The sequence below is a fragment of the Anomaloglossus baeobatrachus genome, chromosome 2, assembly GCF_048569485.1.
Source record: "Anomaloglossus baeobatrachus isolate aAnoBae1 chromosome 2, aAnoBae1.hap1, whole genome shotgun sequence".
Classification (NCBI taxonomy): domain Eukaryota; kingdom Metazoa; phylum Chordata; class Amphibia; order Anura; family Aromobatidae; genus Anomaloglossus; species Anomaloglossus baeobatrachus.
In genome coordinates, this window is record NC_134354.1 from 381,133,737 (window position 1) to 381,205,825 (window position 72,089).

A 72,089-nucleotide genomic window follows, 5' to 3' on the forward strand; every position below is an offset into this window, starting at 1 on the left:
AACAAGATACTATTGGAGCAGTTTCTACAGGGCTTGGGGTCTGCCGAAGATCGAAAACAGCTGCAGTTGTGGACTTTGGAGCATGCCGATTTAGACTTTTCAGTGCTGAAGGAGCGGGGCATCAAGGCCCTACAAACACCAAATACCGGCGCTCCTGATGCAATCCCTTGGCCGGCCGATACCGCTCCTGTCTCGGTAGCGCCCGCTCTGTTGGCCCTGCCGGCCCCTGCTGCAGCCACCGGATTTATGGAAGAACTGACCACGCAGGTCCGACGCTTGAATGAGGACGTCGTCTGGATCCTCGCCGCACTTTAGCTACCAACGAGAGTCAAGCCCATGGAGAAGATCCAACTCACCGACAGCCCAGAGGACGTCCCTTGGATGTAGAGGAGGAATAACGACTCATGGTACGGACCACCTGTCTGCTACAAGTGCAACAAGACCGGCCACTACGCTAGACGGTGCCCGTTAAACGAGCAACCCCTGGGGCCAAGGGCCAATCCTCAGGAGTAGACCCTCACGGCCCAGCTGACTGGCGGGATCGGTACGTTGGAGGCCGCCCCATCATCTCCCTGGCGTTGGATGGTGTCCCGACCATGGCCCTGCTTGACACTGGAACAGAGGTAACAACTATGCCCTACACGTTATACCAGCGATATTGTGTAATGCCTGCTTGGATTAACAGACTCAGGGGGGATGTAATGGACAGACTAGAGGGAAGCCACTCACCAAGTAGGACCCCCAGAACCCTGAAACCCTTTTATCCCCTATACAGGGATTTGGAATTACACAGGGCCCTGGAGATCACTATTTGTGGAAGGCTGCAGTCCGATGAGAGTAGTCGGCAGGCAGGGTCAAACCAAGAATAGCAGAACAGGGACAGAATCGGCAGACAGGGACGTAATCAGAAAACAGAGCAGAGATCAAATCCGGATCGTACAGCGAGGTACAAAAGCATCAGGCAGAAGGGTAGTCAGAAAACACGCAGAAGTCAGCACACAGGAATCACAAAACAGAATAGGGCGGACCAGGAGCCAGGAAATCAGAACTATCTCTGGCAGTGGTCATGTGACAGGAGGGGGAATAAGAAGGGTGTGCTGTCTTCCCATTGGCTGTAGCTGAACGCTGGCAACTTCAGCTGGAAGACACATGCCACCCACAGTCAGCCAGCGGTACTGCAGATCCCAAGATAACCCAGCCCAGTGGATGATCGGAGCCTGTGCACACCGGTGCCGCTGGCATCGACTCCTCTCCCATCACCAGCACCATCCACGGCAGCAATACGGCGTCACCTGGCGATCGGAGCAGAAGTCGCTGGAGCAGACTCCGGCGGTGACGTTACATATTGGGATGATTGTGAACTTGCCCCTCCTGATGACGGCCTAACTATTATTGCGGCCAACGGGCTCCCTATGACCTTCCTATTAAGGAAGTGACCCTGACTGTGGGGTGGACGGAGTTGAAACGCCAAGGGATGATTGTGGTGCTGAATGAGTCCAGTGACCGTAATCCAAAAGTGGTCCTCGGGACCAACGTGATTGAGCACTGCATGGGAGAAGTGTTGAGTCTGTTGCAGCAACTGTCTGCCACTGCGGGAGGGGGTCGACAGAGGGCATTGCAGCGTGAGTTCGGGCCCTCCTGCAGCGACAGCAAGTGAACCTGACGGGTGGAGAGATTGGTGGTGTGCGGGTGATGGAAGCACTGGCCCACAGTGATGGTAGCCAGAGGGGTGATTGACGTCAAGAAGGGGAGAGTGCCTGTGAGAGTGCTGAATTGCGGAGAGGAAGAGGTTAGGCTCCCCTGCTACGCCACCATAGCCAAGTTGTTCACCATAGACACCCATGCCATCCATGAAACCATCCTCACTACCCCTACACCCAACACGAGCGATGACACTTCACCCGTGCAGCTAGAGGAGTGGTGCCGGGAGTTGCATGTCGGCACCGAGTCTACACCTGTGCACCACAAAGAGGGGGTATACAGGGTAGCACAGGAGTATGGGCAGGATTTCAGCAAGCACACGCTAGACTTCCGGAGGATGTAGGGGGTTCAGCACCATATCCCCACGGGCACACACCCACCCATTAAAGAAAGGTACAGGCCGATCCCACCAGCACACTATCAAAGACATGTTGAGGAACATGAAGGAGGCCGGGGTCATCCGGGATAGTTGTAGTCCCTGGGCAGCTCCATTGGTGCTGGTGAAGAAGAAGGTTGGCACCATGAAAATGTGTGTGGATTACCGGAAGATCAATCAGATAACACATAAAGATGCCTACCCTCTCCCCCGCATCGAAGAGTCATTGGCTGCCCTGAAGGCTGCTAATTATTTCTCTACCCTTGACCTTACTAGTGGATACTGGCAGGTGGCCGTTGCGTGAGAAGATCGCGAGAAGACTGCGTTTGCTACCCCATGGGGCTCTGCAAGTTCAACAGCATGCCATTTGGGCTGTGCAATGCTCCCGGGACCTTCCAGGGGCTCATGGAGTGCTGCTTGGGGCATCACAACTTTGAGACTATTCTATTGTATTTGGACGACGTGATTGTGTATTCCAAGACGTACGAGGCCCACCTGGAGCACCTGGCAGAAGTGTTCTCGGCCCTCTCCAAGTATGGGATGAAGTTGAAGCCCTCCAAGTGCCATCTGCTGAAACCCAAGGTGCAGTACCTCGGACATGTGGTGAGCGCGGAAGGTGTAGCCCCGGATCCTGAGAAGATTACTGCTAGCCAAAGCTGGCCGCGACCAACCACGGTGAAGGAGGTGAGGCAGTTCCTGGGCCTGGTGGGCTACTACCGCCATTTCATCAAGAGGTGCACGAACATGGCCGTGCCTATACAAGACCTCTGCGTGGGACAGACCAAGAATGGGAGAACTCCTGGACCCCCGTTTGTCCAGGGCGAGAAGCACAAGGAGTCTTTCCAGCAGTTGAAGTCAGCCCTGATAGGGGAAGAAATCTTGGCCTACCCCGATTACAGCCTCCCGTTCGTCCTCTACACCGACGCCAGCAATGTAGGCATGGGTGCGGTCTTGACCCGGGCTCTCCAGACACACACAAAGCCGGGGAGCGGACTCCCATCGCGGAAGAGCAGGCAGTCAAAATCTACAAAACTAGGTGCAGGAGAAAGGCGGGAACCACCAAACCGGGTGGGGGACCAGACGCAGCCGGCTGCGGGCACCGACCACCATCTTTTTGGTTTACCAGAGACTCCGGTGTATCTGTCATAGTGAGTACAACAGTACCCTCGGGCCGCGCATTGCCCCGCATCACACCAACATGCCCGCACCCCCACATCCTAACCCCAACAACCGGGCCCTGGGACCATCAACCCCCTACCCATGGAGATGTCAACACCTGGCTGCGCAACACCGTCCCCGGGAGCCTAGTCAATGGCAGCGGTGGTGTCCCCACTCACCACGACCCGTGGGTGGCGTCACGAACTTAAACCCAAAACCGCGGCTCCGGCCGTGAACCTCCCCACCGAAACCCCTCACGTAGCGCCAGCCTCCCTTCAGAGCGACGTGACCCCCAGGTCCGGAGGCGCTTGGGACACCCACCGACGAGCCCAGATCCGAGCGGTTCGGCTGCGGCCGAGCCCCGGGGCGGTACACCATGCACAGCTGGAAAACCCACACAGCCTCCTATCAACAGTAGGTAACCACACACAGGCTCCTATAGACAGCAGGAGCCCACACACAGCCTCCAATGCACAGTAGGAGCCCTCACACAGTCTCCTATACACAGCAGGAACCCCCACACAGCCGCCTATGCACAGCAGGAGCCCCCACACAGCATCCTATACACAACAGGAGCCCTCACACAACCACCTATGCACAGGAGGAGCCCCCACACAGCCACCTTTGCACAACAGGAGCCCTCACACAGCCTCCAATGAATAGCAGGCAACCCCACACAGCCTCCTATGCACAGCAGGCAACCCCACACAGCCTCCTATACCCAGCAGGAGCCCACACACAGCCTCCTATGCACAGCAGGAGCCCACACACAGCATACTATGCACAGCAGGAGCCTCCACACAGTATCCTATGCACAGCAGGAGCCCCCACACAGCCTTCTATGCACAGCAGGAGCCCCCACACAGCCACCTATGCACAGCAGGAGCCCCCATGCAGCCTCCTATGCACAGCAGGCCAACCATTACAGCCTCCTATGCAAAGCAGGCAACCCCACACAGCCTCCTATGCACAGCAGGAGCCCCCACACAGCCTCCTATGCACAACAGGAGCCCCTACATAGCCACCTATGCACAGCAGGAGCCCCCACACAGCATCCTATACACAGCAGGAGCCTTCACACAGCCACCTATGCACAGGGGGAGCCCCCATACAGCCTCCTATGCACAGCAGGCCAATCATCACAGCCTCCTATGCACAGCAGGCAACCCCACACAGCCTCCTATGCACAGCAGGAACCCCCACACAGCCTTCTATGCACAGTAGGAGCCCCCACATAACCTCTTGTGCACAGCAGGAGCCCCCACACAGCATACTATGTATAGCAGGAGCCCCCCATACAGCCTCCCATGTACAGCAGGCAAACCAACACAGCCTCCTATGCACAGCAGGCTACCCCACACAGCCTCCTATGCACAGCAGGAGCCCACACACAGGCTCATATGGACAGCAGGAGCCCACACACAGCCTCCTATACACAGCAGAAGCCCCCACACAGCCTCCTATGCACAGCAGGAACCCCCACACAGCCTCCTATGCACAGTAGGAGCCCCCATACAGCCTCCTATGCACAGCAGGAGCCCCCACACAGCATCCTATGTATAGCAGGAGCCCCCACACAGCATCCTATGCACAGCAGGAGCCCCCACACAGCCTCCTATGCACAGCAGGGTCCCCCACACAGCATCCTATACACAGCAGGAGCCCCCACACAGCCACCTATGCACAGGAGGAGCCCCCACACAGCCTCCTATGCACAGCAGGAGCCCCCACACAGCCTTCTATATAAAGCAGGACCCCCCCTACACAGCCTTCTATGCACAGCAGGAGCTTCCATACAGCATTCTTTACACAGCAGGAGCCCCTACACAGGCTCCTATGCAAAGCAGGAGCCTCCACACAGGCTCCTATACATAGCAGTTGCCTCCACCTTGCCTCCTATGTACAGCAGGGGCCCCCACATAGCTTCTTATGCTGGGGTCACACTAAACGACAGCGACGTCGCTGTTACGTCACCATTTTCTGTGACGTAGCAGCGACCTTGTAAGTCGCTGTTATAATCGCTGCTTAGCTGTCAAACACAGCGACGCAGCAGTGATCATAACGTCGCTACATGTGCAGAGAGCAGGGAGCCGCGCACCTTGCGCTGGCTCCTTGCTCTCCTAGCTACAGTACACATTGGGTTAACCCGATGTGTACTGCAGCTACATGTCACAGTGCAGAGAGCAGGGAGCCGCGCACACTGCTTAGCGCTGGCTCCTTGCTCTCCTAGCTACAGTACACATCGGGTTAATTAACCCGATGTGTACTGCAGCTACATGTGCACAGAGCAGGAGCCGGCACTAGCAGCAAGAGCGGCGGACGCTGGTAACGAAGGTAAATATCGGGTAACCAGGGAAAGGTCTTCCCTTGGTTACCCGATGTTTACAGTGGTTACAGCTTTCCGCCGCTGCCAGACGCCGGCTCCTGCTCCCTGCTCGCTTCATTTCGTCGCTCTCTCGCTGTCACACACAGCGATCTGTGCGTCACAGCGGGAGAGCGACGACGAAAAAATGAAGCAGGACATTCAGCAACGAGCAACGACCTCACAGCAGGGGCCAGCTTGTTGCTGGATGTCAAACACAGCGACAGCGACGGGACGTCGCTGCAGCGTCACAGACAATGGTGACATAGCAGCGACGTCGTTGTCGTCGTCGCTGTGTGTGTCACCACCTTTACAGTGCCTACAAGTAGTATTCAACCCCCTGCAGATTTAGCAGCTTTGATAAGATGCAAATAAGTTAGAGCCTGCAAACTTCAAACAAGAGCAGGATTTATTAACAGATGCATAAATCTTACAAACCAACAAGTTATGTTGCTCAGTTAAATTTTAATAAATTTTTAACATAAAAGTGTGGGTCAATTATTATTCAACCCCTAGGTTTAATATTTTGTGGAATAACCCTTGTTTGCAATTACAGCTAATAATCGTCTTTTATAAGACCTGATCAGGCCGGCACAGGTCTCTGGAGTTATCTTGGCCCACTCCTCCATGCAGATCTTCTCCAAGTTATCTAGGTTCTTTGGGTGTCTCATGTGGACTTTAATCTTGAGCTCCTTCCACAAGTTTTCAATTGGGTTAAAGTCAGGAGACTGACTAGGCCACTGCAACACCTTGATTTTTTCCCCCTTGAACCAGGCCTTGGTTTTCTTGGCTGTGTGCTTTGGGTCGTTGTCTTGTTGGAAGATGAAATGACGATCCATCTTAAGATCCTTGATGGAGGAGCGGAGGTTCTTGGCCAAAATCTCCAGGTAGGCCGTGCTATCCATCTTCCCATGGATGCGGACCAGATGGCCAGGCCCCTTGGCTGAGAAACAGCCCCACAGCATGATGCTGCCACCACCATGCTTGACTGTAGGGATGGTATTCTTGGGGTCGTATGCAGTGCCATCCAGTCTCCACACGTCACGTGTGTGGTTGGCACCAAAGATCTTGATCTTGGTCTCATCAGACCAGAGAACCTTGAACCAGTCTGTCTCAGAGTCCTCCAAGTGATCATGAGCAAACTGTAGATGAGCCTTGACATGACGTTTTGAAAGTAAAGGTACCTTATGGGCTCGTCTGGAACGGAGACCATTGCGGTGGAGTACGTTACTTATGGTATTGACTGAAACCAATGTCCCCACTGCCATGAGATCTTCCCGGAGCTCCTTCCTTGTTGTCCTTGGGTTAGCCTTGACTCTTCGGACAAGCCTGGCCTCGGCACGGGTGGAAACTTTCAAAGTCTGTCCAGGCCGTGGAAGGCTAACAGTAGTTCCATAAGCCTTCCACTTCCGGATGATGCTCCCAACAGTGGAGACAGGTAGGCCCAACTCCTTGGAAAGGGTTTTGTACCCCTTGCCAGCCTTGTGACCCTCCACGATCTTGTCTCTGATGGCCTTGGAATGCTCCTTTGTCTTTCCCATGTTGACCAAGTATGAGTGCTGTTCACAAGTTTGGGGAGGGTCTTAATTAGTCAGAAAAGGCTGGAAAAAGAGATAATTAATCCAAACATGTGAAGCTCATTGTACTTTGTGCCTGAAATACTTCTTAATACTTTAGGGGAACCAAACAGAATTCTGGTGGTTTGAGGGGTTGAATAATAAATGACCCTCTGAATAAACTTTTCACAATTTAAAAAAAAAAAAAGAAATAACATTATTTTTTGCTGCAGTGCATTTCACACTTACAGGCTGATCTACAGTCCAAATGCCACAATGCCAAGTTAATTCTGAATGTGTAAACCTGCTAAATCTGCAGGGGGTTGAATACTACTTGTAGGCACTGTAGATAGAGAGATAGATAGGTAGATAGATAATAGAGCGATAGATAGATAGATAGATAGATAGATAGATAGATATGTGATGCCCCTGGACTATCAGGTCGTCACAGGGTACTGCGCAAACTGCCCTTCTGTGCAGTATTCCAAGACCCTCATGGTTCTGGGTCCCTATCTAAATAGTGTTGCCTCCAACAGCAAATCAAATCCTAGATACACCCTGCACCACACCCACCAGGCACACCAGTAGACGGCTTTAGTGAAATAGACTCACCCACCTGAGTGGTCAGGGAGGAAAGGTGAGGAGTGTAGTCAGTCGGATTGGGTAGTCAGAGAGTGAGAGTGACAGGAGGTCGGGAGCGGTGGCTCCTAGAGAAGCTGTCTAGGTTGCAGATGGTGGTCTGGGCCTAGAGGAGTCGGACCCCCGGTCGCAGGCGATTGTGGCAAGGTGCCTGGACCTGTCGAGGAGGACAGCCGGCAGCCTAGCACTATCACCGGTCTGGGACCGAAGTCACGATGGGGTAACGGACCCTAGGTTGGGGAGTAGCTTCAGGCAACCCAACAATTCACCTAAGGAGAACGGAGCCTCTATGATCTGTTCCCACCTGCTCCAGAATCGGGGCATTAGCACAATGAGGGGGATAGGACTTTCCAATCCAAAACGGTCCAGAAAATCCCAAGCGTGAGCCCTGAGAGCAAGCTCCCATACTTAGCCACAGTGGGGAGCGGGGCCCAGGAAGTTCCATACTACTGGCCCACCACATTGAAGTTAAACTTAGTGCCAGCAGGCAGGTCACGGATCACCAGGCAACACTATAGGGGACGGGGACAGACGAGTCCTCCTCAGTGGCAGTGGCACCCTGAGAGTTCGTTTACCCAGTTGTCAGCGTCTGCTTATTGACTGAGTACGAGAGTGACCCCTGCATCCAATGGCACCCCCACATCGAGTCCCGGGACATTCCCCCTACCTTTGTAGGGCTACGACACCTGGCTGCCCCACTTCATCACCCCGGGTACTCCCAACAGCAGTGGCGGTACTCCCCAAATTACCGTACACCACGGGTGGCGTCACAAACTATATATCAATTCCCTGTAAATACCCCTTTCATTTGAGTTGCCGCACGACTCCGGATCCGGAGACCCTGGAGCCACAGCGAACCTGGATCCGAGCAGCTCGGCTGCTCCCACAGGGGCGGCACAGATAGATAGATCGATGGTTAAACAGACAAATGGATAGACAGAAATATACAGTTAGGTCCAGAAATATTTGGACAGTGACACAATTTTCGCGAGTTGGGCTCTGCATGCCACCACATTGGATTTGAAATGAAACCTCTACAACAGAATTCAAGTGCAGATTGTAACGTTTAATTTGAAGGTTTGAACAAAAATATCTGATAGAAATTGTAGGAATTGTACACATTTCTTTACAAACACTCCACATTTTAGGAGATCAAAAGTAATTGGACAAATAAACCAAACCCAAAAAAAAAAATTATTTTCAATATTTTGTTGTGAATCCTTTGGAGGCAATCACTGCCTTAAGTCTGGAACCCATGGACATCACCAAATGCTGAGTTTCCTCCTTCTTAATGCTTTGCCAGGCCTTTACAGCCGCATACTTCAGGTCTTGCTTGTTTGTGGGTCTTTCCGTCTTAAGTCTGGATTTGAGCAAGTGAAATGCATGCTCAATTGGGTTAAGATCTGGTGATTGACTTGGCCATTGCAGAATGTTCCACTTTTTTGCACTCATGAACTCCTGGGTAGCTTTGGCTGTATGCTTGGGGTCATTGTCCATCTGTACTATGAAGCGCCGTCCGATCAACTTTGCGGCATTTGGCTGAATCTGGGCTGAAAGTATATCCCGGTACACTTCAGAATTCATCCGGCTACTCTTGTCTGCTTTTATGTCATCAATAAACACAAGTGACCCAGTGCCATTGAAAGCCATGCATGCCCATGCCATCACGTTGCCTCCACCATGTTTTACAGAGGATGTGGCGTGCCTTGGATCATGTGCCGTTCCCTTTCTTCTCCAAACTTTTTTCTTCCCATCATTCTGGTACAGGTTGATCTTGGTCTCATCTGTCCATAGAATACTTTTCCAGAACTGAGCTGGCTTCATGAGGTGTTTTTCAGCAAATTTAACTCTGGCCTGTCTATTTTTGGAATTGATGAATGGTTTGCATCTAGATGTGAACCCTTTGTATTTACTTTCATGGAGTCTTCTCTTTACTGTTGACTTAGAGACAGATACACCTACTTCACTGAGAGTGTTCTGGACTTCAGTTGATGTTGTGAACGGGTTCTTCTTCACCAAAGAAAGTATGCGGCGATCATCCACCACTGTTGTCATCCGTGGACGCCCAGGCCTTTTTGAGTTCCCAAGCTCACCAGTCAATTCCTTTTTTCTCAGAATGTACCCGACTGTTGATTTTGCTACTCCAAGCATGTCTGCTATCTCTCTGATGGTTTTTTTCTTTTTTTTCAGCCTCAGGATGTTCTGCTTCACCTCAATTGAGAGTTCCTTAGACCGCATGTTGTCTGGTCACAGCAACAGCTTCCAAATGCAAAACCACACACCTGTAATCAACCCCAGACCTTTTAACTACTTCATTGATTACAGGTTAACGAGGGAGACGCCTTCAGAGTTAATTGCAGCCCTTAGAGTCCCTTGTCCAATTACTTTTGGTCCCTTGAAAAAGAGGAGGCTATGCATTACAGAGCTATGATTCCTAAACCCTTTCTCCGATTTGGATGTGAAAACTCTCATATTGCAGCTGGGAGTGTGCACTTTCATCCCATATTATATATATAATTGTATTTCTGAACATGTTTTTGTAAACAGCTAAAATAACAAAACTTCTGTCACTGTCCAAATATTTCTGGACCTAACTGTAGATGGATAGATAGATATATAATCGAGAGATATATGGATAGACAGATAAATAATGGAGAGATAGATATATAATAACGAGATAGACAGACAGATATATACCGTAATAGAGACATAGATGGATAGACAGATATATAATTGAGAAATAGATAGATTAGAGAGATAATAGATAGATATTAGTGATGAGCGAGTACTAAAAAGCTTGGGTGCTCGAGGCTCGGGCCGAGCATCCCAAGATACTCGTGTACTCGGCCCGAGCACCGAGCCCAATATTATCCTATGGGAGACCCGAGTATTTTTGTGAAATGACCCCCGGCAGCATGTAGAAACCCTAAAAATGGCACAAAAGTCTCAGAAGAGTGCTCAAATGACATGGCAACAGCATGGGGAAGACCCCTTGAAGCATTTATCACTCAAAAGTCACAGCTGTGAACAATTTTGTCCGCGTTTTACGCCATTTTTACGGACTCACCAGAAAACCTTCAAAAATGACACCAAAATGAATTTTCATGGCGGAAATGTTAAGGGAACATACCCAATAGTGAGATAGAGCTAATGTATGTTACTTTTTGAGATCAATACATGAAAGATTTTACGTAAAACATTGTGTGGCACTCCGATGTCCCTGAGAAGAGACGTACATAAAGGCCTCTGAGTCTAATATGTGCCCATTTTGAGGAAGTGAGTCTTTGTAGTATTTTCCTTTGCCAGGGCAGTCCAAAATTGTGAGGTTCACCAATGCCCCTGCATACAGACGTGCATGATGGCCTGTAAACCTGAAGTGCCCATTGTAAGGAAGTGGGTCTATTGTAGTATAGCCCTTTGGCAGGGCAGCCAAAAATTGGGAGGCTCCACGTTGTCCCTGGATAGAGACGTGCATGGGGGCCTCAAAACATTAAGTGTCCATTGTCAGGAAGTGGGTGTATTATAGTATAGCCCTTTGGCAGGGCAGCCAAAAATTGGGAGGCTCCACGTTGTCCCTGGATAGAGACGTGCGTGAGGGCCTCAAAACATTAAGTGTCCATTGTCAGGAAGTGGGTGTATTATAGTATAGCCCTTTGGCAGGGCAGCCAAAAATTGGGAGGCTCCACGTTGTCCCTGGATAGAGACGTGCACGAGGGCCTCAAAACATTAAGTGTCCATTGTCAGGAAGTGGGTGTATTATAGTATAGCCCTTTGGCAGGGCAGCCAAAAATTGGGAGGCTCCACGTTGTCCCTGGATAGAGACGTGCATGAGGGCCTCAAAACATTAAGTGTCCATTGTCAGGAAGTGGGTGTATTATAGTATAGCCCTTTGGCAGGGCAGCCAAAAATTGGGAGGCTCCACGTTGTCCCTGGATAGAGACGTGCATGAGGGCCTCAAAACATTGTTCCCATTGCAAAGGAGCGGGTCTCCTGTCGTTGTAATGTCCATTCTGAAAGAATGGGCGAAAAAATTTACCACTGGGGGTATACCTGAAACAAAGGCCTAACTATTGTAACGGTCATCATGGTGGCGCATGAGGAGAAGGAGGAGCAGTCCAGCGATTATCCAAAGTCCAGAAGTGTGTACCCATGGGTGACTGGAGGTACATGGCAAATTCCCGTTACAAACTTTAAATTCTGCTCTCATTTGCTGGTGGTGTGGGGAAGTCTGGCCCAATCCAACCCTTGTTCATCTTGATCAGAGTCAGCCTGTCAGCATTTTCAGTTGACAGGCGGGTGCGTTTATCTGTAATGATTCCACCTGCGGCACTAAAAACACGCTCTGACAAAACGCTAGCGGCAGGGCAGGCCAGGACTTCCAAGGCGTAGAGAGCCAATTCATGCCACGTGTCCACCTTGGATACCCAATAATTGTAAGGCACAGAGGAATGTCGGAGTACAGTTGTTCGATCTGCAAGGTACTCCTTGAGCATCTGGGCAAACTTAGGATTTCTTGTGGCACTACCCCGCACCTCAGGGGCTGTAGTACGTGAGGGGCTGAGAAAACTGTCCCACATCTTAAAGACTGTTCCCCTACCTCTGGCGGATTGGACTTGTGCCTCTCTCGGCTGTACGCCTTGGTTGTCCACTGATTCCTGACCTATGCCGCTAGCGTTTTGTGAGGGGAATGCTTTGCCTACTTCCGTGACTATGGCCTTCCGGAACTGCTGCATTTTGGTTGACCTCTCCGCCTCGGGAATAAGAGACATAAAGTTCTCCTTGTAGCGTGGGTCTAACAGTGTTACCAACCAGTAATGATTGTCGGCCAAGATGTTCTTAACGCGAGGGTCACGAGACAGGCAGCTTACCATAAAGTCAGCCATGTGCGCCAGACTCTTAACAGCCAGGACGTCAGTAGCCTGACCAACACGATGACTGAACATGCTGTCCTCCTCCTCCTCCTCATCTACCCTGTCCTCTGGCCAGCCACGCTGAACCGAGGATATGACTGGTGTGCATGTCATATCCTCAATTTGGCCGGAGAGTTGCTCCATGTCTTCATCCTCCTCCTCATCATAGTCCTCCACTGCACATTGTGGGGAGACGAGGCTGGGCTGTGTGTTATCACCCACACCCACTACTGTTTCTTGCTGCAACTCATCGCGCTCCGCCTGCAATGCATCATGTTTGTTTTTGAGCAGAGACCGTTTTAGAAGGCAGAGTAGCGGTATGGTGACGCTAATAATGGCGTCATCACCACTCACCATCTTGGTGGAGTCCTCAAAGTTTTGGAGGATAGTACATAGGTCGGACATCCATCTCCACTCCTCAGGTGTTATGTGTGGAGTTTGACCCATTTCCCGACGGCTTAGGTGATGCAGGTACTCAACAACTGCCCTCTTCTGCTCACATATCCTGACCAACATGTGCAGAGTTGAATTCCAACGAGTGGGGACATCACACACCAGTCTGTGAGCCGGAAGATGCAAACGGCGCTGAAAGCCGGCAAGGCCGGCTGAAGCAGTAGGTGACTTTCGAAAATGTGCAGACAGGCGGCGAACTTTTACCAGCAGATCAGACAGCTCTGGGTATGACTTTAGAAACCGCTGAACCACGAGGTTGAGCACATGGGCCACGCATGGAACATGTGTCAGCTGGCCTCGCCTCAAAGCCGCCACCAGGTTCCGGCCATTGTCACACACGACCTTTCCTGGCTTTAGGTTCAGAGGTGTGAGCCAGTGATCTGCCTGCTGTTTCAGAGCTGTCCACACCTCTTCTGCATTGTGGGGTTTGTCACCTATGCAGATTAGCTTCAGCACAGCCTGTTGCCGCTTCGCCGAGGCAGTTCTGCAGTGCTTCCAGCTTGGGACTGGTGTGGAGGGTACAGTGGATGAGGATGCGCAGGAGGAGGAGGAGGCTGAAGAGCATGACATTCCGGAGCTGTAGAGTGTGGGTGAAACACTGACTGAGGTAGGGCCTGCAAACCTTGGTGTGGGAAGGACGTGTTCCATCCCTCGCTCAGACTGGGTCCCAGCTTCCACAATATTAACCCAGTGTGCCGTCAACGAGATGTAGCGGCCTTGCCCACAAGCACTTGTCCACGTGTCTGTGGTTAGGTGGACTTTGGGTGAAACAGCGTTGTTCAGGGCACGTGTGATGTTTTGTGACACGTGGTTATGCAACGCGGGGACGGCACACCGGGAGAAATAGTGGCGGCTGGGGACCGAGTAACGTGGGACAGCTGCCGCCATCAGGTCGCGGAATGCTTCTGTCTCCACCAGCCTAAAAGGCAACATTTCCAGCGCAAGCAGTCGCGAAATGTTAGCATTTAGAACTGTGGCATGTGGGGTGTTGGCAGTGTATTTGCGCCTGCGTTCAAAGGTTTGCTGAATGGATAACTGAACGCTGCGCTGGGACAAGGACGTTCTTGATGATGGTGTTATTTCTGCGTAGGCAACTGCAGGTGCAGGACCGGAGGAGGCTTGTTCGCAGGCAGCATGGACAGGGGATTGGCTCGCATGCACAACCAGCGAAGACGTAGCAGTGACATCAGCAAGCACTGCTCCTCGACTCTGTTGTACTTCCCACAAAGTCGGGTGCTTGGCTGACATGTGCCTGATCATGCTGGTGGTGGTCAGGCTGCTAGTTTTGGTACCCCTGCTGATGCTGGCACGGCAGGTGTTGCAAATGGCCTTTTTAGAATCATCTGGAGCCAACTTAAAAATCTGCCAGACTCGGGAAGACCTAACATTTGTACAGGCACCTTGTGTCGTGTTGTTGTTCCGGGGAACGGTTGCCTGACTTCTGCCTGGAGCCACCACCCTGCTTCTTACTGCCTGTTGGGATGCTACGCCTCCCTCCCCCTGTGCACTGCTGTCCTCGCTCTGCATATCCTCCTGCCAGGTTGGGTCAGTTACTGGATCATCCACCACGTCGTTTTCCTCTTCCGCACCCTGCTCCTCCTCCTGACTTCCTGACAATTGTGTCTCATCATCGTCCACCCCTTGTTGAGACACGTTGCCAACTTCGTGAGAACGTGGCTGCTCAAATATTTGGGCATCTGTACATACGATCTCCTCATGACCCACTTCAACATAAGCTGGCGAGAGGCCAGAATGTGCGAATGGAAACGTGAACAGCTCTTCCGAGTGTCCAAGTGTGGGATCATTAATGTCCGAGGACGTGTACTCAGCCTTGTGGTAGGAAGGAGGATCAGGTTCTCAAATGTGCGGTGCAGTATCACGGCTACTGACACTTGACCGTGTGGAAGACAGAGTGTTTGTGGTGGTGCCAATCTGACTGGAAGCATTATCCGCTATCCAACTAACAACCTGTTGACACTGGTCTTGGTTCAAGAGCAGTGTACTGCTGCGGTCCCCAAGAATTTGGGACAGGACGTGCGAGCGACTAGATGTGGCCCTTTGTTGTGGCGAAATTAGAGCTTGCCCACGACCTCGGCCTCTGCCTGCACCACCATCACGTCCACTTCCTTGTTCCTTGCCAACGCCCTTGCGCATTTTGCAATGCTGTGCTGACGTGTATTCACTAGACTTGTGCGTTATATCCAAGTTTGTGCAAATCGTGCACCTGTACGCTGCCACCGACAGGCACACACGTGCGGTTTTTAAATGCAAGCACGGACGCACTAAGAACCTAACAGGTTTTAGGAGCAAAAATTAATGAGAACTCTGACACTATCAGCCACTGCTGACTGACGTGTATTATACACTACACTTGTGCGTTATATAATAGTTTGGTAAAAACGCACACAAGTGCACCTGTAGGCTGCCACCGACAGGCAAACACGTGCGGTTTTTAAATGCAAGCACGGATGCACTAAGAACCTAACAGGTTTTTAGGAGCAAAAATTACTGAGAAGTCTGACACTATCTGGACTGTTTTAGACTGTGTACCCCAGCCCCAGATATGATGAAGGCTGGTATACGGTCACCACTAGGAATGGCTATATACCCTGCCTGCCTGCCTGCCTGTATACTGCTACAATAGTCCTGACAAGGACTCTTCTGGTCACTAGCCTGTATTCCGACCTGGCTATACCCTGCCTGTATACAGTAACAATAGTCCTGAGAAGGACTCTGCTACTGTACTCCAACCTGGCTATACCCTGCCTGCCTGTATACAACTAGAATAGTCCTGAGAAGGACTTTTGGTCACACTGTTTGCAGCCCTGCTACGGAAATAGCTATAAAGGGCCGCAAACGTTTCCCTGAAGCAGCGACACTCTCCCTGCACTGACTGTCTGGATGGCTGTGAGCAGAGCACAGCGCGCCCGCCGGTATAAAGGCTCGGTCACGCTGTGCGGGCCGGCCAATCACTGCAATTCCACAACTAACAGGGCTGTGGCATTGCAGTGGTCTGCCAGCCAATCCCTGCATGAGGGCTGGCTCTCAAAAGAGCGCCAACATGCAGGGATGAAGACCACGAGTACAGCACGAGTATCGCGAGATTACTCGGTCCCCGCCGAGTAGCCCGAGTACAGTGATACTCGTGCGAGTACCGAGTAGTAACAAGCATGCTCGCTCATCACTAATAGATATATAATAGAGATAGAGATAAATAGATAGATAGATAGATAAAGACAGATATATACTAGAGAGATAGCTAGACAGACAGATAGATAATAGGTAGATAGATAATAGACAGATAGAGGGATAGAGAGCTAATAGGTAGATATACATAGACAGACAGGTAGATATTGCACAGTATACAAGGACACACACACGTTATACATAACACAAGCAGACACCACATAATACATTACAGATATGACACACAGCACGTTATACTCACATACAGTTACTTCCTGGGCTCCAGTATTTTAGTGGGGCTTTAGCAGCATCTCTGGTAGTGCAGGCACCCCTCCCCCCTCTCTGGTAAAGACGGGAGAAGAGAAGACACCGAGCTCAGAGGAGGGGAGGGCGCCCCCTGCTGGAGACTTTGCAGAGCGGGAGGAGACTAGACACAGGTCATAGAGGAGGGGAGGGCTCTGACTGCTGGAGGCTGTGCAGAGCAGGAGCAGAAAATACACAGAGCCGAGAGCAGGGGAGGGTGCCCTCTGCTGGAGCCTGTGCACTGAAGGAGCAGCAAAGTGAAAGTGAACTGCTGCTCCCTGGGTGCCCCCTCTGCTGTCTGCCGGCCGGCGCCCTGTGCGACTGCACCACTTGCACATAGGTAAAGCCGGCCATGGACACATGATAGATAGATAGATACATACATGACAGATAGCTAGATAGATAGATAGATACTGCATCTCTTTGTAGGTGAAGGAAAAATAATATTTTGCTCCCATAAAACTACTATAAAAGAAATGAGGAAAATAAATATATATAATTTCCTTTATTTTCATCACCTGGGATTCAAACCAGCAATTTTCAAACATGTGCCTAGCAGCCCTCCTAGCATTTCTAGCTGGTCTAGCTGTTGAGCCACTAGGAATGATACTCTCAGAGGGAAGATTTTATTTAAATGAACCTACAATGTAGCCTCTGATTACACAGCAGATTACACAGGACAAAGAGCTCCACTGTAGAGAGCAGCATCTGTGTGTCCTGTATTCTAGAGAGGATTTTTTTTCCTTCTAATAAAATTGCTAAATATAATAAAAAAATTGAATAATGTTATTTTATTACACTGTTTTATAAAATAATAAACATCACAAATCAGCAAATAACATGGACATATTTGATGTCCCTGTAATCGTAACGACCTAAACAACGCAGTGATCAGATTATTTAAGGGAATTGGTAACTGGCATAAAAAAAGGTGCAATTTATTATTTTTCTTTATTAAAATCCGTAACAATGCAATAAAAATGTATTGCTGCGGCTGTGTTCACACATAGCGTTTTCAGTCGGCATGGATAGTCGCAGCAGTAATGGACTTGTAATGCACTGAAATAAAGATATGAATCTGCAATGGCATACAGCACAATGACAGCAGCACAACGGACCTGTGAACTAGCAATATATACAACTCGTTGCCCATGCACTTACCTTAAGGGAAAGGTGACTTAAGTACCTGATGCCTCTCAATGGAGCTGAAAAGCACTTCTGGGTTAGGTCATACAAGCCCTTTAAGAAAAGGGGTTTGTCCGTGCGAGCACCCTATGTTTATGGGGATTCCAAAGAGGCCTGTGTGGCGTGCAGAGGCCCTAGTAGACAGCAGCATGGACCTGTGACATGGCAGCCACCGCTGGGTGACCAGGAGAGAGAGTCGGCATTCCTGCTGGGGGTGGGGGGCAGGACAGCATGGGGATGCCTGAATGGGCGTTACAAGAATCAAGATGCTCACTATAGTTCACGGATGGTTATCAATCCCCACAGGTCACAACAGCTATGTCTGTCTCTCATGGGCGTAGCTCAAGTCTGTACTGTTACTGAGTCCTTCTGGCTTTTAGCCACCTCGAGCACACTGTCCTTCAACTAGTCTTCCTGATCTCCGCAGTTTACTTGTTTGACCCCCTCCGATAACTCCTGGCCTCCTCCTCAGCTCAGTCGTTCGACCTCTCTGATCACAAGAATTCCTTGCTTCCTCAGCTCAACCTTTGACCCACTCCCCCCCCCCTGGTAACTCGGCCACCTTAGCTCACTCTTTTGATCATAATCATATAACGTTCACTGAATTATCCATATCCCTTTAACCATTCCCACGTTAATTTGTCTCACCGCATCACCTGCTCCATTAATCTGGCTTCTTAATCTGAGCAAAAGATCGCTTTGTTTTGCTTTCCTGCCTCTTAGATGTGGCTGTAAAACAGTACATCTAAAGCTGCTTTCACACTTGTGTTGTTTTGCATCCGTCACAACCAGTTGTGTGACTGATGCAACGGATGCGTTGCAGATAGCAGCACAACTGATGTGACTGATGCTGCTGCAAAAACGATCTGTTGTTCTTTGTTTTTATTTTACTGTTTTACCGGCGGACCGCTTTTCTGAATGGTCAGCTGATCGCCTGGTGGCCGCCTTTTGTGATCGATCAGCTGATCGTCAAGCGGCTGCATGGCAGCCGACCAATCAGCTGATCGTTCAGAAAAGGCGGCTGCTGGCTGATCAGCTGATCGTTCAGAAAAGGCGGCTGTCGGCCGATCAGCTGATCGTTCACAAAATCCGGCCGATCAGCTGATCGTTCCTGCTGCTGGAACTGAATTTACAGTTCATCATGGTTTTTTATTGTGCGCATGCTCACAGTAAAAAAACGATCCGCCGCACACAAAAAACGTTACAGTGTGCGTTCCTACCGCCTGACGGTCAGTCAGTAAACAACTGATGTGTCATGCACCGGATGCAACACAGGGCCATCAGTCAAAATCCGTCGCTAATAGAAGTCTATGGGGAAAAACGGATTCCTGCAAAATATTTTCCTCAAGGCGACGGATTGTGACTGATGCAAAACAACGCAAGTGTGAAAGCAGCCTAACACTGCACGTCTGACCGGACAAAGGTCCAGGCAATGACTCCTTTGATGTCATAGCCTCAGGGGCTTTTTGTAATTTCTAACATGCATCACAGCTTGTCACATGACCTTGTCCCTCCTGCTTTTTCTTACCCCCAACCAATTCTGTTTATCTTAGTTCCAGTATAAATCTGTTAGGTCCCACTCTTTAAACCTTGGTCAGTAGATGGTGATGTTCCTTCATGCATGTTTAACTTGTGCCTTTTCTGATGTGTGAATCAGCTACCTTCTTATATGTATACATGGACCAATATTCCTACAAAGCAATGTAAACACATAGAGGAATTCATGCCATGAATTGCTGTGAAATCGGTCTTAGATAATATTACTACAACCATATTTTTCCTACATTTGAGATTTGTATATGTCTTGTCATAATGGAGACAGATTCTGCTAAATAGAGATAATTATCAAATAGAAAATAAAATATATTAGTCTTATACTATGGTGTATCTTAGAGTCTCTTCCTCTTTATTTGTTCTCCATTCTAACATTCAAAACCTAAATATAAAATGTATAATTTGCAATAGTTCTCCCCGTGTGATAGAAATAGCTTTGGTCTCAAAGATCATAAGAGTTACAAAATTCTACTCTATGGGTTTCTCTAATAAAATGGCCATTCAGTGCATGACATGCATTCTAGATAAGTATTTCAGAAATAGTCATAGTTTGTTACATAATAATGCATAATGTGTCACTAGTTCAAAATATACAAAGCTAGTGTGTAATAATCTAATGTTTTTCTCATTACATACTCTTTATCTGTAGTGCCCGGTCCCGGCCCTGGCGCAGCACCCCTGCACGCTCCCGCTCCCAGGCCATGGCGGGGATGCTGTTCTCCTCCCTTGCCTGCTGATTCCATGTGCTCTGTTCCTGCCCCTGGGTCTGCTGCAGCCTCCTTCTTCCAAGCCACACGCAGGCCTACTGGGAGTGCCTATAGAGTGCACATGTGTCAACGCCCCCTTTCTGCGTCCCACCCAGAAGTGATCCTTCAGGTCAGCTAACACCCTAAAGGTATTTAAGACTGCCTCCCCTTAGAGGAGGCACCTGAGCACGTTGCCTATCCTTAGTGCGTTGCTAGTTCTCACGTCCCTTACACGCTACTGTGTCTAGTTCTGTGTTTCATGTACTAGCTCCTGTAGTACCAGACATCAGAGACTCATCAGTCCATCAGAGCCAACTTCACTGGTCCTGGCTGCCGTGCATTTAGGCCCCCTTGGACTGCACCTGACAATCCCTGTATAGGGGTTAGCTCTAGGTTAGCTCCTCCAGGGAAGTCCAGTGTAAGGTCCAGTGGATCCACTCCCGGACGCTCATTGCCCCTCAGCGGCCATAACATTATCATTACTCTTCAATGAAAAGATACCCCTCATTAAACTGAAATGTAAACATTCCTGATCTTTTCATTATTTCTTTTCCATTGCATCTTATCCACTGACATATTCAAAGCACTCAGTATCACTAAAAGCATTTGTTCTTCACACATCGGTATTATGTTCACTCAGTGACAGTCATAAATAATTCATTAGAGCTAACATAATCTAATCCAGAATAAATATTTGAAATCTGTAACATTAATAGCTCTGCCACTTTTGCTGGCAGCAGGTTCTATCACATGGGAAGAAAAATTGTAAATTATTTAAAAAAAAATCAATGAAAATCTCAATCTTTAAATCTTTAAAAATCTTTATTGTAACATTAAAATCCATGTCCAAACAAAAGTGAAAGATGTAAAAATGTACATCAAATCGATTTCATAGCAATCTGCCGTAGCAGTAGACCACAAATGGTAATCAGCAATAAGCTACGCATTTCAGACACTGATGAGAACTTTGGCAAATCTCAATTGTCCACCTTTTAAAAGATCCATATAAAATGATACGAAGTCAACCAGGTATGCAAGGAATCACGTAGCTTAATGTGTGAAAATAAAAGGAATCAGCTCAGGTCAAAGAAACATTCAAGTCAAGTTACTCCAATGAATAAAAGGAATAGTTTTTTTTCTAAATAAACATCACATGCAAGAATGGAAATTGTTATAAACAGATTCACTTATAACACAGCAGCCCATGTGTACATTTTCCATATATTTAAGACAAGCATAGTGGCAACAGATAACACAAGACAAAAATATTTTTTTTTCAATTACAATAAATGTAAAAAGGTTCTTTGCATCTATCCAGAGAAAGAGTTTATATGTTGAAATCCATCATAATTATATCATACATTAAAAATGTTATTAGATAATATTGTGATTTAATAAATATATAAAAAAATAAATTAAAAAAAATTAATGTAGAAGTTTGATATACCATTATATCCCTTATGATATTAAACATTGGAAAAACAGTTTCATAGAAACCCATAACAAAATCCAATGTTCTGACCCTTTCACATGTAGACACATCTATAGTCAAATATTAGAAACCATATAAGTAAATTAAAAAAATAAATACATTTTGCCTATTCAGGGAAGGTAGAGCAAACTGCATATACAGTGGGTACGGAAAGTATTCAGATCCTTTTAAATTTTTCACTCTTTGTTTCATTGCAGCCATTTGGTAAATTCAAAAAAGATCATTTTTTTCTCATTAATGTACACGCTGCACCCCATCCCCCATCTTGACAGAAAAAAATCAGAAATGTAGAAATTTTTGGAAATGTATTAAACAAGAAAAACTGAAATATCACATGGTCCTAAGTATTCAGGCTCTTTCCTCAGTATTGAGTAGAAGCACCCTTTTGAGCTAGTACAGCCATGAGTCTTCTTGGGAATGATGCAACAAGTTTTTCACACTTGGATTTGGGGATCCTCTGCCATTCTTGCTTGAGGTTTCTTACAGATCCTCCCCAGTTCTGTCAGGTTGGATGGTGAACGTTCGTGGACAGCCATTTTCTGGTCTCTTCAGAGATGCTCAATTGGGTTTAGGTCAGGGCTCTAGTTGTGCCAGTCAAGAATGGTCACAGAGTTGTTCTTAAGCCACTCCTTTGTTATTTTAGCTGTGTGCTTAGGGTCATTGTCTTGTTGGAAGGTGAACTGTTGGCCAAGTCTGAGGTCCAGAGCAGTCTGGAAGAGGTTTTCTTCCAGTATATCTCTGTATTTCTGCCAGATTCATCTTTCCTTCAATTGCAACCATTCGTCCTGTCCCTGCAGCTGAAAACCACCCCATAGCATGATGCTGCCACCACTATGTTTCACTGTTGGGATTGTATTGGGCAGGTGATGAGAAGTGCCTGGTTTTCTCCACACATACCGCTTAGAATTATCAACAAAAAGTTCTATCTTCGTCTCATCAGAGCACAGAATCTTATTTCTCATAGTCTGTGAGTGCTTTATGTGTTATTTTGTAAATTCTAAGCAGGCTTTCATATGTCTTGTTCTGAGGAGAGGCTTCCGTCGGGCCACTCTGCCATAAACACCTGACTGGTGGAGGGCTGCAGTGATAGTTGACTTTGTGGAACTTTCTCCCATCTCCCTACTGCATCTCTGGAGCTCAGTTACAGTGATCTTGGGGTTCTTCTTTACCTCTCTCACCAAGGCTCTTCTTCCATGATTGCTCAGTTTGGCTGGATGGCCTGGTATAGGAAGAGTTCTGGTGGTTCCAAATTTCTTCCCTTTAAGGATTATGGAGGCCACTGCATTCTTAGGAACCTTGAGTACTGCAGAAATTCTTTTTTAACCTTGGCCAGATTGTGCCTTGCCAAAATTCTGTCTCTGAGCTCTTTGGGCAGTTCCTTTGACCTAATGATTCTTATTTGGTCTGACATGCACTTTGAGCTTTGAGGTCTTCTATAGACATGTGTGTGCCTTTCCAAATCAAGTCCTATCAATTTAATTAAACACAACTGGACTCCAATGAAGGAGTAGAACCATCTTAAGGAGGAAAAAAGGAAATAAACAGCATGTGACTTAAATATGAGTGTCTGCACAAAGAATCTGAATACTTATGACCATGTGATATTTCAGTTTTTCTTGTTTAATAAATTTGCAAAAATGTCTACATTTCGGGGGGGGGGGGGGGGGTTCTGTCACAATGGGGTGCAGAGTGTATATGACTGAGAAAAAAAAATAACTTTTTGAATTCACCAAATGGCTGCAATGAAACAAAGAGAGAAAAACTTAAAGGGCTCTGAATACTTCCCGTACCAACTGTATAGAGTTATAGTGTTATCATGGTCTACTAAGAGAGGAGAGGATTTGTGTGTGATAGATATTGTTCTGATGGTGCGGTATATAAAAAAATATTGGCTAATTTTATCAAGTTTAATGAATGTATGTAATACAATATTTCTATATAATAATAATAATTCAGATTTACTTTGTCACTCTATTCAACACATTAAAAAGTAGGGAAAAGCGACTCTAGAAAAACCTACATGCAGTCCGACACTCGGAATCTCCCATATAACAAAATGTCCCCATCCTCACATTCCAGAAGTTGCACATCTGAAAAAAGACAGTCTTAGGCATGATGGAAATAGTTTCATACACAGAAATATGACATTAACGAGTTTCAAGATAACAAGAGGAAATCCATTTGTGAAGACATCTTTTGATACAATATGATGGTGTTGATAGTATATCATTGATGGTGGAAATTTAAATAACATACCAATATAAATAGCAAACTTTAGATTCAAAAGTTGTTATTAGTTGGCCACCCCAAATTAATCCTAAAAGAAATTCTGAATATATTTCTAGTATGAAATCCGCTACATATACAATCTAACTGGCACTAATTTATATGATTAAAATTAATATTATCAATCAGGAAACAAAATATCAAGCTGGTATATTTCTAAAAGTGAACCATGATTATCTTACATTGTTGAGGCCAAGGGGGCACATATACCTAAATGGTATATCCAGAAGTCTTCCCGGGTAAGAAGACGCCTTCAATGTAGTGATGAGTGAGCCCATGGATATTCGTGTTCGGCAATCCAGCACGGTAAAAAAAAAAATCGGAATTGGTAAGTGTGGCGCCCTGGACAAGCCAGGGGCCACAGATAACACCTACACACCCCACACTCCCGGTCAGGCACACCAAAGTCAAACACAAATCCTTGTTGCCTCCCTCCAGGGGCTGATGTCCACACCAGGGGGTGGGCCAGGCAGTTGATCCCGCCCACCGAGGAGTTCACAGTCCTGGAGGCAGGAAAAGACAGCAGTTAGTGTCAGATAGAGTTTGGGAGTTGAAAGTGGAAGGAAGGAAAGTGGTAGTAGAGCAGACTGAAGTTGGTCCGGGTGTGTGGCCCGGATGGATCAGCAAGGTTGGCAGACAGTGGTGACCGTCTGCAGGAGTGGCCTATTGGAGCTAACCGTAAGGACCGTGGATGGGCGGTGGCCCGGCGGTACCGGACCGGTACGCAAAGAGAAGCCAGCACCATCCAGCAGGGGCTTACGGACCCCGGCAAGGCTAGGAGTCGCCGTGAATTTGCCAAATCCGTTAGCGAAGGGAACCTCCTGGGTTTCCCAGCAGCCAAGTCCCGACAGAAGGCAACCGTCCAACTAAGAGAGGGAAACAAAGTCACCGCCAAGGCTAAAGTTCCCAGGGCCAGAGCCTGCGGGCAAAAGGGGCTCCTTCAGCACCCATCCAAGCTGGGGAGTGGGTTACCGGTGGGAACCCATTGGAAGCGTTACACTACGTAGGTGCAGGGAAAGGCAGTCATCATCAACCTGCCGGGAGAAACAACACCGCAGCCGTCTGTGGGACCCGTCCATCCAGCCGTGTGTTTTACCGAGAACTGTGTCCTCATCATTGGCTGAGTGAGTACCACCGTGCCGTGCGGCACAGCACTGCCCCCGCGACCCTGCACCTCACCAGGCCCCGTAACCCGCCTGCCATCCATCCCTACCCCATCACCGGGCCCCGGGACAACCAACCCCCTACCCACGGAGGGGAGAACTAACATCCAGGCTGCTCCCTGTCATCGCTCCCGGGATCCCCGTCCAGAGCAGCAGTGGTGTCAGCAATATCACCACAACCGTGGGTGGCGTCACGGACAATAACCAAATCCCCACAATCCAATCCCCACCCTTTTCAGTCACGGGCGAGGAGCGCCACTCGAGTCCCCGGGATCCGGCCCACCGCTCGAGCCACCACTGAGCAGCCGCAGCAGCCACGGCCGGACCCGAGCAGTGGGAGAGCACAGCGTCCCCTCCTCTGCCCTCGACAACTTGGCGTCATGAACAGGATCTTACCGCTCTGCCGTCTGGTAGAGGTGCACCTTGTTACCGCCGGAGGTGTCCGGCCGAAAAATCGGAGAAGCCGCTATCTTGGGCGCGAAAAATTCCCGCTCGAGCGTCTCCTCGAGTAGTGGAGGCGCGAAGGCCAAAACCCCGCCCCTGTAGAGGAGGAGCCAAAAAGAGACTAAGGGGGACTGATGGCATCTGGCCGCATGTAGCCCGCGGCTATAAAAGCAGGGACGCCAGGACCCTGCGGTCAACTTGTTGCTGGTTCCTGGAAGAGGCCGCCAGAGCCATGTTTATGCCGTCCCGCAGCACCGTAGCCCCTGCGCCTGGAACCGCGGTGTGGGTGGAGATCCGGACCGCGCAGCTCCAACAACGGCTGCAGGTCAAGATGCAGCTCCTCTTGGAGGAGTGGGAGGCCAACATGGCGGAGGTCGTAGCGACCGTGCGGAGACGCGAGGAAGAGGGAGCTTCGGAAGGGAGGGTGAGTGACCCACGCCCCTGTACACCTAGTGGGTCGGTCATCGAGGCCGAGGGACCCGGTCCACCCCCGCTCACCTTGCTACCTCCCCCGCTACCCGTACTGGCTGCCGCGGCCCCACCACTTGGCCCGCTACCCCCGCAACCGGTAGCGGTACCCTGCTTTCCCGCCCCGGTGGATCGACCTGTAGCCGGAGCCCGTGACCGACCAGAAGTGCTACCCTGGAAGGTGCAGAAGCCTGAGCCGGAGGCATCCCCCGAAAAACTTCCTGAGCCGGAGCCGACAGGCCGCTCCGTGCAGGAGGCCTGGCGGAAGAGGACCCCTGTGCCTATCCCCCACACCTTGGCTGAGGTTGCGCCGGGTTGCCGCTGCAGGGCAGCACCCCAGGCCAAGTCACCGCGGGACCTTCCACCCAGATTGCCAGTGGTGGGCAGTGTACAGAAGGTCTCGCGGGGCCCGACCCGTGCGCCGGAGCTCGCAGCAGCTCCGTATTGGGACAGGGAGCCGACACTGCTGGGCCCGGAGATCGCGGAAAGAGAGAGGAAGAAGGCGGAGTTGGTGGCCCGTACGATCCGGGAAAAGGAGAGCCTCCGCCAAGCGACCTTCCGTATCCGGGACCCGCTGTATGAAGGGCAGGTGAGGCGGTTTGATGTCCGCCGGGGCTATGGCTTTATATATGAGCCGGGCCTGGAGGCTGAAGTCTTTATAGCCCGGCGGGATGTTAATGCCCACCTGCCGGAGGAGCACCCAGGCCGCAACCTGATGCCAGGAGACCTGGTGCAATACACCCGGCACTGCGGGGAGAGGATGTGGTTTGCGTTGGACACAAAGCTGAGGGGCAGCCAAGAGGCCCGAGTGTGTACGGCGCCCCCTCCCCCGACCGACGCCGAAGAATCCGAGTGATGGCAGCGGAGTACCGTTGCAATTGTCCCCCGTTGGGACCACCGGTGTGTTGTTTAAAAGTTTGAAAGAATGATAAGAATGATTACCGAAGATTCATCTGATTTGCAGAGCGATTGAAACTGCTCGTTACTGGCACCGTTGTCCCCGTGGGGACTGTTTGAAAAAAGTTATGCGTAGAAACTACTACGGACAAGCCCGAGAACTGGCAGGGCAACCACGAACTTATGGTGTGTAAATAAAATGTTTTAAGGCTTAACCGTTACCGCCTCCGGAGAGGCTGATTTGGAGGATGGGCCTGGAGGGAAGTGATGGCCCAGGCCCGCCACTACCGCAACCGGTGGCGATCCTCTGGGGGTTTCAGGGGTTCCCCATGGACGTGGGTCCCCTGAAAAGGACAGAACCCGCTCGGGTAGCTTGTGCTGGACTGGGGTCAAGGGGTGCTGCCTGTTTGCTTAGGGGCAGCATCAGGGCCAGGTTACTTGGGTGGGAGAGAGCTGAAGCCGTAACCGTTTTGCAACATTTTATGTAAGAGTACCTCCCGATGTGGGAAGATGTTATTATACTTGTAATATGTTTACCGTTTATCTTTTCCAGTTTGTGAAAATAAAACCGGTGATGGACGGGCAGCCCGCGGACGGTCTGCATTTTACTAAGGGGGAATGTGGCGCCCTGGACAAGCCAGGGGCCACAGATAACAACACCTACACACCCCACACTCCCGGTCAGGCACACCAAAGTCAAACACAAATCCTTGTTGCCTCCCTCCAGGGACTGATGTCCACACCAGGGGGTGGGCCAGGTGGTTAGTCCCGCCCACCGAGGAGTTCACAGTCCTGGAGATGGGAAAAGACAGCAGTTAGTGTCAGATAGAGTTTGGGAGTTGAAAGTGGAAAGAAGGAAAGTGGTAGTAGAGCAGACTGAAGTTGGTCCGGTTGTGTGGCCCGACGGATCAGCAAGGTTGGCAGACGGTAGTGACCGTCTGCAGGAGTGGCCTATTGGAGATAACCGTAAGGACCGTGGACGGGCGGTGGCCTGGCGGTACTGGACCGGTACGCAAAGAGAAGCCAGCATGGCTTACGGACCCCGGCAAGGCTAGGAGTCGCCGTGAATTTGCCAAATCCGTTAGCGAAGGGAACCTCCTGGGTTTCCCAGCAGCCAAGTCCCGACAGAAGGCAACTGTCCAACCGAGAGAGGGAAACACAGTCACCGCCAAGGCTAAAGTTCCCAGGGCCAGAGCCTGCGGGCAAAAGGGGCTCCTTCAGCACCCATCCAAGCTGGGGAGCGGGTTACGGTGGGAACCCATTGGAACCTTTACACTATGTAGGTGCAGGGAAAGGCAGTCACCATCAACCTGCCGGGAGAAACAACACCGCAGCCGTCTGTGGGACCCGTCCATCCAGCCGTCTGTTTTACCGAGAACTGTGTCCTCATCATTGGCTGAGTGAGTACCACCATGCCGTGCGGCACAGCGCTGCCCCCGCAACCCTGCACCTCACCAGGCCCCGTAACCCGCCTGCCATCCATCCCTACCCCATCACCGGGCCCCGGGTCAATTAACCCCCTACCCACGGAGAGGAGAACTAACATCCAGGCTGCTCCCTGTCATCGCTCCCGGGATCCCCGTCCAGAGCAGCGGTGGTGTCACCAATATCACCACAACCGTGGGTGGCGTCACGGACAATAACCAAATCCCCACAATCCAATCCCCACCCTTTTCACTCACGGGCGAGGAGCACCGCTCGAGTCCCCGGGATCCGGCCCACCGCTCGAGCCACCACTGAGCAGCCGCAGCAGCCGTGGCCAGACCCGAGCAGTGGGAGAGCGCAGCGTCCCCTCCTCCGCCCGCGACATAAGCAAACTTGACACCAAACTTAACCCTGAACAACGAAACCCATACAAGTCAATGGGGAGCCCAAGTTTGGGGCTGTAAAATGGTTGTAGTAAGGGCTAGGGGCTGCAAAAAGAACCTGAATGGGGTCAAAGCAGGACAATTGCCCTGAAAACAAATGTGGATAGGTAAATTACTTAAAGGGCTTCTATCATCATATTAATTATCATTACATAGCAAGTAAATTAAGAAACTCGAAATTTTTAAAGCTATGCCTCAACAGAGCCTCTTTAAATATTTGCACCACACAGTCAAGATTAACATAATTCCCTCACAGAGCAAGAAGTTTAACAAATTAGTCCTATGTTGCCTGTATTTCCAGATCCTCACAGAGGGAAGGTGGACAGAGTTCCACCACAGACCACTAAATAGTTCAAAAAGGCCCCTAAAAAGCCTCTTTACCATGTTAACTCTCACAGCCGAGATTACCTGAGATCCACCACACAGCACCAAATGTTAAAAAAGGCCTCAAAACAACCTGGTTACCTGGTTGACCCTCGCAGCTCTTATTGCCCGAGATCTACCACACAGCACCCAATTAAAATAGAGATGTGCCACGTAACCCCTTTCAACAAAGTTCTCAAAAACCAGAAGTGACAGGTGCCTGACTTGTTGACGTTCACACTGCTGTGGTCGTTTTCAAGGGGGAGATGATGTTAATGAGAGATGAACAAGCTCCTCAGGTGCCAACTCTACTCTTTAAGAAGGGCACCGATTCTTTGACTGCCTGTTTTAACAGTTCCCACACAAGAGCCAATTTTCTGCTCCAGTGGTGGACAGTCTAGTGGCTGCATTTAAAAAGCTTGTAGTTGGATTTATAATCAAGCCTGAGTTATGCCAGTAAAACTTGCTACTGCCAGTCCCTGCAATTTACACTTGAAGCAGCCCACTCATGCTGCTCAGTGTCTATCTTGGGAATCCGAAGTATTTATCTTTAAGAAATAATATTTTTCAAAGCAGGCAGCTCTGTCTGAATAGGACAGCTTTAAATAATAGATTAAGACTCCGTTTCTATTTTTGATTTTGGTGGTACTGTGGTCACGAACAGATTACACTGTTTGTACACAGCAGTTTTTGAAAGCTACGCAAAGCTTCCTGATGCAATGCAGTATCAGGTTTCACAGATATTCACAAAGCAAGGAATGCTGTACACACACTGTTTTGTTTGTTTGACTTGAAGCGGTCCACTCTTGCTGCTCAGTGTGTATAACGTGAATCTGAAGCATTTATTTTGCAAAAAGTATTGATTAAAGCAGGCAGCTCTGTCTGAATACGACAGCTTTGAATAAAGGACTAACCATCTGTTTCCATTTTTTGGTTTGGTGATACTGTGGCCGAGATGAAGTGACTCGGCCATGCTTCTGTAGCGCCCCTAAGCCACTCAGGGCACTACAAGGAACTGCATCCTCTTGGGGATGCAGGACCTACACCCTGGGACCTAGAGTACCAGTGCCGATACCACAAAAGCACAACCAAAATCTTAGTTCTGCACTCCAGTATCCACCTCCTTCTTGGTTTTGGGTCCCCAACCAAATTGTGTTGCCTACATCAGCTAATCAAAACCCTAGATACACCCTGCACCACACCCTCCAAACACACCAGTGGACGGCTTAAGTGGAAAAGAGTCTCCCACCTGGGGGGTTGGAGAAGGGAAGTCAGAGGTGTCAGTGGTGATAGAGAGTCGAGTCTGAAAAGTGGAAGTGAGAGGAGGTCAGGAGCAGGGCTCCTGAGAAAAATTCTAGGGAGCAGACAGTAGTCTGGGCCTAGTGGAGCTGGACCCCCGGTCACAGGGGATCGTGGCAAGAGGCATGGATCTGTCGAGGAGAACAGCTGGTGGCCTTACACCATCACCGGGCTGGGACCAAGGCACGACGGGGTATGTGAACCCTAGGATGGGGAGTAGCTTCAGGCAACCCGATAATTTACCCGAGGAGAACGGAGTCTTCAGGAACCGTTCCCACCCGCTTCAAAATTGGGGTACTAGCGCAACGAGGGGATAGGACTTTCCACTCAAAACAGTCCAGAAAATCCCAAGCGTGAACCCTGAGAGCAAGCTCCCACACTTAGCCATTGTGGGAGCAGGACCCAGCTAGTTTAGTACTACCGGGACCGCCAAAGAAGTAAACTGAGTGCCAGGAGGCAGGTCACGGATCACCAGGCAACACCATTGGGGACGGGACCCAAACTAAACTCCCCTCAGCGGTAGCGGTATCCAGAACTTTGGTTTATCCAGTTGTCAGTGTTAGCTTAATGGACTGAGTGAGTACGCAAGTGACCCCATTGCACCCAACGGCACTCCCCTACCATTACCGAGCCCCGGGGTATTCCTCCCTACCCGTGGAGGGTCATAACACCTGGCTGTCCCACTCCATCATCTCCGGGTACTCCCAACGGCAGCGGTGGTAGTCCTAATTACCACATACCCCGACTGGCATCACCAACTTAATACACTCCCTTGTAAACACCCTCTTCATTTCAAGTTGCCGCACGACCCCCAGGTCCAGAGACCCCCAAGCCACCGAGCACCCGGATCCTAGCAGCTCGGCTGTTGGCACGGGGGCGGCACACAGACATGTGGCAAAGAGAAAGCCCAAGATTGCAGATCTTGTTGGAACAGTGAGATCACAATCCCCACTCACTGTTCCTAATCTCCAGAGGAGTAAAGGTCCAGTCACACTAAGCAACTTACCAGCGATCCCAACAACGATAGGGATCGCTGGTAAGTTGCTAGGAGGTTGCTGGTGAGATGTCACACTGCGACGCTCCAGCGATCCCACCAGCAACCTGACCTGGCAGGGATCGCTGGAGCGTTGCTACACGAGTTGCTAGTGAGCTCACCAGCAACCAGTGACCAGCCCCCAGCGCCGCGTGGAAGATGCTGCGCTTGGTAACTAAGGTAAATATCGGGTAACCAACCCGATATTTACCTTGGTTACCAGCGCACGGAGCTACACGTGCAGAGAGCAGGGAGCAGCGCACATCGCTTAGCGCTGGCTCCCTGCTCTCCTAGTTACAGCACACATCGGGTTAATTACCCGATGTGTGGTGCAGCTAAATGTGCACAGAGCAGGGAGCAGCGCACACCGCTTAGCGCTGGCTCCTTGCTCTCCTAGTTACAGCACACATCGGGTTAATTACCCGATGTGTGCTGCAGCTAAATGTGCACAAAGCAGGGAGCAGCGCACAATGCTTAGCGCTGGCTCCCTGCTCTCCTAGCTACAGCACACATCGGGTTAATTAACCCGATGTGTCCTGCAGCTACATGTGCACAGAGCAGGAGCCGGCACTGACAGTAAGAGCGGAGGAGGCTGGTAACAAAGGTAAATATCGGGTAACCAAGGACAGGGCTTCTTGGTTACCCGATGTTTACTGTGGTTACCAGCCTCCGCAGAAGCCGGCTCCTGCTGCCTGCACATTCAGTTGTTGCTGTCTCGCTGTCACACATAGCCATGTGTGCTTCACAGCGGGACAGCAACAACTAAAAAATGGCCCAGGACATTCAGCAACAACCAACGACCTCACAGCAGGGGCCAGGTTGTTGCTGGATGTCACACACAGCGACATCACTAGCAACATCGCTGCTACGTCACAAAAGTTGTTCGTTAGCAGCGATGTTGCTAGCGATGTTGCTTAGTGTGACGGGGCCTTAAAGCCAAAGCCTGAAGTACAGTTTACAGGCTTCTTTGTATGCAAAAAACTGTCTCTACCCCCTGTAAACCTGTTTGGGAGAGCAATTTTGGTCTCCAGCTGGACCTGCCTACCCAAGAATCCCCAACATTAGGAGTTGGTGACCGCTGTTGCTGCTGAACAGCTGTTCAAAGGTCTGCTACCTCCAAAGACAGACGATGCAGCTGCTCAGCCAAAACAGTGATGGGGTCCATTAAAAAAAAGCATGTCATTTTTTTTTGTACCGTCTGGTGATAATTTCATGCTACATACAAGGGAATACCAAGCGAATGGTGAAAGGGAAGGGAAGAGAAAATGTGCATCAAGGAAAGGTAAGATGGTGACTAGTGTTGAGCGGACCCGGATCTGAAAAATCCGGATCCGCACGGTTCGAGGTTCCGATCCGAGTCCGACCAGTACCTGGGATCCGGGGTGCACGATCTAGATCCTTTTCTCTCTCTCTCTCTCTCTCTCTCTCTCCCCGGATCCCGTTCCCCATTGATTTATATGGCCGCGGATTCCGGATCGGATCCGGACTTCAGCGGCAACCCGATCCGGATCCGCTGGACCCGGATTATGACCGATCCGCTCAACTCTAATGGTGACCTATAACTAAACCTACCGCTGCACACTGGAGTCCCTCATGAAACGGTTCATTCGACCCACCCATACCCTAGCAGTGATACTTTTTTTTACCTGCACAGTGGTTTTGACCTGCACAATGGACCCTCTCAGTACAAGGCACACGTTGCTCACATTTATATCTTCACCTATGCCTTTTTGCATTGTCTTCGTCCAGATTTGATATCTTGACATGTTTATCTTCAAAAAAGCTGAGGCTATCAGCCGATACGTCGATTGAACATGTCCTCCATTTTTTTTCCTTTTTTGAGCACACAATAAAAGCATCTTTGTACAGAGAAAAGATTTATCGCCGCTTCCCATTTTATTTCATTTTGGATGCCAAGGTATATTCTCTATTTTAGTACGTTGGGTTTTTTTTACTTCTGGGCACCAAACATATTAACTCAGTGATCCAGACCTAATCTTTGTTTGAATGGAAGCATTATAGTTTTTGGGCATGTTCACCATTGCCCACAAAAAAGGATTTTGCTTTTGTGTACAAGAAAAAGGGATGCCAAATTGATGGTGGAAATGGAAAGTTTGACAAAAAATGTATCTAGAGCTGTGTTGAAAAAAGCAATCAGTATTATTTTCTTGTAAAAAAAATATGAAAATGTCATCTGAATGAAGTCTTAGGCCAATGGCTGGTGGGCAAATATTAACAAAAAGTTGTGACATTTTATACAATTATGCCCTGCACCAATTTTTGCAGACTTGCTTAATATTTTTGTTAGCGAAAGTGAAAATCTGGAAAGGTGGAAATACTTTTTTACTGCATAATAAACTAGATGAGTCACCAACAAGTTCTGAACAGGAACTGTACTCTTAATTATCACTAGGATTATATTTCAGAAAAAGAAAATAGATTCCTTTTGATAGAGATTATTTATAGTTTCAGCATGCATTATGTAAATTATAAACCAATGAAGGACATTCTGTTCTACAAGTTAAGCAAATTATATTATGTGCGTCCTTGTTTTCTTCCCACAATAATCAGTGGTTTGCATTTCATTCATGCTTCCTGCAGTGACATGTAGATTGGCTATTATTCTGTTTCTACAGCCTCAAGCATCATAGCCCAGTATACTGTAATGCAGGTGTCAATTCCCTCAAAACTGTACTTTAAGTACACTGCTCACTGCGACAAGGAAATGTGATCATGTGTTTTCATTCTCTAAATTGATAGAACACAAAGTACAGTACAGAGATAGAAAGAACTAATTACACTGGTATACTGTGATAGTGGTGCCAACGGTGTCTGAACGATTTTATTCTATGTTCATGGTGCTGATTAAGAACATAATTTCGGTTTTGCCATATTGACTATAGTTTCTGAGATATTTAATAGTAAATTAATTAACTCAACATGTTTGAAAAGCATTCAGAATTGCAAGTTTATTGTAATGCATGTCGGGAGGGCGAACAGGAGTGGACCCACTAGTCCACAGGGGAAACCCAGGCTTACCCTGCAGGGGGAGAGGTTTAACTAAGCGCCAGAGCATGAGATGGGGTGGCTGGGCTTGGTTGCCAGTAGACGTCAGGTGCTACTCCCAGTGCAGTGTCTGTGGTAACTGACCCCTGGACAGGGACAGACTAAGGTACGGACAAGCAGAGTCTCTAGTGCAGGCAGGTGTATTTTCCACTCCAACCTCTTCACTGATACCTCTGCTCTGTGCCAGTCATTGCACTGGTTGCCTATCTGCTACAGAGTCCAATATAAACGTATCACTCTGATCAACAAAGCGCTCCACAGTTCTGCACCGCCCTACGTCTCCTCCCTCATCTCTGTCTATCACCTTCCTGTCCTCTCCACAGCTCCGCACCGCCCTACATCTCCTCCCTCGTCTCTGTCTATCACCCCACCTGTGCCCTCCGTTCTGCTAATGACCTAAGGCTATGTGCGCACTAGAAAAAGGATTTTTCTCAAGAAATTTCTTAAGAAATTTCTTGAGAGTGAAGGATTAAGGCGGGCTTTGCACACTACGACATCGCAGGTGCGATATCAGTGGGGTCAAATCGAAAGTGATGCACATCCGGCGTCGCTGTCGATGTCGTAGTGTGTAAATCCTTTTTGATGCAATTAACGAGTGCAAAAGCGTCATTACCGTATCATCGGTGTAGTGTCCGACATTTTCATAATTTGGCAGCAGCGACAGGTACAATGTTGTTCCTCGTTCGTCGTGTGGCAGCACACATCGCTGTGTGAGAAGCCGCAGGAGCGAGGAACATCTCCTACCAGCGTCACCGCGGCTCACTCCGGCTATGCGGAAGGACGGAGGTGGGCGGGATGTTTACGTCCCGCTCATCTCAGCCCCTCCGCTTCTATTGGCCGCCTGCCGGGTGACGTCGCTGTGACACCGCACGACCCGCCCTCTTAGGAACAAGGCGGTTCGCCGGGCAGAGCGATGTCACAGGGCAGGTGAGTGCATGTGAAGCTGCCGTAGCGATAATGTTCGCTATGGCAGCAATCACAAGATATGGCTGCTGCGACTGGGGCGGGGACGATCGCACTCGGCATTGCAGCATCGGCTTGCGATGTCGTAGTGTGCAAAGCCCGCCTAACGCACCTACGTTAATTAACGCACCAATAATGCACCGAAAAACGCATGCTTTTTTACCACGTTTTGTTGCGTTTTTGGTGCAGTTTTGGTGTGTTTTTTTGCAGGTTGGTCCCTGCATTTTTTAATGCTTTAACAGCAATAAATAATATAGATAATAGATAGATAATCGATAGATAGATAGACAGACAGATAATGGATAGAGGGAAAGATGGACAGAAGAATAGATAGATAGATAGATAATAAATGAGAAAGACCTATATAATGTCCCACCTCCCTGCATATTCTAAGCTGGCACCCTTTAGTGACTTTCATGTGGCACTAAAGGGTGCTTAGCCTTGGATTTAGCCAAAAAATAAATAAATAATTAAAAAAAAAACTATGTGAGGTCCCCCCTATCTTTTGTAGCCAGCTAGGGTAAAGCAGATGGCTACAGCCTGCAAACCACAGCTGTCAGCTTTACCTTGGCTGGTAATCCAAAACAATGGGCACCAAATGCTGTTATTTTACATTAAATAAATAATTTAAAACAAAAAACGTGGGGTCCCCCCCAAATTGGATCACTAGCCAAGGTAAAGCGGACAGCTGTGGTCTGGTATTCTCAGACTAGTGAGGTCCACCGTTATTGGACACTCCCCAGCCTAAAAATAGCAGGCCACAGCCACCCCAGAAGTGGCGCATCCATTAGACGTGCCAATCCTGGCGCTTTGCCCCAACTCATCCCGTTGCCCTGGTGCGGTGGCAAACGGGATAATAAATGGGGTTGATGCCAGATGTGTAATGTCACCTGGCATCAGGCCCAAATCCGGGTCCGGCGTAATCCAATATGGGGGTCCCACGACGATCCATACCATAGTCTCTGTCCCAGTCAATGAAGAGCAGAATGTTTCCCATTGGCTGGGAGAGTAGCGCAGTGACCTGAGCTAACATCAGTAGGTCAGCCCAGGTCACTGCAGGGGATGACGAGCGCTGCTGTCAGGAGGTTAGATGAGATCATTACCTGCTGTGACGATCTCCTGCACTCCTGACGTCAGCGCTGTCACTGACTTCTATGCCCGCCGCGTTCTCCGCGAAGAATCGCGGAACCCGTGACGTCACCGCTAGTGACAGTCTCGGGCCGCCCGCGAGACATGATGTGAGAACGCGGTGGGCAATGGAAGGCAGTGACAGCGCTGACGTCAGGAGAGCAGGAGATCATCACATCAGGTAATGATCTCATCTTGCCTCCTGACAGCAGTGCTCGTCATCCCCGCGGCTGCACGCACTGCAGTGTGAGAAGCTGCTGATACTGCAGTGCGTGCAGACACTGACACTGCTGTGCGAGCAGCCGCAGGGCTGGAGTGGGACACAGACTGCACGGGCACCCGACGAAGGTCACACGGAAGTGCTTCCGTGTGGAGTCCAGGGAGTGTGATGTGTGTGTTTATGCTCTGCTCCGCTTCCTCTTCCTGTCATAATGACATCACTTCCCAGCAAAACGCAGGGTAGTGATGAACATTACCGCAGGTAAACCGTGGATATATCAAGGGTATACCACACATCATTTGCTACCTGTGGTATACCCGCGGTATTTTGCGATTACATTACAGTGAATGGAGTGAAATACCAGAGGTACCTGTGGAAAAGAAGTGGCATGCACATTTTCACAAGAAATTTTCTCAAGAAATTCTGCAGAAAGAATGTTCTTGAGAAAAAAACGCAGTGCGCACAGCTATTTTTTTTCCCATAGGTTTTGCTGGGAAATGTCTGCAGAAAGGTTACAAATATTTCTCAAGAAATTTCTGCAGCAAAACCGCGGGTAAAACGGCGGGTAAAAACGCAGTGTGTGCACAAGGCCAAAGACAGGTTTGGGAAGGCAGGCACAGGGACAGGTAATGGGAATACAGGGAAACAAGATCTGACAACTAGCTCACAGAACACAATTAACTGACCATGTTGCTCAGGCCCCTTCCCTAGGAGAGAATGCCTTAAGTGCCATAGGCTAAGAGGCACTTTTTGATATTAGTGCACTGACCCTTTAAGAGGGAGAGCTTGTGCATGCAGGTGCCCTAAGCGTGCTTCTGAGGGACCCATGTCAGGAGCAGTAGACAGAATGACAGCATGTGGAGAGTAACGGGAAAGTAAAGGAGCTTATGTTCCTAACGTGGTGGTGATTATTGAGCATCTCTGATGGAGGAAATAGGCGGGACGGTGCAGGGATGCCAACATTATAATTATTATTATTTTTGCTACAACTAGTAAGTTAACAGTTTAAAATCATACAAAACAAAGAAATTAAAAATATCTAGCAGTGACAGGAACAAGTTATGTATGATTTGATTAATACAATATTAATTACTAATTCATTGTATATTGTTATTGTCAGGGCTTAAAAAAATGCTTTTATGCAATTTGCTTTTATACTGTATGTGTCATTAGGTCTATCACATTGGAGACTACAGCAGTAGCCTGCCATCATGTGTATGCCCCATCTGCCTTAATGTGTATATCCCATCTATCATCATGTGTACAGTGCCTACAAGTAGTATTCAACCCCCTGCAGATTTAGCAGGTTTACACATTCGGAATTAACTTGGCATTGTGACATTTGGACTGTAGATCAGCCTGGAAGTGTGAAATGCACTGCAGCAAAAAAGAATGTTATTTCTTTTTTTTTTAAAATTGTGAAAAGTTTATTCAGAGGGTCATTTATTATTCAACCCCTCAAACCACCAGAATTTTGTTTGGTTCCCCTAAAGTATTAAGAAGTATTTCAGGCACAAAGAACAATGAGCTTCACATGTTTGGATTAATTATCTATTTTTCCAGCCTTTTCTGACTAATTAAGACCCTCCCCAAACTTGTGAACAGCACTCATACTTGGTCAACATGGGAAAGACAAAGGAGCATTCCAAGGCCATCAGAGACAAGATCGTGGAGGGTCACAAGGCAGGCAAGGGGTACAAAACCCTTTCCAAGGAGTTGGGCCTACCTGTCTCCACTGTTGGGAGCATCATCCGGAAGTGGAAGGCTTATGGAACTACTGTTAGCCTTCCACGGCCTGGACAGCCTTTGAAAGTTTCCACCCGTGCCGAGGCCAGGCTTGTCCGAAGAGTCAAGGCTAACCCAAGGACAACAAGGAAGGAGCTCCGGGAAGATCTCATGGCAGTGGGGACATTGGTTTCAGTCAATACCATAAGTAACGTACTCCACTGCAATGGTCTCCGTTCCAGACGAGCCCGTAAGGTACCTTTACTTTCAAAGCGTCATGTCAAGGCTCATCTACAGTTTGCTCATGATCACTTGGAGGACTCTGAGACAGACTGGTTCAAGGTTCTCTGGTCTGATGAGACGAAGATCGAGATCTTTGGTGCCAACCACACACGTGACGTTTGGAGACTGGATGGCACTGCATACGACCCTTAAGAATACCATCCCTACAATCAAGCATGGTGGTGGCAGCATCATGCTGTGGGGCTGTTTCTCAGCCAATGGGCCTGCATCCATGGGAAGATGGATAGCACGGCCTACCTGGAGATTTTGGCCAAGAACCTCCGCTCCTCCATCAAGGATCTTAAGATGGGTCGTCATTTCATCTTCCAACAAGACAACGACCCAAAGCACACAGCCAAGAAAACCAAGGCCTGGTTCAAGAGGTAAAAAATCAAGGTGTTGCAGTGGCCTAGTCAGTCTCCTGACCTTAACCCAATTGAAAACTTGTGGAAGGAGCTCAAGAGTAAAGTCCACATGAGACACCCAAAGAACCTAGATAACTTGGAGAAGATCTGCATGGAGGAGTGGGCCAAGATAACTCCAGAGACCTGTGCCGGCCTGATCAGGTCTTGTAAAAGACGATTATTAGCTGTAATTGCAAACAAGGGTTATTTCACAAAATATTAAACCTAGGGGTTGAATAATAATTGACCCACACTTTTATGTTGAAAATTTATTAAAATTTAACTGAGCAACATAACTTGTTGGTTTGTAAGATTTATGCATCTGTTAATAAATCCTGCTCTTGTTTGAAGTTTGCAGGCTCTAACTTATTTGCATCCTATCAAACCTGCTAAATCTGTAGGGGGTTGAATACTACTTGTAGGCACTGTATGTCCCATCTGACATCATGTGTATGTCTCATCTGCCATCATGTGTATGTCCCATCTTCCATCATGTGTATGTCCCATCTACCTTCATGTGTATGTCCCATCTATCATCAAGTGTATGTCCCATCTATCATCATGTTTATGTCCCATCTGCCATCATGTGTATGTCCCATCTGCCATCATGTGTATGTCCCATCTGCCATCATGTGTATGTGTGGCGCCCCTGAGGCTCCAGTCGCCACAAAGTATTACACCTCACTTAAAGTGTAGTGCTTAACCCGGATCCCGAGGAGGTCGGTACCTGTTTCACCACTTACACATTCAAACACACAACCAGGTTTCCCTCCCCAATGAGGACTGAGCTAGGGTAGGGTCTTAAGGTTGCCTTCAAACATGGGGGGCACCACCCACTAATGACAGGGACCCAGGGAGGAGCAGCCACTTAGGGGGAGTTAGGAGGCAACACAACAGTGTGAGGGAATTCTCCGGCAGAAGAGGACAGGAGCAGACGTGTCTTTCCGGTACTCTGGTGAGACACAGGAGTTCATGCAGTTGCTGAGGGGAGAGCTTCAATCCTCCCTCGGAACCAGAGCCACACAGGGTGCAAGACGCTAGGGAAGATCATTCTCCAAGTAAGTTTTCCAGAATCTGCTGGGACGGAGACGTTTCAAGCTTCCCTGGCCCCACAAAGCCCGAAAGCAAAGTGCCAAATAGGATCCGGGGCCTTGGAAAGAGCCAGGCCCCATTGCGGAGCCGCACCACCTGCAAATAGGGACAAGAGTACTACTGGAGATGGACTGGGGTCCCCAAGTAGCTTTAAGCCACAGTGATCCAACACACATGGCGCTAGGAGGAAGAGGCCCACCGAGCACCACACTTGACTGACCTCCGAAGGAATCCGGGTTCGACGAGGCCCATCACAGCGGGTGACCGGTACTAACTGGGCAAGCGGTACCAAAAAGTGAGTAAAGACACCTGGATCCGCAGCAACCGACTCGGACCCTTATTACCGGTGCTGCTGCCCCGCGCCTCGGCGCCAAAGGCCATCGCCATCACTACTCCGCTCATCATCTTCCCTTGGGCCCGCTTTACCTGTGGAGAGTGATACCATCTCTGGCTGCTACTACAATCATCCCAGGAGGACAGTGACAGCAGCGGCAGCTAATTCCTAGCCACGTACCACAGGTGGCGTCATGACAATAATCTTACTACAACCCCATCATCATCTCTCTCTATTGGTGTACACCTCAGGGCACGAAGCCGGGCAGGCCACCGTGACATCCCAAACCACCACACCGACAAGTAACGCAGGTACGAGACCCTGTGCTTAACAACCCCTGTCCCCTGGATGCTACATTTTGGTGTCACGAACAGGATATTGTGCCCAGTCTAAAACCTGGGAACTGTACGCCTTATGGAGTGCTTGAGAGATTGTTTTATTGGAAAACGTTTGTAACCGGTGGCAATTATTGAACAACGAGGGGTTAAAGAATGCCCACTCTTCGTGGGCTTTCAGGGAAAGTGGCGCTTAAGTCAAGGCCCATCCCCTCTCAGGCATTGAAAAGCAAGTTACGAAACTAACATGAGGAGAGTAGCGCGAAAGTCAAGACTAGAGTTGAGCGATGTTCGATTCGAGGCGTTCACCAATTTCAAATTCTAGTGATTTTGAGCGGTGTTCAAGTCGTTCGACGAACTCGAACGATTTTCTTCAAGTTCGGCAGTTCGAGTTACCGTTCGATAATGGTTCGATCACCAAAAGCGTAGCTAGTTACTAGCTGGCTTTTCACTGTAATTGTGTCAGTCACTGTTAATAATGATATTATCAAAATTCAGCGTACAGTGTGTGGGGGGGACGGAGTTTAGATCAGTGCTGCTGAGTGCTGAAAGAATAATAATAATATAATAATAATAATGTTATTCATTTATATAGCGCTATTAATTCCACAGCACTTTACATACATTGTGAGCCCCAATGGGGGCAGTGTTGCCAATCTAAATGCCCTACCAGTATGTTTTTGGAATGTGGGAGGAAACCGGAGTACCTGGAGGAAACCCACGCAAACACGGGGAGAACATACAAACTCCTTGCAGATTTTGTCCTTAGTGGGACTAGAACACAGGACCCCAGCGCTGCAAGGCTGCAGTGCTAACCACCGAGCCACCGTGCCGCGATCACCATTTTTTTTTTTCTAACTGCACGTACAGTGGGGTGGGCCATGCTGTCAGCCAATCAGAGACACACACAGCAAAGTGGATTTTTGCCAGACAAGCAAGGGCATGTGTCATAGGCTGTGCATGTCACATGTCCTTGCCTTATAGACCTGGCCATTTCCCCTTCGCTGCCATTATCTCTCTGCTGCTGGTGTGTAACAGTCACCGCTCCCGCTGCTGTGTGCGCTATAGACTCATACAGTGCAATCTACACATCGGTTTAGGGATTAGGGACTACTTGTAATTTCAGCCCTTTTCAGGGCTACATTACAGCAATTCATAGCCATTTTTGCTAGGCAGGTCTGTGGCAGCGCTGTGCAAGGTTTTATTACAGCGTCTGTCTAACTCAGCTCAGGCAATTCCTTGGGGCTTAAGAGTGTTTTACACGAGACAAGCTATCGTGCGATGCATCGTCGGGGTCACGGTTTTCGTGACGCACATCCGGCATCGTTCACGACGTCGTCTCGTGTGACACCTCCGAGCAACGCAGTATCGCTCACAAATCATGAGTCGTGTACTCGTCACTCAGTTTTAAAAATTGTTTAATTAAAATGGTGCCAATTTTTCATCGTACCCGGGGTAGCACACATTGCTCCGTGTGACACCCCGAGAACGGAATGCGGAAGGAAGGAGGTGGGCGGGATGTTTACGTCCCGCTCATCTCCGCCCCTCCGCTTCTATTGGCCAGCGGCTATTTGACGTCGCTGTGATGCCGAACGTCCCTCCCCCTTCAGGAAGAGGATGTTCGCTGCCCACAGCGAGGTCACTCAGCAGGTAAGTACGTGTGACGGGGGTTTCACGACTTTGTGCGACACGGGCAGTGATTTGCCCGTGACGCACAAATGACGGGGTCGGGTACGATCGATCATGAAATCGCACAATCTGTCGTCTCGTGTAAAGCAGGCATTAGTTTCATTGTCAGGGATAGTACGTGAGGGTTCCTCTGCTGACAAGCAAGCTACACCACCTCTGCATAGTACACCACCTGTCCATTTTTGCTATGCAATTTTAATTGCAAAAAGTGCTGTTAGTTTTAGGGGCATATTTTCATTGTCTGGGATAGTACATGAGGGTTCCTCTGCTGACAAGCAAGCTACACCACCTCTGTATTGTACCACACCTGTCCATTTTTGCTACGCAATTTTAATTGCAAAAAGTTCTGCCAGTTTTAGGGGCATAGTTTCATTGTCTCGGATAGTCAGTGTTGGTTCTTCAGCTGTCAATAAAGCTAGACCACTTCTTCAATTAACACCACCTCTCCATTTTGCAACAACACTTTAAGTGTCCAATTTGGTTGAAAGGGGAACAGGCATGTTGGAAAGTGAAAAAAAGTTTGTGTCTGTGTGGTAGGTGGTAAAGCGACAGTAACATCTGCTGAAGAAAGGCCATCTTCCAGCAAAAGTGAGATGTCTACTACTTTCCGTGGACAATCTGATGTGATTCCTTTTTTACGGAAACGACCAACTCTACTAAAGGTAGATGATACACAAAAAAAGAACATGCTTGAATGGATCTCAAATGCTCCATCAAGGGGCCTCTCCTCCACTTCAACTTCAACATTTCAAAGACTCCAGTCCTCTGAGTTGTCACCCCAATCACACTTGCTTTCCACCAGCTCTCAAGTCTCCACCCGCCCTGCAGAGTATGGGGTAACAGAGATGGTTGAGTCTGTTCGGTCACACTATAGCCTGGGAATCAGAGGTCTGCTCCAAAGCTACAGTGAGTCCAGACCAGGAAATGATCTGCAGTGATGGCCAGAAGCTTTGTGAGTCATATTCAGGCCCTGATGACCAAGATTCTGAGCATAATGTAGACTCTCATTCCCAAACTGTAACTTCTCTTGGTGGAGACAATGAGGAACATGCTGATGACGATGAGACTCAGATACCTGATTGGAAAGACAACTTAACTATTTGGTCAGGGAAGGAAGAGGTTAGCTCTGAGGATGAGGGGAGTGCAAACACACATGGTGATGATGAGGTTGTAGATCCCACTTAATGTCAACCCCCAGTCAGGCACTCGAAGTCAGCAGAGGCAGTGGAGGAGGATGCGACTGACGACGAGGTTAGCTTGCGCCTTCCTGGACAGAGACGGAGTACTGGAAGCACGTCAATAACTGCATCCTCAGCCACAACTCTGCCTCTGAGCACAAGTCGGGGTGACTCTGCAAGTCGCATGAGCTTTAAGCCTTGCCTAGCCTGGTCCTTTTTTGACATCGCAAAGGATCTCCCAATTCATGTCATCTGTAAGATTTGTTGGCAATCTCTAAGTAGAGGCCAAAAGCTCACTAGTTTGACTACTTCGTCCATGAACCATCACATGGATATGAAGCATAAGTCCCAGTGGGAAGCTCACTGTGCTACAATGCGGCCTAGCAGATCGGGCCAACCACCATTTGCTCCTCTAAGTGCATCCGCACGCTCTTCATCCTCTATGACTGTGGGGACAGCAGTCACACATGCTTTGCCAAGCAGAACTTCCACCTCTTTAACTGCAACAGGCAGTGTGATTGGCAGGTCGTCAGTTGTTTTGGAAGTGGAAACAACTGCTGGTGTTGAGCTCTCTCAGACATCGAGAGCACCAACTTTGGATGAAGGCAACATTATGTCTCCGTCTGCACTTTCCTCACAGACCAGCAGTTTTCCAGGGACACCCTACTCAACGCCGTCTCAGTAAAGCAGCCAGCCCTCGGTCCCTCAGATGTGGTCAAGGAAAAGACCATTTCCTCCTAGCCATGACAAAGCTAAGAGGTTGACTTTCACCCTCTGCAAGCTGTTGGCTACAGAAATGCTGTCTTTCCGTTTGGTGGACACAGAGGATTTTTAAAACGTTATGTTCATTGTAGTGCCCCAGTACCAGATGCCCAGTCGCCACTACTTCTCCAAGAAGGGTGTGTCTGCGCTACACCAGCATGTTGCACACAACATCACCGCTTCCTTGAGAAACTCTGTGTGTGACAGGGTGCATTTCACCACCGATATTTGGACCAGTAAGCATGGACAGGGGCGTTACATGTCGCTGACTGGGCACTGGGTAACTATGATGAGAGATTGAGAAGTGTCTGCTGTACAAGTCTGGCCGTCCCCACGACTTGTGCGTCAATCCTCTGTATGTGGAAGTTCCTCCAATGCTTCTGCGTCCTCAACCTTGTCTGGGTCCTCCACCTCCGCCCAAAGCCTGCTCGTCAGGCCACCCGCATTGTAACTGCGCACAAGGCATTCCGCACACCTCCTTACTATGCTGGCAGCAGAGCTCAATGGCATCAGGCGGTCTTTACGTTGAAATGTCTGGGAAATAAGAGTCACACAGCTGAGGAGTTGTGGTCAGCTCTGGAGAGCGAGTTTAGTAAATGGTTGTCTCCACTCAACCTGCAGCCAGGGAAGGCCGTGTGCGACAATGCAGCAAACCTGGGTGCAGCCTTAGCCGTGTATGGCTCACATGTTGAACCTTGTTGTCCAGCAATTTTTAACCCACTATCTCGGCCTAGATGGTCTTCTGCACAGGGCACGGTCACTCTTTGCTCACTTCCGCCATTCAACCGGCGCAGCTGACCGACTAGCATCGCTCCAGAAGTCTTTCGGTCTGCCGGTTCATCGCCTGAAATGCGATGTGCTGACACGCTGGAATTCGACTTTCCACATGTTACAGTGACTATGGCAGCACCGCCGAGCCCTGGTCCAATACGTTATGACGTATAGCCTGGGCCAACGAGATGCAGAGGTGGGGCAGATAATGCTGCTGGAGTGGTCTCAGATCAAGGACCTATGCACCCTTCTGCACAGTTTCGACATGGCGACAAATAAGTTTAGCGCTGACAATGCCATTATCAGCATGACAATTCCAGTAATTTACATGCTGGAGCACACGCTAAACAGTATTCGGAGTCAGAGGGTGGGATAAGAGGAAGGGGAGAAAGTACAGGAGGATTCATATGCGTAAGGGATACCAACATCTATAAGGTCCAGATGTTCAGCACCACCAAGGTGGCAGGCATGAGACGGTGGGGGAGAGGGATTAACAAGGGTGCACGGTAGCAGCCAAACTGTTGAGGAAGGTGCAGGAGCCCAGGAAGAAATGGAGGACGAACTGTCGATGGGCATGGAAGACTCAGCAGATGAGGGAGACCTCGGTCAAATTTCGGTTGAACGAGGTTCGGGGGAGATGTCAGAGGAAGGAAGCACGGTTATCACCTAACCACCACAAACACAGCAAGGATTTGGTCCTCATGGAAGCGCAAGACACATGAGCGCCTTCTTGCTGCACTACCTACAACATGACTCTCGGATTGTCCGAATTAGAAGTAATGATGACTACTGGGTTGCCACACTATTAGATCCCCGGTACAAGTCGAAATTTGGTAAAATAATTCCAGCCATAAAAAGGGATGCACGTATGCAGGAGTATCAGCAGAAGCTGTTACTCAATCTTAGCTCGGTTTTTCCACAAAACACCAGTGGTGCACAGAGTGAATCTCCCAGTTGTAACTTTCCAAGCATGGAACTGTCTCGTCATTATCAGTCAAACCGTACCAGCAACACCATATCTGGTGCTGGTAACAGCAATTTTATGGAATTGTTTCATAATTTTTTTAGACCATCCTATGCAAGCCACAAGAGACAAGACGTCTGACACATAGTCAACGGCTGGAGAGGATGATACAGGAGTATCTCCAAATGAACATCGTTGCCATGACTTTGCAACTGGAGCCTTGCTCATTTTGGGCTTCAAATCTTGAAAAATGGCCTGAGCTCGCCACTTATGCCTTGGAGATCTTGTCGTGTTCCGCGTTGTGTCGGAACATGTCTTCAGTGCTCCTGGGTGTGTGCTGACAGATAAGTGCACACATCTGTCCAGTGACAATGTGGACAGACTAACGTTCATCAAGATGAACAAGTCATGGATCCGCAAGGACTTTAGAACCCCTTTGTCATCCTGGGGAGTGTAAAGGCTGGCGTATTTTGGAATGTGCTTGATGCAAATCAACCTGTCAAGCTTGCAACTGGGGGACAACTGATGCCACTAAAGTACAAAATATAGCATAGACGAGTAGGGGAAAATCTCATAATATGGTTTCATCCTAGTGGATTAAATATTAAACCCCAATCAAAAGGACGTCATAGAATATACTCCAAAATAGACTCAAAAAATCGTGTAAAAAACACGTATAGGAGACTTATTCAAAAATATCAAATTTTATTAATATAAATATAACCAAAAAAGGTAAAATCATTGTACATACATAGAAGTATGAGGTAAGTGGATTCTATATTCACCCACCCATCAATGAACCACCCAGGTCAGCCCATCATAGTATAGAGACCATAGATAAACAGCAAGTGCAATAAGTGGTAAAGGCACATCATGTGAACGAATAGTCACATCAAACAATCACCCTATATGGACTTACCCATGGTGTAAAGATAGGAAGCCAAACGGGGGTGGTTCAGAGGTGGACAGGCAAATACCCTTCAACCCGGACGCGCGTGTCGCCAAAGCTTCATCAGCGGGGTGCAGGCGAATGCGAATGTGTTTTTAACAATGAGCCAAGATGAACAAGTCATGGATCAGCAACGACTTTGCTACCCCGGTGTCATCCTGGGGAGAGTAAAGGCTTGTGGATTTGGTTTGTGCTTCATGAAAATCTACCTGTCAAGTTTGCAACTGGGGGACAAGTGATGCCACTAAAGTGGTGTCTGTGGCCCAATTTTTGGAAAAAAAGGAGACTCTACTTGGAGTCCCCTTGCTATGTTTTTAACAATGAGCCAAGATGAACAAGTCATGGTTCAGCAAGGACTTTTCTACCTACCCCGGCGTCATCCTGGGGACAGTTAAGGCTGGCACATTTTTTAATGTGCTTGATGCTAATCAACATGTCCAGTTTGCAACTGGGGCACAAGTGATGCCACTGAAGTGGTGTATGTGGCCCAATTTTTGGGAAAAAGGGAGACTCTGGTTGGAGTCCACTTGCTGTGTTTTACATGATTTTAGAAGGGCATGACATGTGTCTCCTCTTCTTTTTACTCATCCAGCTCTTTTATTTTCGCATGAGTATATGTCCTTGTCATTTTCCCATGTGTTCGTGGTGTCTTGGGAGTTGTTTGTCACCTTTTGGACACCTTTGAAGGTGTTTACTATGTGTTTTTATGTATTTGTGTTTGCCTCCCATTGTTTTCAATAGGGTTCGAGTGGTTCGTCAAACGGTTCGTCAAACGTTCATCGAACGGGGCCTCTGTTCGACGAACCGAACCGAACTCGAACGCCAGGGAGGTGGCTCATCTCTAGACAGCACATGTGCTACCAAAGCAGAGGGTTGCGGCTTTCATTCATTCAGAATTTCTTCCACCTCCTACACCAGTTGCTGCACCTCCTCCTCCATCTCTGATTTGTCATCTGGTAGCATTTTATCCATATCAGTCACAAGTTGTAAGCACTGCAGCACTGCTGGGGTAAAGGCTATGGTGAAAGTAAATTCTTTAGGTAAAAAACAGCACACTGAGGTAAAATTGTTGAAAGGTATAACTGTGACGCTCACTGCTTAATATACACAGAGGAATGGTCGCGTGCGAAAATTGCCCTAATCTTGTGGAGTCTCTCAAGATTCGCACATGTACCTGGCCTTGCCCTCATGCTCAACTTAGTGGTTCATCGCTTTCTTAAAACCTACTCATATTGCCTGAGCTACTTGTAAGGGTATGTCATGTGTGCACCCCATTTACAGTATGTTCTGTAGCCTCTCCTTTGACAGTCCCATTGTACACATTTAGGCCCACACTGATTACTGGTTGTTCACCCTTCTCGAACCACTATACAAGGAGAACTTTCCATTTCACCTTCATTAGGTGGAAAGGGCTAGTAAAATTATGCAATACCAGAAGGCCCTAGTTAAATAATTCATAAAAAAATGTCATATCTAACAACGGTGGTGGCAGAGTTCATAGTTCCTTGGGCAACCACGGAGCAGAGATGAGGAAGACACACACCAGGTCCAACAGAGGCAGTGGAACACTATGAAAGGTCTGGGACAGTTTCATTAGATGCTCCCAGTGCAAGGTAGTGTCGCGGGCGGGGAGGACGCCATCGCTGCTGCGCTCTCGATAACGCTCGGGTCCGGCGCTGCTGCGGCGGCTGCTGCTGCTCGGTGGCTCGAGCGGTGGACCGGATCCGGGGACTCGAGCGGTGCTCCTCGCCCGTGAGTGAAAGGGGTGGTTGGTTTGGGGGATTTAGTCCGTGACGCCACCCACAGGTCGTGGTGAAGATGGGCACCACCGCTGCTGGTGACGGGGATCCCGGGAGCGATGGTAGGGAGCAGCTGGGATGTTGTTTTCCCCCTTTGTGGGTAGGGGTCGGTGGTCCCGGGGCCCGGTGATGTGACGGGGAGGCAGGGTTGGTGAGGTGCAGGGTTGCAGGGACAGCACGGCGCGGTGCCCGATAACGCGGGTGTACTCACTCAGCAAGAAAGGTACAAAGTCCTCAGTAAACCAAACGGCTGGATGGACGGGTCCGGCAGCCGGCTGCAGTGTTCCTCCCCAGACAGGTGATGGCGGCTGTCTTTCCCTGCACCTTGATGTTCTCTTTCTGACTACTATGGATTCCCAACGGTAGTCCGCTCCCCGGTGTATGGGTACCGGAGGAGCCCGTTTGCCCGCAGGCGCTGGCCCTTGGGTCTCTAGCCTTAGGCGGTAGCTGTATACCCTAACGGTGTGGGCTGTTGCCTTCAATCGGGACTTTTGTTGTTGTGAAACCCCTGGGGTTCCAGTCAGATTCGGATCTGACTATTGACGGCGGCTCCAAGCCTGGTCGGGGTCCGATGGCCCTGCCTGTGTGTGCTGGCTTCACTTTGCTCCCCGGTCGGTACCGGCGGGCCATCGCCCGACCCCGGTCCTACGGTTCCGCGTTGCTTCACCACTCCTGCAGACAGCCACCACCGTCTGCCAACCTTGCTGTCAGTGCCTGGGCCACAAACCCAGACACCCAAGTGCTTGCTCCTCTCACTTCAACCTCCTAGACTGTTCTGTCACTTTTCCCGCCTCCAGGCCTGTGAACTCCTCGGTGGGTGGAGCCAACCACCTGGCTCCGCCCCACCTGGTGTGGACATCAGACACTGGAGGGAGGCAACAAGGATTTTTGCTTGGCTGGTGTCCCTGTCTAATGGGGGTGGGGGGTGTTTGTATGTTATCTGTGACGACCTGGCCAGTCCAGGGCGCCACAGTAGTCTGACAAAGAGGAAGTTTATGAAGATGGCGAAGGAGGAGCTAGCTGATTGTACCAGCATCCTCTATGATTCATCGGTGCAGTAAAACTATTGGGCATCCAAGCTGGACATGTGGTATGAACTGTCTATGTGCCCTGAAGGTGCTGACCTGCCTTGTTACTAGTGTTTAGTCAGAGCGGGTTTTTACTGTCACTAGGGTCATAATAACTGATCAACTAAAAATGCTGACACGCTGACTGTTTTCAAAATGAACAAGGCCTGGATTGGCCCAAACTTCTCAACCCCAGTGGAAGACAGCAGTGGAATATAAAGCTAAATCAAATGGCTTTCCCTTTCCTTTCTTTCTTGTTGTATTCCCATGCACCCCTTCACACCCCAAAATAGTATATGGTTCATTTTTATTTTCCCATCCTTCTCCTCCTACAACAGTCTTCACTTATAATTTTTTGAAGACCATGAGACGGCTGTCACTCATAGTTTTTGGAGAGCCAGCAGGCAGCCCTCAATCAATTTTTAGAATGCCAGTAGCCGGCCCTAACTCATAATTTTTTAAGGACCAGCAGGTGTCTTTTAATTAATTTTAAGAGGCCTAGATATTCGCCGTCACTCAGATTTTTGGTGGCCTATCAGGCAGCTCTCAATCAATTTTTTTAGAGGGCTAGCAGCTAGCCCTCACTCATAGTTTTTGGAAGGCCAGCAGGTGGCCCTCAATCAATTTTTAGAAAGCCAGCAGCCGGAATACACTCATAATCTACCATAAGGTGGCACTTTTTCAATTTTTTTAGGGCCTGGAGCTGTCCCTTAAGCCCACTTTACACGTTGCAATTAGTTGTACAATCGCATTTGCGATGTGACACGCCCAGGTTGCATACGGGATCTATGAGATTTCACGTTGGTCGTTCATTTGCTGTCACACGAGCGTTAGTAGTCTATGTTAAATTGGTCAATTTTGTGTGCGATCCTTTAGATCATGTGTTCTGTGACGTATGCATTGAGCACCTTTTTTTTTTTTTTATTTATTGACTTGCCAAGCGTGTGTAATGTGTAGGGATGCGTTTTTACTATGTCATCTGCCATTCAGCTCTGCTACATGGCCGCTAACAGCAGACACAGACAGCCATGTAGCAGAGCTGAATGGCAGATGACAGCAGACACAGACAGAGCCGCACTGTCAGAATGAACTCGGGTGAACTTCACCCGACTTCATTGTGATGCTGCGGCTCTGTCTGTGTCGCGTCCTGATTAGCGGTCACCAGTGAAGGATTCACCGGTGACCGCTAATCTCCTGAGTAACTGAAGTTAGCAGCCCTCTCTCATATACTCACCGATCCCCGATCCCTGGCGCTGCACGGCTTTCTCACTGCTCCGGCGGCTTTTACTGTTTTGAAAAAGCCGGCCGCCCATTAAACAATTTCGTATTCCCTGCTTTCCCCGCCCACCAGCGCCTATGATTGGTTACAGTGAGACACGCCCCCACTCTGAGTGACAGGTGTCACACTGCACCCAATCACAGCAGCCGGTGGGCGTGTCTATACTGTGTAGTGAAATAAATAATTAAATAATTAAAAAAAACGGCGTGCGGTTCCCCCCATTTTTAAAACCAGCCAGATAAAGCCATACGGCTGAAGGCTGGTATTCTCAGGATGGGGAGCTCCACGTTATGGGGAGCCCCCCACCCTAACAATATCAGCCAACAGCCTCCCAGAATTGCCGCATACATTAGATGCGACAGTTCTGGGACTGTACCCGGCTCTTCCCGATTTACCCTGGTGCGTTGGCAAATCGGGGTAATAAGGAGTTATTGGCAGCCCATAGCTGCCAATAAGTCCTAGATTAATCATGTCAGGCGTCTCCCCGAGATACCTTCCATGATTAATCTGTAAGTTACAGTAAATAAACACACACACCCGAAAAAATCCTTTATTAGAAATAAAAACACACACATATACCCTGGTTCACCACTTTAATCAGCCCCAAAAAGCCCTCCTTGTCCGGCGTAATCCAGGATGATCCAGCGTCGCTTCCACCGCAGCTGCATGGAGGTGACCGGAGCCGCAGCAGACACAGCCGCTCCGGTCACCTCCATGCAGCAAATGAAGACAGCCGTGCGATCAGCTGCTGTCACTGAGGTTACCCGCGGCCACCGGTGGATGCAGCGGTAGCCGCGGGTAACCTCAGTGACAGCAGCTGATCGCACGGCTGTCTTCATTTGCTGCATGGAGGTGACCGGAGCGGCTGTGTCTGCTGCGGCTCCGGTCACCTCCATGCAGCTGCGGTGGAAGCGACGCTGGATCATCCTGGATTACGCCGGACAAGGAGGGCTTTTTGGGCCTGATTAAAGTGGTGAACCAGGGTATATGTGTGTGTTTTTATTTCTAATAAAGGATTTTTTCGGGTGTGTGTGTTTATTTACTGTAACTTACAGATTAATCATGGAGGGTGTCTCATAGACGCCTGACATGATTAATCTAGGACTTATTGGCAGCTATGGGCTGCCAATAACTCCTTATTACCCCGATTTGCCAACGCACCAGGGTAAATCGGGAAGAGCCGGGTACAGTCCCAGAACTGTCGCATCTAATGTATGCGGCAATTCTGGGCGGCTGTTGGCTGATATTGTTAGGGTGGGGGGCTCCCCATAACGTGGAGCTCCCCATCCTGAGAATACCAGCCTTCAGCCGTATGGCTTTATCTGGCTGGTTTTAAAAATGGGGGGAACCGCACGCCGTTTTTTTTAATTATTTAATTATTTATTTCACTACACAGTATAGACACGCCCACCGGCTGCTGTGATTGGGTGCAGTGTGACACCTGTCACTCAGAGTGGGGGCGTGTCTCACTGTAACCAATCATAGGCGCTGGTGGGCGGGGAAAGCAGGGAATACGAAATTGTTTAATGGGCGGCCGGCTTTTTCAAAACAGTAAAAGCCGCCGGAGCAGTGTGAATGCCGTGCAGCGCCAGGGATCGGGGATCGGTGAGTATATGAGAGAGGGGGATAGACTGACATGGACTGAGAGTGAGGGACAGAGATAGTGACGGACTGACAGAGATTAGTGCATGACAGACATTGTGAGGCGCTTCAGAACGCAGCTTTTCAGCTGCGCTCTGAAGCAGACCTTTTTTAAGCTGCGGTGCAGAGCGCACACCTGCGCACATAGCATCAGACAACAAAATCGTATGAGGGATGTCACACGTTACAATTGACTAGGTTCGTGCAACAAAACGCTCAATTCTAGAGAATGATACGATGTGTTTGCGATCAACGGTTTTGCGTTCAATCCTGATCGCATGTAGCTGTCACACGCAGATACCTCAGAAACGATGCCGGATGTGCGTCACTTACAACTTGACCCCAACGACGGATTGTGAGATATATTGAAGCGTGTGTAGCGGGCTTTACTCATACTTTTTAGAGGGGTAGTAAGCGACTGGCACTGATAAATTTTGAAGGGTCATCAGTCCCTCACTCAGTTGACAAAACTTTGAGGAATCAACCAAGATAGTGAGCGGCTATGACGTCATGATCAGTATTACCATCAAGTTTCTTTGTCTACTCAAAAGCTTGCTGCTCACAATTAAAGAGGAGGCTTTGCATGTGGACTTTATGGAGATGGAGAAAGTACACAGCCTGATATGTGCTTGTATATCTTGACTGTTGCCATTTAGGCTTGTGGACTCTGAGGCTTGCTTTACACCTGCACTTGTCCGATAACATCACTGTGCTCTGACCAATACAATTAGGTTGCAGCAGCAGTATACCTATAAAAGGATTGTAAAAGCAATATACCCTGACTATATTTCTCTGACACGCCCACGAGGTCGGGGGCTACTCATTACCGGGCCGCGGATCTTCTCCTGGGTTTGCTGCGATGGCCTTGCCCAGTTCCGTCATCCCAGAGGTTTCAATAAAAATGGGGATGGGGATGATGGGAGTTGTTGTTCGTGACGCCACTTGTGGTATGCAGCTAATATAGGAGATCCTCTCTAGTAGAGATGAGCGAACCTCTAGAGGCTCGAGTTTGGTTTGGTTCGTCGAACGGAGGCCGCGTTCGAGTATGGTTCGGCGAACCATTTGACGAACCTCTCGAACCCCATTGAAAACAATGGGAGGCAATCACAAACACATAAAAACACATAGAAAACACCTTCAAAAGGTGTCCAAAAGGTGACAAACAGCTCACAAGAAAACACAAACACATGGGAAAGTGATAAAGACAAATACTCATGCGAAAACAAAACAGCTGGATGAGGAAAAAGAGGAGGAGACACAGATATAGGCATGTCATGCCCTTCTAAAATCATGTAAAACACAGCAAGGGGACTCCAAGCAGAGTCTCCTTTTTTTCCAAAAATTGGGCCACACAGACACCCCTTCAGTGGCATCACTTGTGCCCTAGTTGCAAACTGGACAGGTTGATTTGCATCAAGCACATTCAAAAATACGCCAGCCTTAACTGTCCCCAGGATGACACCGGGGTAGGTAGCAAAGTCCTTGCTGAACCAAGACTTGTTCATCTTGTCTCATTTTTAAAAACACTGCAAGCAAGCGGACTCCAAGCAGAGTCTCCATTTTTTCCAAAAATTGGGCCACACAGACACCCCTTCAGTGGCATGACTTGTGCCCTCGTTGCAAACTTGACAGGTAAATTTGCATCAAGCACATTCCAAATCCACAAGCCTTTACTCTCCCTAAGATGACACAGGGGTAGTAAAGTCCTTGCGGATCCCTGACTTGTTCATCTTGATGAACGTTAGTCTGTCCACATTGTCACTGGAAAGACGCGTGCGCTTATCTGTCAGCACACACCCAGCAGCACTGAAGACACGTTCAGAGACAACGCTGGCAGCTGGATACAATAAGATCTCCAAGGCGTAAGTGGCGAGCTCAGGCCATTTTTCTAGATTTAAAGCCCAAAATGAGCAAGGCTCCATTTGCCAAGTCATGGCATCGATGTTCATTTGGAGATACTCCTGTATCATCCTCTCGAGCCGTTGACTATGTGTCAGACTTCTCTCTGGTGGCCTTGCAAAGGATGGTCTAAAAAAATTATGAAACGATTCAATAAAATTGCTGTTACCAGCACCAGATACGGTGCTGCTGTTACGGTTAGACTGTTGATGACGAGACAGTCCCATGCTTGTCAAGTTACAACTGGGAAATTCACTGTGTGCACCACTGTTGTTTGGTGGAAAAGCCGAGCTAAGATTGAGTAACAGCTTCTGCTGATACTCCTGCATACGTGCATCCCTTTCTATGGATAGAATTATTATATAACTAGAAGGTGGCCCGATTCTACGCATCGGGTATTCTAGAATTTACGTATTGTGCAGTTAATGTATGATTTTTGTTATATATATATATATATATATATATAGATGTTGTTGTGTGTAGTTACCAAGTGTTTGTGTAGGAGCTGTACATGTTCTGGGTGTGGCGGGGGGTGAGAGCGGTGTTGTGTGTGTGTTGCGTTGTTTGTGGAGCGCTGTGTGTCTGTAGCGTTGTGTGTGTATGTGTTGCGCGGTTTGTGTGGGTGTGGTGTGTTTTGGGGGGAGGTATGTTTTGTGCAATGTGTGTGTTGCATGATATGTGCGTATATTTATGTATGTCGCGGTGTTTGTGTGTTGGGTGTTGTGTGTGTGCAGCGTTGTCTGTGTGTGTGGGTGTCTGTGTAGGGCGGTGTTTGTGGTTCCCAGTGTGCGTGTGGTGTGTTGTGTGTGTTGGGGGAGGTGTGCACCTCCCATCGTGCTCCATCCGCCATGCTGCGCACCCCCATCGTGCTCCATCCGCCATGCTGCGCACTCCCAAACGTGCTCCATCCGCCATGCTGCGCACTCCCAAACGTGCTCCATCCGCCATGCTGCGCACTCCCAAACGTGCTCCATCCGCCATGCTGCGCACTCCCAAATGTGCTCCATCCGCCATGCTGCACACTCCCAAACGTGGTCCATCCGCCATGCTGCGCACTCCCAAACGTGCTCCATCCCCCATGCTGCGCACTCCTCATCGTGCTCCATCCCCCATTCTGCGCACCCCCCATCGTGCACCATCCCCCATGCTGCACCAGCATCAGCCTCTCTGCCCCCAGCATCAGCCTCTCTCCTCCCAGCATCAGCCTCTCTCCTCCCAGCATCAGCCTCTCTGTCCCCAGCATCAGCCTCTCTCCTCCCAGCCTCAGCCTCCCCCAGCATCAGCCTCCCTCTCCCAGCCTTCCCCAGGATCAGCCTCTCTCCTCCCAGCCTCCGTCCTCCCAGCCTTCCCCAGCATCAGCTTTCCCCTCCCAGCCTCCCTCAGCATCAGCCTTCCCCAGCATCAGCCTCTCTCCTCCCAGCCTCAGCCTCTCTCCTTCCAGCCTCCCCCAGCATCAGCCTCTCTGCTTCCAGCCTCCCTCAGCATCAGCCTCCCCTTCCCAGCCTCCCCCAGCATCAGCCTCTCTCCTTCCAGCCACCCTCAGCATCAGCCTCCCATTCCCAGCCTTCCCCAGGATCAGCCTCTCTCCTCCCAGCCTCCTTCCTTCCAGCCTCCCCCTCCCAGCCTCCCTCAGCATCAGCCTTCCCCTCCCAGTCTCCCCCAGCATCAGCCTCCCCAAGCATCAGCCTCCACCAGCATTAGCCTCTCTCCTTCCAGCCTCCCCCAGCATCAGCCTCCCCAAGCATCAGCCTCCACCAGCATCAGCCTCCCTCGTCCCAGCCTCCCCCAGCATCAGCCTCCCCCTCCCAGCCTCCCTCAGCATCAGCCTCTCTCCTCCCAGCATCAGCCTCTCTCATCCCAGCATCAGTCTCTCTCCTCCCAGCATCAGCCTCTCCTCTCTGTCCCCAGCATCAGCCTCTCTCCTCCCAGCCTTCCTCAGCATCAGCCTCTCTCCTCCCAGCCTCCCCCAGCATCAGCCTCCCCCAGCATCAGCCTCTCTTCTTCCAGCCTCCCCCAGCATCAGCCTCTCTCCTTCCAGCCTCCCCCAGCATCAGCCTCCCTCTCCCAGCCTTCCCCAGGTTCAGCCTCTCTCCTCCCAGCCTCCGTCCTCCCAGCCTTCCCCAGCATCAGCTTTCCCCTCCCAGCCTCCCTCAGCATCAGCCTTCCCCAGCATCAGCCTCTCTCCTCCCAGCCTCAGCCTCTCTCCTTCCAGCCTCCCCCAGCATCCGCCTTTCTCCTTCCAGCCTCCCTCAGCATCAGCCTCCCCTTCCCAGCCTTCCCCAGGATCAGCCTCTCTCCTCCCAGCCTCCTTCCTCCCAGCCCCCCCTCCCAGCCTCCTTCAGCATCAGCCTTCCCCTCCCAGTCTCCCCCAGCATCAGCCTCTCCCTCCCAGCCTTCCCCATGATCAGCCTCTCTGCTCCCAGCCTCCTCCAGCACGCCGTGCTCCTCTGCCGACACTCACACACCCGATCGCATCCACTCACACACACCTGATCGCATCCACTCACACACACCCGATCGCATCCACTCACACACACCCGATCGCATCCACTCACACACACCCGATCGCATCCACTCACACACACAGACACTGACGATATCGCACATACGTGCTCACACTCACAACATCCGGAGATACCACATGCCTCTGGCCATGTGATCCTCCGTCAGGTCCTGGAAGGTCACAACAGCACAGTATCGAGGCCGAGAAGCAAGCGATATCGCCGGATGCTGTGAGTGTGTGGATGCGATGTGAGGTGTGTGTGAGGTGTGTGTGAGGTGTGTGTGAGGTGTGTGTGAGAGTGAGTGTGATCTGATGTGTGTGTATGTTTGTGTGTGTGCTGTTATGTGTGTGCGTGTCGATCTTCCGCCGCAGCAGGACCTTGATGCGCTTGTAACTATGCGGTTACCAACGTATCCACACCACTCCCGTGCGAGCGGGGGCCGGGGGGAGGGGTGGGGGTGGGGGGGGGGAGTACAGTACTCACCTCCGTGACAGCCGTGTCAGTTCGGGGAATGCGCAGGGGGGGGAGGGGGGGGAGTACAGTACTCACCTCCGTGACAGCCGGGTCAGTTCGGGGAATGCGCAGGGGGGGGGAGGGGGGGGAGTACAGTACTCACCTCCGTGACAGCCGTGTCAGTTCGGGGAATGCGCGGGGGGAGGGAGGGGGCGGGGCCAGAGCTAGCGTGCATTGCGTGAGGGGGGCGGGGCGTGGCGTGGCCGAATTGCCAATGCCTGCAGGGTGCCGGGGCGAGAGGCCAATCTGTGGGGGGGCGGAGCCTGGGCGAGCGGCTGGCCAATCCGTGTGGGGGCGCAGCCTGGGCGAGCGGCCAATCGGTGTGGGGGGGGCGGGGCCATGGCGAGCCCAGCGGCCAATCAGCTTTGTGTCACCGTAAGGACACAATTTTGGAGCATGACAGACAGACAGATAGACAGATAGACAGACAGACAGACAGACAGAATAAGGCAATTATATATATAGATAGTGTGGCAACCCAGTAGTCATTATCACTTCTAATTTTATCAGAAAACCTTCAACCAATCACTTGGGGGGTCTTAGAACCAAATTACCTCACAGAAAAAACCCCACCATAAAATTCAATACTTTATTTCATAAATCAACAAGTACAAACTTAAAAACAGAGTGAGTTTGATACACTAAGTCACTATTATAGGGGGCATTCCGGGCCAATTCCCTATTGTGACCCTTCCTATCAACAGGGGTCGGCACCCTACATATATGACCGTTATGGCGCCCCTGCTCCAGCGTGGACTGACCCTTCTTGCCCTATACTGGCACTATTATTCGTGCTGCTGATCTCTATGAGAGCTTTGTATAGTATTTCGTGAAGTTCTCATGCATCCACCCAGGCATTCAATAGTGGTATTTTCAATATAATGTCTATAATTTCCCAGATATTTTAAATAGACATCTCAGCATTACACGTAATCAGTTAATCCAATCCAATAGAAGGTGCTGTCCATATTGTATCAAACTTTGCATATCACCAGTAAATAATGTAGCCCAATCGCCACTGCTTCGCCAATTGGCATAGCTCACTGCCCATTTCACCAGAAAATATTGTAGCCAAATCGCCTACTGCTTCGACATTAGGCATAGCTCATTGCCCGACGCGTTTCTCCTCCTGGATCAGCAATCGAGCGGAGGTTCATCAGGGGCTATTCAGGGCTCAGTTGCGCAGATATCAGACTGAAATTATCAATGTGTCTGTATTAGATGACTGATCACCACATTAGGAGTCCATACAAAGCAATTCTATATGGGGCCATTACTCACATTGCAATAGTGCCAAAATTGGTAATTCAGTCCTTCAATAAGGTAATGTCGTTCTCACTGAAAGTATATACATATACATGTAAGTCCAGCACATTCTCATCAATTTACAGAAATCAGCAGACTATTTTGTGAAGCCCAGTACTCACTCACAATCAGATATTGTCTGGGACTGCATGTTCTTATTTAGACCATAGATGCATACTTCCTCAGTGAGGTGTCAGCTGTAAAACAACATAAGAATCCACTCAGCACCTCCTCAGCTCCTTCATATTCTCCAGGTCAGATCAATGATCCATATCATCAAAGGGTATTTACTCAGGTATCTCATTGTATGGGTCTTGAGGCTGGCCGCACATCAATGGTGCATGGATAATGGCGCCTAGCTTAATGCTGAACGCTGACAAGTTTAAATCCCCCTCCTCGTCAGCGTCATATTGCCTCATTTCCGGTTTGTCATTCATTGCCGGTCATCTAGGGGGGAGGGAAGAAAGGGAGGGGCGTGGTTTATGCGGTCTGACGTCAATCAATACCGCCCACAACGTGACGCACGATGACACACCTCCCGGCTGTCATATGATTAACAATCAAGGCGTTACTATGCATATGATGCTTATCATCATGCTGGGGGGCGTCACATCCGGCCTCCACTTCCCACACTATCCTTATGTGGGAAGTCATCCAATCACCTCACTTCCTGTACTGGCAAAAGTTCATAAATCTTTTGCAGGCCGGCGTCAGGATGCCCTACTTCCGGTTTTCACAGTATGCATAATATCAGAAAAAACCCATGTCCCTATTATGGGGGGAGCTACATTTCTTATGCGTTTAGGGTCTATAAGGGCCCCAGTATATTCTAGCGCCCTTATTGACCACTATATTTTTATATACCCTTCTGATTATGTGCTCCATAAAAACTTATCCCCAGACACCATACCGGAACCTTTATCACATCCTGGTTATAATTGCCCCCTCCCTTTCGGATCCCAATACCCCCAATGCCTGGTTATTTAGGTTTGCACCCGTACATTTCCTGATCTCCCCCAGAGAAATATGAAATTCTAAGGACTCCATAGGAGACAGTCATTTCTAATTAGATCACTGGTCTACCCTGCCGTTAATCTGACTTTAAAATAGATCATATATATAAGATGATACCCATACTAGCTAATTATGTATAAGTAGCCTCATTTTAAACACTCTCCTTCCATTAGAAGGGCTATTATGTGTATCCTGGCTATATTTGTCCTGTATTAAATCAAATTAAATGAAGCTTACAAAGCTCAACTGCTCATTGAGCCCCTCCGGATGTATTGTTCGCAACCAGAAAATCCATCGGGTCTCTCTTTGAATAATTATTTTATCCCAGTCACCACGTCTCATCGGGACCGGTATAGTTTCAATGGTCCTAAACGAGAGAACTCCCACATCCCCGCCATGGCAGCCATTAACATGGCGGGCGATGGGGGTATCCCTTTTATTCCTCACATCTCCTAGGTGTTCGCTTATCCTGACTCTAAATTGTCTTTTAGTTTTCCCCACGTAGTTGAGTGGACATACACACGTACATAAATAGACCACTCCCTCCGTCCTACAATTGGCAAAATTTCTGTTTCTGTATGTCCTCCCTGTGCTCACACTTGTAAATTCCTTTGATGGAGTGATATATCTGCAGAAGGAACATTTCCCACATCTGAAAGTCCCCATCTTTCTCTAGCCAGGTCCCTGCTTTCTGTGGGGGAGTGTTTAAACTATGGACCACATGGTCCTTTATTGTACGGCCCCTCCTGTAGGTCACAGATGGTGTATTTGTGATTGCTTCACCAATGTCTGGGTCACTGGCAAGGATTCCCCAATACTTTCTCAAAATCCCCATCACTTTTCCATTCTGATCGTCAAACGTACCAATCAGGCTGGTTTTCAAAGTCGTAATCGCAGGAACTGCCCCTTGGGAATCCCTCTCTTCAAAGGGGTTGGATGGAAACTCTTCCAATGCAATAGACTATTGGTGGAATTAGGTTTTCTATAGATGTTCGTCTTTAGCTGTCCATTGACATCTTTCTGGATAAAGGTGTCCAAAAAAGGGATCTTATCACCTCCTATTTCGTATGTCAGCCTGAGTCCGAGATTGTTGTTATTAAGATATCCCACAAATGAGATAAATGACTCCTCAGTGCAGGACCATATGATGATCACATCATCAATGTATCGCCCCCAGAAACTAATCTGGGGGCTCCACACCGTGTCCTCTTCACCAAAAACTACTGTATCCTCCCACCAGCCCAGGAACAAGTTTGCGTATGTGGGAGCACAGGGGCTCCCCATCGCGGTGCCCCTGAGCTGGTGGTAGAATCTTGAGTCAAAAATAAAGTAGTTCTTGGTGAGGACAAATTCCATGAGGTTTCGTATAAATCTGTTGTGAGGACCATATTGAATCCCACGAGATGAGAGAAAGTAATCAATAGCACCTAGGCCATGTTCATGGGGGATTCGGCTATATAATGACTCCACATCTATTGATGCCAGGATGGCCTCTTTCTCCACTGTCATACCCTCTATTCTTCTGAGTAGGTCCATCGTGTCCCTGATGTGCGATGGTAGGGCTGTTACGAACGGTCGTAGGATTTGGTCTACATATGTGCTAATATTTTGACAAAGGGCCTTGATCCCCGAGACGATAGGTCGTCCTTTTAGGGGATCGAGCCCTTTGTGTACTTTAGGCACTGTATAAAACGTGGCTATCCTAGGGTGTTTGGGATACAAAAACTCAAATTCCTCCCTAGAGATTAACTTATCATCTCTCGCTGTGTTTAGGAGCTCCTTTAGTTCACCACTGTAGGTGTCAGTCGGATCCTTCCTTAGAACCTCATATGTGTCTCTGTCATTAAGGAGTGCCAAACACATATGTACATATTCTGATCTATTCATGATTACTGTGTTCCCGCCTTTATCAGACGGTTTCACTACAATTTCCAGGTTTTTCTCCAAATTACTTAGGGCCTCTCTTTCTTGTCTGGTCATATTAGCGGGGGCGGGACTATATTTAGGGTCGATTTTCATCAGTTCACTGGTCACCAATTTACAAAAAATCTCTGTACTGTCATATTCCCCTGGAGGGGGCATTTTAGTACTTTTGTTCTTTAACGTGGAGAAGGGGCCTTCACCTACCAATCTCCTCCCTTCCTCCTCCAACTCCATCAGTATGTCAAAATCATCCATCATGTCTGATGGTAGATCTAGTCTTTGGCATTTCATTCGGTTATTTATTGCGAAATATTTTTTCCACTTTAATTTTCGAATGAAAAGGTTTAGGTCTTTCACCCATGTGAATGCATCAAATCTTACTGTGGGTACAAAGCCCAACCCTGCCCTAAGTACTGATAGTTCGGTTTCTGACAGTTGATAATCTGATAAATTGATGACCTGTGTCCTGCTCCCTGTGTCATCCCACACCCCGCCTATGCCCTGTTCGTTTTCGATGACACCCGGTCCCTTAAATCGTAAGGTCTCATATCCCTCCTTTCTTAAAAAGAGGATGGAGTGGGAAGTGGGGGAGCCAATGACGTAGATGATAATCCAGAGCCAGATGACCCATTGCCATCTGTATTCCCCTGGTGGGTGTTTTGAGTGTATTTTGCCCCTCCTCCCCTTCTGACACCTCCCCTCCATCTCCTCCTTCCGGATCCTCTTGGAATCCATGGATTCCTATTAGTCCTACTCTCTGAGTCTGATGACTCTGCCTCTGTAGATGAGACTTCACCCGGATAGAAATTACGGCTATTATCCTGAAAATTGTATGCCTGCTTCTCCCTAAAGTCTTTCAGGTCTCTTATAATTCTCTTGTGTTTCCTGTCTTTAATACTAATTCTATAGAGTTCAACTGAGGTTTTTAACGCTATTTCCCTGCTAGAGAAATCTGTCTCTGCCTTGTGCTTGAGAGCAGTCTCTATGAGTTCCTGCAATCTTGTCATCGTTCTCTGTAGTGTATTTTTCTCCTCTTCGAGAAGAATTCCCATGAATCTCAAGGATGAAGAAACAGATTCCTCTTCCCACTTTGCTATTAATTCCGGTATAAACCACGCCCCTCCCTTTCTTCCCTCCCCCTAGATGACCGGCAATGAATGACAAACCGGAAATGAGGCAATATGACGCTGACGAGGAGGGGGATTTAAACTTGTCAGCGTTCAGCATTAAGCTAGGCGCCATTATCCATGCACCATTGATGTGCGGCCAGCCTCAAGACCCATACAATGAGATACCTGAGTAAGTACCCTTTGATGATATGGATCATTGATCTGACCTGGAGAATATGAAGGAGCTGAGGAGGTGCTGAGTGGATTCTTATGTTGTTTTACAGCTGACACCTCACTGAGGAAGTATGCATCTATGGTCTAAATAAGAACATGCAGTCCCAGACAATATCTGATTGTGAGTGAGTACTGGGCTTCACAAAATAGTCTGCTGATTTCTGTAAATTGATGAGAATGTGCTGGACTTACATGTATATGTATATACTTTCAGTGAGAACGACATTACCTTATTGAAGGACTGAATTACTAATTTTGGCACTATTGCAATGTGAGTAATGGCCCCATATAGAATTGCTTTGTATGGACTCCTAATGTGGTGATCAGTCATCTAATACAGACACATTGATAATTTCAGTCTGATATCTGCGCAACTGAGCCCTGAATAGCCCCTGATGAACCTCCGCTCGATTGCTGATCCAGGAGGAGAAACGCGTCGATATCTGCGCAACTGAGCCCTGAATAGCCCCTGATGAACCTCCGCTCGATTGCTGATCCAGGAGGAGAAACGCGTCGGGCAATGAGCTATGCCTAATGGCGAAGCAGTAGGCGATTTGGCTACAATATTTTCTGGTGAAATGGGCAGTGAGCTATGCCAATTGGCGAAGCAGTGGCGATTGGGCTACATTATTTACTGGTGATATGCAAAGTTTGATACAATATGGACAGCACCTTCTATTGGATTAACTGATTACGTGTAATGCTGAGATGTCTATGTAAAATATCTGGGAAATTATAGACATTATATTGAAAATACCACTATTGAATGCCTGGGTGGATGCATGAGAACTTCACGAAATACTATACAAAGCTCTCATAGAGATCAGCAGCACGAATAATAGTGCCAGTATAGGGCAAGAAGGGTCAGTCCACGCTGGAGCAGGGGCGCCATAACGGTCATATATGTAGGGTGCCGACCCCTGTTGATAGGAAGGGTCACAATAGGGAATTGGCCCGGAATGCCCCCTATAATAGTGACTTAGTGTACCAAACTCACTCTGTTTTTAAGTTTGTACTTGTTGATTTATGAAATAAAGTATTGAATTTTATGGTGGGGTTTTTTCTGTGAGGTAATTCACTTCTAATTTTATCAATCCGTGGGTCATGTTGTAGGTAGTGCAGCAAGAAGGCGCTCATGTGTCTTGCGCATCCAGGAGGACCAAGTCCTCGCTGTGTTTGTGGCGGCGAGGTGCTAACCGTTTCTTCTTCCTCTGACATCTCCACCCAACCTCGTTCAACGGAAATTTGACCATGGTCTCCCTCATCTGCTGAGTCTTCCATGTTCATCGAGAGTTCGTCCTCCATTTCTTCATGGTCTCCTGCACCTTCCTCAACATTTTGGCTGCTACCATGCGCCCTTGTTAATCCCTCTCCCCCACCATCCCATGCCTGCCGCCTTGGTGATGATGAACGTCCGGACCTTGTAGATGTTGGTATCCCTTGCGCATATGAATCCTCCTGTACTTCCTCCCCTTCCTCTTGTCCCACCCCCTGACTCCGAATAGTGTTTAGCGTGTGCTCCAGCATGTAAATGAATGGCATTGTCAGCGCTCCATTCTGCATTGGCCAATTTTCTGGAAAACCACCTAGAATAGTGTGGATCACCTTCTTCCTTTCTTCCACCACGGGAGGCTGGGACTGAGGTTCTTCTTCTCTTTTCAAAGGTTCTGGATACTTCTTCAGGTGATCTCTGGACACCGTAGCTATAGTTCGCCCATCATCTTTGCTAATCAAACAAGTCTTCTGATTGTCGAAATTGGATGGCTGTATCACATACGGTTCTTTCTCCCACTGGTCGTCAAACTTGTGGTGCTTCATTTTTCTCTTTAACACAATTTTACCAGGGGTAAAGGGGGATGCCTTAGCCTGCTTATTAAAATTCCTTTCTTGCCGCTCCCGGGTCTGATCTACACTTTCTGCAACGTACTTCTGTATCTGTTTGTACTGGACTTGACAACGTGAGTCCCAATCTTCTCCAGATGCGTAAGTTTCAGGCAATTCCATCTCCATCTCTAGATCCACCGTGAGTCTCCCCAGACGAGCCCTCATCAGGTAGGCTGGGGTGCACTTAGTTGACCCTACTGGAATGTTATTGTAAATGTTGACCAAATCTGGCAGCTTTTCAGGCCATCGATTCCGTTCTTCAAGAGGGAGGGTTTTCAACAAATTAATCACCAGATGGTTCATCTTTTCGCACATCCCATTTGTCTGCGCATGATAGGGAGTGGTGCGGATCTTCTTGCACCCATATAGGCTGCAAAACTCTTGAAAAATCTCGGCTTCAAGCGCAGGACCCTGATCTGTGAAAACTCGGTCGGGATACCCATGCGGCCTACAGAAATGGGTCTGGAACGCCTTTGCTGCAGTACTGGCAGTCAAATCTTTCACGGGTACCACCACTAGAAAACGGAAGTAGTGATCAACCATCGTGAGTGCATACGTGTACCCACTTCTGCTGGGGGTCAATTTAACATGATCCAGCGCCACAATCTCCAGAGGTTGTTTGGTGACAATCGGTTGGAGGGGTGTATGCTGACTGGTGCCATCTTGTCTCTTCAAAGTAGGAGGTGAAAGAGGGGTTAATCCATCAACAAAATTGATTGTTGATATTCTGGTCCTGAGGAAGAGGTTTTTAAACCTCGAAACGCGTAGACCTATGGAATAAAAGATTGATTAATTTATCAACATTTCTACATCTTATTTGGTGGATTGCGCGGGATTAACCCCTCTTTCACCTCCTACTCTGAAGACATCTCCACGTGAGGCCGCGGCAGCCGCCATTATCTCATGCTATCTATGGTGGTTGTGACCCTTCACAACCACATTTGGTGAGTATATTAATTTATATACTAACCCTTTTCCTATATGGTAAGACCCTATTAGCGCTTCTGTCTTTTTAGCTATATCTTGTCTCCTCAAGGCACAGGGGCCACAATTTCTGCACCAGGCCTCCAAGGAGTCGCTCATCCCTATATAGTATAAGCAGCTTCTCAACAGCATCTCCAGCTTCTTCCACCCAAAATGTACGGCTCCATCATGGTACGCTTCCAGCACCACTGGGACATAAGACTTAAGGCGCTTTACACGGGACGATTTATCGTGCATTCGCTTGAGCGATCGCACCCGCCCCCATCGTTTGTGCAATACTGGCAATTTGTTGCACGTGTCGCACAAACTCGGTAACCCCCGTCACACGTACTTACCTTCCAAATGACCTCACTGTGGGCGGCGAACATCCTCTTCCTGAAGGCGGAGGGACATTCGGCGTCACAGCGACGTCACACAGCGGCCGCCATTAGAAGCGGAGGGCCGGAGATGAGCAGGATGTAAACATCCCGCCCACCTCCTTCCTTCCACATTGCCATCAGAACGCAGGTAAGCTGAAGTTCATCATTCCCGGGGTATCACATGGAGCGATGTGTGCTGCCTCGGGAACGATGAACAACTGGAGCACAGAAGGACGTTCGATTTTTTGAAAATGGGCGACATGTCAACGAGCAACGATAAGGTGAGTATTTTTGCTCGTTCCCAGACGCTCGTAGCTGTCACACGCTACGATATGTCAAACGGCGCCGGATGTGCGTCACTAACAACGTGACCCCAACGACATATCATTTGATATATCATAGCGTGTAACTGGCCCTTTAGGTCCCACGATCTGGCAGATTCTCTTGTGGGTCTTGGGATTAGTCAGGCTCCTGCACAGTTTACTTTGGTGCAGATAGAGTCAACTATGATCCTGCCACAACTTCTTGGCTTCCTCCGGAGCACCTGGTCCAAGGCGGGCATCAGGTCTAGCCAGCAGCACCTTGACTAACTTGATTGCTGGGTCTCGATCTTGGGCCTCCTGTCAGCCATGGTGAGGCAACGGGTTACAGGTCATCTCCTGTTGTCGGGCGCTGGATCTGAATTGTTCCTCCAATGGAGGCTATTGGAATGCAGGTAGTTCAACTTCTTCTAGGTCTTCTTTGTTTCCGCCATCATCAGACAAGTGAGGCATCCGGGATAGGGCATCTGCATTAGTATTCTTACAGCCAGCCCTGTACTTGATAACGAAGTCGTAGTTAGCCAATCGTGCAACCCATCGCTGCTCCAGGGCTCCCAACTTCGCCTTCTCCAGATGCATCAGTCGATTATTATCGGTGTACACCGTGAACTTGGCAGCAGCAAGGTAATTCTTGAACCGCTCTGTTACTGCCCAGACAAGTGCCAGGAATTCCAATTTAAGGGAGCTATAATTATCTGGGTTTCTTTCCGTCGGTCATAACTTTCAGCTGGCATAGGCGATCACCTTTTCTTTGCCCTTCTGTACCTGGGACAAAACGGCCCCCAGCCCCACTTTACTGGCATCAGTATACAACACGAAGGGAAGGCCATAGTCGGGATAAGCCAAGATCTCTTCCCCAGTTAAGACAGACTTCATCTTCTTGAAAGAATCTTCTTGTTCCGTGCCCCATTTGAATGGGGGCCCCGATGATTTGCCATGCGTAGTCTAGCCAACCAGGAGGTCCTGTAAGGGGGCTGCCATTTGGGTATACCCCTTAACGAACCTCCGGTAGTACCCCATTAGGCCCAGGAACTGCCGCACTTCTCTAACCGTAGTGGGCCGTGGCCAGTTCTGAATGGCTGTGATCTTTTCGGGATCTGGTGCCACACCATCAGCGCTCACCACATGCCCCAAGTACTGTACCTTCGGCTTCAACAGATGGCACTTAGACGGTTTGAGCTTCATTCCATATACGTGGACAGAGCGTCGAGGACCTCAGCCAGATGTTTCAGGTGGGCTTCGTAGGGTTTGGAGTAAACAATCACGTCGTCCAAATACAGCAAGACGGTCTCAAAGTTACAATGGCCCAAATAGCACTCCATTAATCTCTGCAATGTCCTGGGTGCATTGCACAGCCCGAATGGCATACTATTAAACTCACATAGACCCATTGGGGTGGCGAAGACGGTCTTCTCCCGGTTTTCCTCGGCAACTGCAACCTGCCAGTATCCGCTAGTAAGGTCAAGGGTAGAAAAGTAAGTAGCAGACTTTAGAGCGGCTATTGACTCAATGTGGGGCAGAGGATAGACGTCCCTATGGGTAATCTTGTTAATCTGGCGGTAATCCACGCACATCCTCATGGTATCATCCTTCTTCTTTACCAGCACCAGTGGGGCGGCCCAGGGACTGCAGCTATCGCGGATCACTCCTGCTTCCTTCATGCTTCTGAGCATGTGCTTGGCACATTGATAGTGGGCAGGTGGTATGGGCCTATACCTTTCCTTGATAAGTGGGTGTGTGCCAGTGGATATGTGGTGTTGTACCCCCTTAACACGCCCAAAATCCAGTGGGTGCTTGCTAAAGACCTGTTCATACTTCCTGACCACCCTGTAGACCCCTTGTTTATGATGTGCGGGTGTAGAGTCAGCGCCCACATGCAGCTCCTGACACCATTTCTCTACTGGACCCTGGGGATCAGCACTAGGATGGTGACCCTGCCCGTCTGGAGACCCTGTTGCATGAATGTCGTCTGCACTTACTGTAAACAGTTTGGCTAAGGTGGTGTGGCGCCCTGGACAAGCCAGGTCGTCACAGAACTACACCAACACACCCCACACCCCGGTTAGGCACACCGAAGCCAAACACAAAATCCTTGTTGCCTTCCTCCAGGGGCTGATGTCCACACCAGGGGGTGGGCCAGGCGGTTGGTCCCGCCCACCGAGGAGTTCACAGTCCTGGAGGCGGGAAAAGGAATGAGACGAGTATTGAAGTTTGAGGAGTGAGGAAGTAAAGTGGTAGAGGAGCAGTCTGAAGGCGTCCCTTGCCCAGAAGCCAGCACCGCGAGTCCCACTGACCGCTCCCAGACACCCGGCCTCGGCTGAAGCACGGCGGGGATGCAGCTGCCAGGAGGCAGAGCAGGCCATGTCACAGCGGGGTCCCTCCTTACCGAAGGTACCGGTCGTAGCCGGCACAGGGGGACTCCGGCTGGGCCCATCCCCCACCCCGACTGAACCGGAGCAAGCAAAAAGTGCTCCGCACCGGGAGCGGCAACAAAGGCAGCTGCGCCGCGGGATTGCTGATTAAGAAAGAAAAGTTAGAGCATGGTAGCGGTTTCCGGTTACCTTGCTGTCGGTCCCCATTGGGACTCTACTGACGTTCCAGACGGCCCTCAAGGCTAAGGAGTCCGGTTGGAGGAGCAGTCGTACCCACATCATCGGCAGCTGAAAATGGAGTCCTGTGGGACAGTGTCACCCCTGTGTGAGGGTGGCATTGGGGCCTCGTGCTGTTCGGTGGTGGACTGTGGGAAAGCTGCAGGAGGAAGCTGTACCAGAGCCAAGTGTTGTGGATGGCCCCTGGGACCCAGCTGACAGTCCCCGTCGGGACCCTACGGCAAGTTTCCATTGGGACCCTACAGTTTTGTTTGCGGTAGTCCGTTGGCTACGAAGCACTGTTGTCCCCGTAGGGACTGCCTTTAAACCATGCGTAGAAACTGCTATGGACAAGCCCGAGAACTTGCAGGGCAACCACGAACTTGTGGAATGTAAATAAAAATGTTTGGCTTGATACCGTGACCGCCTCCGGAGAGGCTGATTTGGAGGATGGGCCTGGAGGAAAGTGATGGCCCAGGCCCGCCACTACCGTAACCGGTGGCGATCTTCCGGGGGGGTTCAGGGGTTCCCCATGGACGTGGGTCCCCTGAAAGAGACAGAACCCGCTCGGGCAGCCTGGTGATGGACTGGGGTCAAGGGGTGCTGCCCATTTGCTTAGGGGCAGCATCAGGGCCAGGTTGTTTGGGTGGGAGAAGAGCGGAAGCCGTAACCGTTATTTATTAAAAATGTTTGGTAACGTTTAAGAAATGTGCCTCCCGATGTGGGAAGATTGAAAAATGCTTATGTTTTTACATGTTTACTGTTTTTTACTCTTTTGCAGTTAAAATAAAACCGGGATGGATGGGCAGCACGCGGATGGTCTGCATTTTACTAAGGGGGAATGTGGCGCCCTGGACAAGCCTGATCGTCACACAACTACACCAACACACCCCACACCCCGGTTAGGCACACCGAAGCCAAACACAAAATCCTTGTTGCCTTCCTCCAGGGGCTGATGTCCACACCAGGGGGTGGGCCAGGCGGTTGGTCCCGCCCACCGAGGAGTTCACAGTCCTGGAGGTGGGAAAAAGAAGGAGAGGAGTTTTGAAGTTTGAGGAGTGAGGAAGTAAATTGGTAGAGGAGCAGTCTGAAGGCGTCCGGGTGTGTGGCCCGGACGGTACAGCAAGGTTGGCAGACGGTGGTGACCGTCTGCAGGAGAGGCTGATTGGAGCGAACCGTAAGGACCGTGGACGAGCGGTGATCGGAGAGCAAAGAGAAGCCAGCACCATCCGGCAGGGCTTGCGGACCCCGACCAGGCTAGGAGTCGCCGTTAAACTGGTCAAATCCGTTAGCGAAAGGAACCTCCGGGGTTTCCCAGCAGTCAAGACCCGATTGAAGGCAACAGCTCACACCGTAGAGGGAAACACAGTCACCGCCAAGGCTACAGTTCCCAGGGCCAGAGCCTGTGGGCAAAAGGGGCTCCTTCAGCATCCATCCAAGCTGGGGAGCGGGTTACCGGTGGGAAGCCATTGGAACCGTAACACAACACAGGTGCAGGGAAAGGCAGTCACCATCAACCTGCCGGGAGGAGAACAACCGCAGCCATCTGTGGGACCCATCCATCCAGCCGTTTGTTTTACCGGAGAGTTTGCATTCGTCATTGGCTGAGTGAGTACCACCGTGCCGTGCGGCACAGCGCTGCCCCCGCGACCCTGCACCTCACCAGGCCCCATAACCCGCCTGCCATCCATCCCTACCTCACTTACCAGGCCCCGGGACAACCAACCCCCTACCCACGGAGGGGAGAAACAACATCCAAGCTGCTCCCCGTCATCGCTCTTGGGATCCCCGTCCAGAGCAGCGGTGGTGTCACCAATCTCACCACAACCGTGGGTGGCGTCACGGACAATATCCCTAAACCCAAACCACCCCCTTTCACTCACGGGCGAGGAACGCCGCTCGAGTCCCCGGGATCCGGCCCACCGCTGGAGCCACCACCGAGCAGCAGCAGCAGCCGGACCCGAGCAGTGGGTGAGCGCAGCGTCCCCTCCTCCGCCCGCGACAGTGGCATATCGGGGTAATGTGACCTCCTCCTCCCCGCAGTTTAGCATGGGCACCCTCCCCTTCTGGACATCAACGACCCCTCTAGCTGAGAACACAGTGGGCCAATGTTCTGAGTGTAGGGGTTCTACCACTGCCTGGTAACCCTGTCCCCGGGAGCCTATAGCTGCCCTGCTCCAAATCAACATTTCACTTCGTGGGGGCACTACAAGGGGAGCTGCATCAATTACCCGTACACCACCTATCTCACCTCCAGAGAGATTTACCTGTTGCCGCTGCAAGAGATCTCGGATTTCACGTTGCAGGACCCTCTGCGCCCTGCTCCCGCATTCTCAGACAGCTCTTGAAGCAAAAACAACACT